Source organism: Ceratotherium simum, chromosome X, assembly GCF_057802395.1.
Source record: "Ceratotherium simum simum isolate JZ-2026a chromosome X, ASM5780239v1, whole genome shotgun sequence".
In the NCBI taxonomy this organism is placed as follows: domain Eukaryota; kingdom Metazoa; phylum Chordata; class Mammalia; order Perissodactyla; family Rhinocerotidae; genus Ceratotherium; species Ceratotherium simum.
Genome location: NC_141940.1, coordinates 3,602,608 through 3,674,696, shown reverse-complemented (window position 1 = coordinate 3,674,696; position 72,089 = coordinate 3,602,608). Strand labels below are relative to the sequence as shown.

At 42.9% G+C, this 72,089-nt stretch overlaps 1 protein-coding gene across 1 annotated transcript; it reads left to right on the top strand.

Moving 5' to 3' along the window:
• Positions 1-50,127: 50,127 nt before the first annotated feature.
• GABRE (gamma-aminobutyric acid type A receptor subunit epsilon) lies at positions 50,128-69,981 on the top strand. The gene is made up of 9 exons (XM_004443806.3): positions 50,128-50,221; positions 54,345-54,565; positions 55,005-55,072; positions 59,912-60,132; positions 60,869-60,951; positions 62,333-62,470; positions 66,552-66,704; positions 66,821-67,020; positions 67,301-69,981. Exons 1-9 carry the CDS (start codon positions 50,166-50,168, stop codon positions 67,631-67,633), a joined length of 1,473 nt encoding a protein of 490 aa, XP_004443863.1. The 5' UTR covers positions 50,128-50,165; the 3' UTR covers positions 67,634-69,981.
• The last annotated feature ends 2,108 nt before the right edge of the window (positions 69,982-72,089 follow it).

Sequence of the window (72,089 nt, the reverse complement as noted above, 5' to 3'; positions counted from 1 at the left end):
GAAATAGGAAGATGATAATAATATCACCTATATCCTTGGGCCATGAGAATGAGGAATAAATGAGTAAATGCAGGTAAAGTGCTCAGGACAGGGCCTGGCCCATGGTAAACACTCAATCACTGTCAGCAATTATTGTTACAGAGGACCAGAAATGTGAGGGAAACAGAGGGAGATGGAAAGAACACACACATGGGGGAGTGCCTATGAATGAAACTGATGACTAGAAATTGTGCAATTTAGAATTATTTGTTGGAGCGATTTCTCCTCGGCCCTTTTCTTCTCTGTGATGTGTGATATTTTGAAAAATATGACTTGCCTTTTCTTTGGCCTCAGACCACCTCAAATGGTGAAATCCCTTCGTGCCCTGCTACCAGGTTTTCTTGCTGGCCCCACCTCGCTCCTTGCTGGTCCACTAGCTCTTATATCATGCTAACTTGCTGCTACAGCCTTTTCCATCCTTGCTGCCCCTCTTCCTCTCTTCCCCTCTTCAAGTTCTCAGTCTTCCAGTCCCTCCCCTCCCTTACCCATCTTATTAGCTCTGGAGAGTTTGTACTGTCATGAGCCTTCCAGGAGAGGAGAGATGGGGACTTCTGCTATATTGGCTGGGTCTGCTAGCAGGGACCCACTGGAGTGGTTGAGGCCTGTCCAGAAGCTAGTTCTCAGCTATTTACCAATTCAGACATTGTGACAGCTCTAGAGACAATTCATTCCATTGTTCATTTACAATCGTTCATGCAATATGCACCTTGCTCTTCCAGGCCCTGTATTCACTGTGCATGTGAGTGTGAGTATGCATGCACACATGTACATGCACAAGTGTGCATGTAGGAGGTACAACATAAATTCATCCCACGCGAGGGTCAGATTCTGGGAGATGGGCTGATTTGGCAGATGCTAGATGCTTACTTCTCTATTTCCAGTGAGAAGCATGGCAGCCTCGAAGCCTCCTCTTCTAGTAAGGCCATATGGGGCCACACATCAACCATGGGAGAGCAGCTATCTCACCAACTCAAGTTTTCTCTTTGCAAGATTCCTTTCCAGTCTCCAACAGCATTCATCATAACCACTTTTCATCCTGCCAGATGAGACCAACTTCTCTAGAATTCTAGTCTTTCTTCTTTTTTCATACAGGAGGGATACTTTCTTTTTATCAGTTATCAAAGTTACTTGCCAAAGATTCAGTTAGCAGAGGACTCTTGGAAGGGTGTATGCTCACCAATCATCTCCTTAGCAACATGCCACAAAGATGAAATTTCCTCAAGTGAATAAGGGCTCTGGGGAATTTTAATGTCTAAATGAAATACTTTTGCCCCTATCCTTAGATTCAGATGTTCTCTAGTCAAATTCTCATAGTGAAGTTATCAAAACTGGTGGGGAGCAGGGGTGGGGACGGGTGATTAGAGATCATCTAGTTCTATCCCATCATTGGAAAAATGGCCAATAAAAGGTTCAAAGTAAGTAAATGACCCACTCAGGGTCATAGAGTAAGTGAGTGACAGTGCCAGACCAGGACTGGATCTCCCTCCCTCCCTATCCAGCCCAAGGCTCTTCGTGCCTCTCTCTGAACAAACCTGAAGATTATTTGGAGCTGCAGAGTTTACTTCTGGGTTCCTCCATTTACTACATGAGCTTTAATCTTCACCCAGGGTATATGATTGGATTATGAAGCTCAGACAAACCATCTTCAAGGAGCCTCGGATGGGATTTAGATGGAGACACAGATCCTACGTCTTGTGGCTTGGATACCACTCAGACAGGTTGGCTGCACATGTGTGGCTCTGAGGGTTACAAGAGAGAAACAAACCCATATCCTGAGGTAGGAATGTGACTGCAGACTGAAATAAAAAGGTAAATTAACCCTTCTTTTATCCTTCTGAGCCCATGGCATTTGCATGTGACCTGCTGAGTAACAAGCAGAGCCAGAGAATAGAATAGAAGTGTATCACTTGAGGTTCTTATTTGCAAGCAATCAAATCTCACTCAAGCTTGTATAAGCACAAAGAGAATTAGATAACCCACATACTCTTGGGGGAGTGCTGGTGAACCAAACTTGGGAACTTACCGAATAAGACCAAGGCCCCAGTTGAGCGGGAGAAGGCACCCATGTGACTCTCTACCATAGAGAGGCACAAACACTGCAGCTTGCCTCACTGATACAGGGCCATGGGATGCTGGTACTAGAATCATGGAGACCGCTGCTGGCTCAGGAAAGGGGTGGTGCTAGTTCTGTTGCCACTACCTCCAACCAAGCAGATTCTGTGCAGTCACTGCCTCTTCCTATCTCTACCCTTAGATTTAGAGTTGGGGCAGCCAAAATGAATGACACATACACATTAAAGTCCATCACTTTGACTTTTAATATCTACTTTTCATCACACACACACACACATACACACATCTATTTTTTTTCTTCCATCGAAAATAATGCTGTTTAACACTCCTACAATTGAAAAGACACTCAGCCCTATTTCAAAAGGCATAAATCCAAACACTCATCAGTTCTTGCATCCAGCTCGAAATCTAGGATCTCTAAGTGGTATCCATTTCTCCCTTACTCTCCATCAGGATCCTGTATTAATATTGTAACCTATGGACTAAATTTTAGAAATAACCATTCCCCAACACTCCTCATATGTATAAGTTAGTGTACAAGTAGGAGACAGGAACCACACCAATATTTTTAATAGACAGAATGTAATATAAAGAATTGTTAATTAGGCATAACTTTGTTAACTGAAAGGGTAAAAAGAAAACTTTAAGCTATCATGGAGGTAGTGACTTCAGGAAGTAGGGCTGGTGGAACAGAGAAGAGGTTGAAATTATTGAAATAGAAACAGGAGGAGCCCCTTGTTGCTGAAACTCAGACCTCTGAGGAGAGAGCTTCATCTGACTGGTTCTGCTGTCTCTGAGCTTAGAGGAAACACCTGGGGCTGGAACCTAGCCCTCTATGAAGGTACACTGGCAGCTGGTGCTGGCATCTCTGAGCTCAGAAAAGGGGCTTGTAGCGATAGAATCCAGACCTCTCAGGAAGAGGTACCAGGAGACTAATTATGGTTTCTCTAAGAGAGCAGGATGATGCTGGTTCTGCAAGTGTTTGAAACACTATAAACTGGATTCATCTGTTGCTATAGGCAGGAACTGCTGCCGCCAGGAACACGAGTGTTGTTGAGGAGATACTCACAGGTGCAGGCATAAAAGAAATTCATCAGAAGCAGGCAAGAAGGAATAAGTACCATCTCCCTCTTCCAGGCCTGCAATCTCCCTTGAACACTTCTTACTGGCAAAGCAGATTTGCAGATTATCAGCCCCAGCATCACAGAGCAGAGCATAGGAGGGTGGGTGTGGAGTTGAGAGACAATTACTTAATATCTGGCATGGTCTATCTACTTTGGCTACTCAACATCCATACATACCCTTCTACACTTCTATACCATACCTCTAACCTTCCATCCAACAACAAAACAACTCTATGTGTCTGCCTGACAAGATCCAACTATCCTTTGTATAAAAGATGTTCTTACCTTCTTTTCAAAGTGAAGATATGCAAAGTCCCCAAAATTATTGTATCTACTTCAGGAAATAATCACATGATCAATCTCTAAGGTACATTAATTTCTCCTCAATTTGAATAAGCTTTTATATAAAGATTAAATTTTAAAGTTAACCAACAACTAAACTTGCATTGAATAATATGGGGAAGGAGAAGAGAAAGGAAGAAAATTGAATGAATAGCTGCTATAGTCTATGTTTCTGTGTCTTGTCATGAGACCATACGTGACATTTTTACCTTCTTTCTTCTACTTCTTATTCCATATTTCCTTTTCCCACAGCTATGACTTCAAAAGGTTAGGGTTCTTTATCTGGTAAGGTAACCCAAACCTTCATCCCTGAAGGGTCTGAAGCCTTAATGGTCCTGCCTTTTTTTTTTTAGCTGCTATAATTTTCAATTAACTTTTATTTTTGGATATGAAAAGCACTTTTTTTAAGCACTGGAGAATCCCTTGGGTTCCAGACGTAGGTCTTGCTGTCCTCATTGTATAGCAGCAATATAATTCTCCTTTGGTAATCACAATCAATCACCACAGCCTGTATGATAATCCCTTTCTTTACCTCCTGTTTCAGTAGAATGAAAAGCCCAAAATGGTCAGGTAAATTGTCTTATCTTAGATTCAATGGAACTTTTGTTGCATTCCCTCATGAAAACATTGCTCCTCTGGAAACCAAGACTCCCAAACTGAAGTGCTCTGAGTTGTGGATGCTAGTAAGCAAAAAGTCCACAAATGGGTTATTGGGTGTAATTATGAGAGAGGACACCCCCGATTCCAGCCCTTGATTCACAGACCCATGCATTCTGGCTGTGGGAGAGACAGTACCATGTACTGATGCTGTGGACTGAATTACATCTCTTCAAAATTCGTATATTGAAGCCTTAACCCTCCATGTGATGGTATTGGATATAAGGCCTTTAAAGATGTGCCTAAGGTTAAATGAGGTCATAAGGATAGAGGCCTGATCTGATAAAACTGGTATCCTTATAAGAGAGGAAGAGACACTAGATATCTCTCTCTCTCCACCACGTGAGGTCATAGCGAGAAGGTGGCCATCTGCAAGCCAGGAAGAGGGCTCATACCAGAAACCAAACCCTGTTGGAAATTTGACCTTGTACTCTCCAGCCTCCAGAACTGTGAGAAAATAAATTTCTGTTGTTTAAGTTACCCAATCCATGGTATTTTGTTATGCCAGCCTGAGTAAACTGAGACGACTGGTCTCTGATTCAAAGAATATATCACATCCTGTAAAACAGAACCCCATCATTTCAGGTTGTTTTATCCCAACAGTATGCTCTTCCACTATCTATTATGCCAGATACTTCTGAGTAATGAGGTATGTGGCAAAACAGTAAATTACATGAGCATGGGACTATTTTACACTTTTTTGCAGTAAAATTATTTCTTTGATCAGAAGCAATGCCATGTTGAATACCATTATGGTGGATTAGGCAACCAATGAGCTCATAAATGGTGATATCGGCAGAGGTATTTCAGGTAGGGAAGGCAAACTGATATTTATAACATGCCTATTCCAGTGGGAATGAACCTGTTCCTCCTCCATGATGGAATAGAGCCATTATAACCAAGCTGCCACCAGGTGGCTAGCTAGTCTCCTCCAAGAAAATGTTGCCATATCAGGGACTTAGTGTTGTTCTCTGATATTGGCAGATGAGGTGCTCAACTGTAATGGTTGCCAGGATAAGTTGTTGAGCCCATGCATAACTTCCATCCCTGCCACCATGGCCACTCTGTTTGTAGGATCACTGAATAAGGATTTGGGTGGGTAGGGAAGAGGCTGGCAGAAATTGACAGAATGTACCCTTTTGTCCTATGTAATTACTGAGCCTCCTCTGCAGTGTATGCCCTTTAGCGAGCATTCACGTGCTACACAAATACCTTCACACTCTGTGACCATTCTGAGAGGTCTTTCATTGTCACCAGTCTTCCAATTCCACCCTTTCCAGGTCTCTGACCATAGAGCTAAACCATTGATAACTGTCTATGAGTCAGTATAGATTTATATATCTGGCCACCTTTCATTCCAGATCAAGTCAACAACAAAATATACAGCTTGAAGCTTTGCCCACTGGGAGAATTTCCCTTCACCACTGTCCCTCAGGGTGGGGCTTTAGTGCTGAAGATGTCCACTTCCAGAATATCATGCAGAAAATCTATAAAATAGACCTGATATTTCCTCCCCAGTCAATGGATATAAGAGACTGCCTATGAAATCATAGATGTGAATAGAGTGAGAAAAGTCAACGAAGCAGGTGTCAGTCTGAGCCACCTGTTCGTGCAAATAACTTGTGTCTTCCAGCCCTGCATTACCTGTTAGATATCATTTCCACCTGATAATAAATTTCTGCTGTGCATTCTCAACTTTAAGGCTTTCTGGGTCAGATAGTAACTAGTTCACGATAGAGAGTGAGCTGCCTGATCATCTGATACCCTATGATTAGGTATCCATTCTATACTAAGGCCCAGAAGTATCCAGGGGCTATTTTTCAAAATATAAGTTATCTTCAGAAAAGAGCATAGATTTTCTTCCAAATACTGGAGATACGTTATGTGATTCTTGTATTGTATACGGTATGATTCTTGTACAGGTTCCATATAGCATCCCTATTTACCACAGATATTTTGAATATCATTGAATCTGCTGGATGATAAGGCCAAAATGGAAAAGCAGCTTGCAGTGTTTCAGTGCAGCTTGCACTTGCTGCTGAGCCTTTTCTTTCTCTGGTCCTCACTCCATACTGGTAAACTCATGGATTATTAAGTAAGTGATACATTTAGTACACTTAAATGTAGTATATATTGCCTCAAAGAAAATAAAGATATCAAATTGTGCCTCTCCTTCACTGGTAGGTGGTAAAAAGTGCAGGGATTTGTCTTTCCTTTTGGATAGACAATCTCAAGATGCTCCAAACGATTGGGCCCCCAGAAACTTCACTGAAAGAGTGGACCTCTGAATTTTCATGTTTTTTTCTCCCATTCTCTTGTTCACTTACATCTTACCAAGGCAGTTAAAGTACATGCTATTCCCTGTACTTCCTGCTCATCGTATATAATCAGCATAATATATCAATATAGTAGACCAGTGTGTAGCATGGAATGTCTAGGCAATAAAATTTCTAGGCTCTAAATTTTGGAAGAGAGCAAAGGAATTGATGTTGCCTTGAGGAAAGACTGTGGAGGTGTACTATTGGCCCTTCCAAGTAAAGCAAACTTTTCTGGTGGTATTTACAAAATGGTATGGAGAAAAAGTGTTGCAAAGGTCAGTAGATGAATATCAAATGTCAAGAGCTGTGTTGATTTGTTCTAGTAGAGACACTATATCTGCAATAGAAGCTTAAATGGAAGTCATCAACTGATTAAGATAATAATCGACAGTTATTCTCCAAGATCTATCTATCTTCTGCAAAAGCCAAAGATTAGTTAAATGGAGATTTAACAAATATCACCATCCTTGAATTTTGGTGAGCCTGTTAAATTTAAATTATATTCTAATTATACAGCCTGGATATTTAAGTTTAGTGCTTTCTTTTCAGTGATATTGGCCCCATGGCTACAATAAATTATTATTTTGGGTCACCATAGCAGCTGTCTGGTTCTCTATGATTTGAGTTGAAAGTTTACAGAGTCAAGCTATAAACTCATACTGTACTCATTCATTCTGTAAAAGCTCCATTGTACTCAAAAGTATGCATCCAACCCTGCAGTCTTTGTAGTCATAATTATTCTCATAACAGTTAATATGGCAATACTTTGGACTCCCAAAGCATGTGTGTCAACAAGAATATCATGACAATCAACCAAAGATGTACATGGATTACTAACATCCTGGTTTCCACTGACTTGGAACTCAGCATTATGTTCTATCCCAAGAACACAACCAAACTAATCTTCAAATCCCATTTTTAGGGTGTATCCTGGAACCACTTCTGTTACCACTTTCTTTATAAATCAGGAGATAGAAATAGCACAAGTAATTAGAATAGAGAGGATTTAACATAAAGAATTATTTACTTGGTATAAAACTGTTAACTACATGACTTTAAGGGTAAAATGAGAGAGCTCAAAGCCATCATGGAGGTGACAACTACAGGAAGTAGCAGAGCTGGTGGAACAAAGAAAAGAGGTTGGAATTATTAAAACGTATTCAAGACATTGAAACTGAAAGAAGGGGCCTTGTGGAATTGAAGCACAGGCTTCTAATAAAAGAAACTTCTCAGTTAGTGTTGGTGTCCTGAACTCAGAGGAGCCTGACAACCAGCCTTCTGAAGAGTGGGCACTACTTATTTGATTTCTCTAAGGAAAGCTCAATGAAACAGTTCTGCAAGTATTGGAAAAACTACAAATGAATTCATTTGCTTCTATCAGGAGGAACTTCATCTGCCTAGGTGAAGAAGTATCGCAAGAGCAATGCCCAGAGAACTTCAAAAAGTCCATAGAAGCAAATAGGAAGAAGCCAGTCCCTTTTGTCTCCCCCAGACTTTTTCTCTGTTGGCAGAGCTTAACAAGCATTCAGGAGGCAGTGCAGAAATCTGGTTTGCAAAGTCCCAGGCCCAGCATCATAAAGCAGAGTATAGAAGAGCAAGAGAGAAAGACAAAATTAATATATTAAAAAGTATACATGACACAGCAAAAAAAAATGTGAGCAGATAATCTTCATTTCTGAAACAGGTCATGAGGCTATGGGTGATATTTATGACTTATTTTCTTCACTATCATTTCATGTTCTCATTTTAATATATTTTGATAGGAGTATTACACACATACATAAAAGCAGACAAATCATATGCATAAATATCCAGAAAGCATCATAATTGTATTACACCAAGGTCACCAAAAATCAGGTCAAAAAGTAGATCATAACCAGCATCCCAGAAATCCCCTTATGACTTTTCTAATAATTCCCCCACCCAACCAACCCAAAGATAAGAACTGTTCTGATTGTTAACATCATACTTTTACCTGTTTTTAACTTTATAATAATGGAATCACACAGCATGTATTCTTCTCTGACTTATTTTCTTCAAATTATGTTTGTGAGATTCATTTATGTTCTTGCTTTTAACAGTAGTTGATTCATTTTCATTAATATATTAGTCAGGGTTCTCCAGAGAAACAGAAGATTTTGTGTGTGTGTGCGTGTGTACACGAACGTATTCATAGGCAAATAAGGAGCAACACTCATGACAACTACAGTCTTCATTTCCATAACTGGTTACGTGGTCATAGCTGGTATTTATAACTACCTTCTTCAACTCCCCATTCTGTATTCTCTTTACCTTCAACAATCACCTCAACTGGTCATGGTTCTTTATCTGGTGGGGTGACCCAACACTTCATTCCTGAAGGGTCTGGGTCATTAGTAGTCCTGCCTGGATTGAGTTTAGTTTTTCATTGACCTTAATCACAGGGTGTGGTAATACTAAGAGACACCCTAAGGAATCTCCTGTATTCTAGACATACTCTTCCTGAACTCCATTGTGGGGTAGCAGTCCAATGTCCCCTTGGGAGTCAGGGTCAATCACCCCAGCCAGCACAGTAACTCTGTTCCCTGCCTGTGGATTTAGATGCATGGGAGCCCAAAGTGGCTGGGTGGCAGCCTTAACTTCCAGTTCAATGGAAACATTGTTGTGTCTCCCGGTGGAAGCATTCCTCCCTGTGGAGCTAAGACTGCTAGGCCAGAAGAGCAGAAAGTTACAGGAACAAGAAGCAAAAATTTCGCTAGTGGGTCACTAGGGGTAATAGTGAGTGGTGCCACTCCAATTTCCACCCCTTGATTCCTGGACCCATGAATCCTGGCTATTTGAGAAACAGCACCATATATTGAATGCTGATTCACAGCATATACAGCCTTCTGGAGAACCTTGCCCCAGCCCTGTAAAGTACTTTCATCTAGCTGGCACTGTAACTGAGTCCTCAAAAGGCCATTCCACAGTTATATCAAGCCAGGTGCTTCAGGATGGTGGGGAACATGGTAAGACCAGTGAATTCCATGAGCATGGACGCATTGCTGCATTTCTTTTGCTGTGAAGTGAGTTCCTTCATCAGAAGCAATGCTGTGTGGAATACCATCATGGTAGATAAGGCATTCTGTAAGTCCACAGATGATTGTTTTGGCAGAAGTATTGCATACAGGGAAGGCAAATCTGTATCTAAAGTAAAGGTCTACTCCAGTAAGAACAAAACTCTGCCCCTTCCAAGAAGTGGTTCAATGTAATCAACCTGATACCAGGTAGCTGACTGATCACCCTGGGAAATGGTGCCATATGGGAGCCTCAGTGTTGGTCTCTATTGCTGGCAGATTGGGTACTCAGCAGTGACTGTAGCCAGATTGGCATTGGTGAGTGAAAGTCCATGTTGCTGAGCCCATGCATCACCTCCATCCCTGCCACCACGGCCACTTTGTTCATGAGTCCATTGGGCAATGACCAAGGTGGCCAGGGAAAGAAGCTGACTGGTATCCACAGAACGGGTGATCCCATCAACTTGATTATTAAAATCCTCCTCTGATGAAGTCACTCTTTGGTGAGCATTCACAGGAGACACAGATACCATCATTTTTTTTTTTTTTGCCCATTCGGAGAAGTCTGTCCACATACCTCTTCCCCAGATGTTTTTGTTACCAATTTTCTATTCATGTTCCTTCCAAGTCCCTGACTATCCAGCCAAACCATTGGCCACAGCCCATGGATAAGTATACAATCACACATCTTGTTATTTCTCCTTCCAAGCAAAGGGAACAACCAGGTGCACTGCTCAAAGTGCTGCCCACTGGGAGAATTTCCCTTCACCACTGTCCTTCAGGGATGTCCCAGAGGGGGCCTGTAGTGCTACAGCTGTCTGCTTTTGGGTAGTGCCTGTATATGGTGCAGAACTATCTGTAAACCAGGCTCAAGTCTTCTCTTCCTCTTTCAACTGATCATAGGGAACTCCTCATGAGGCCATAGGTACAAGCTGTGAGAGAGAAGGCAGTGTAGTAGAAGTGAGGACCATGGGCATTTGGGTCACTTCTTCATGTAACTTACTTGTGTCTTCAGGGCCTGCCTGGGGTAGGTCACATATACTTCACTTTCATTTGATGATAGAGTGCTGCTATGCATTCCCAAATTCATGGCTTAGTGGGTCAGAAAAAAACCCAGTTCATGATGGGAAGTTCAGGTCATACGGTAACTTGATGGCCCATGGTTGATCATTCAGTCTCTGCCGAGGCCCAGTAGCAGGCCAAGAGCTGTTTTTCAAAAGGAGAGTAGTTATCTGTGGATGATGACAGGGCCTAGCTCCAAAATTCTGAAGGCCTGCACTGTGATTCACATATAGGGGCCTACCAAAGGCTTCAAACAACATCCCTGTCTGCCACTGATACTTCAAGCACCATTGAATCTGCTAGATCATACGGCCAAAGTGCCAAAGCAGCTTGAATAGCAGCTTGGACCTGTTGCAGAGCCTTCTCTTGTTCTGGACCCTACTTAAAACTAGCAGCTTTTTGGGTCACTCGGTAAATGGGCCAGAGTAACACACCCAAATGAGGAATATGTTGACTCCAAAATCCAAAATGGCCCACAAGATTCTGTAGTATTGGCAAAAGTACAAACAGACAGATCAATGGAACAAAATAGAGTTAAGAGAAGAAGTACCACAAGTACACAGTAAATTGATTATTGACAAAGATGTAAAGAAAATTCAATAAAGAAAAGATAGTGTTTTCAGCTAATGGTGCTGATAGAATTGGACATTTTTTTAAGAAATAGAACCTTGATCATTATCTCATACCATATACAAAATTAACTTGCATTGTATCATAGACTTAAACACAAAAACAAGAGCTATAAAACTGATACTGGAAACACAGGTGAAAATTTTTGAAACCTGGGTTAGACAAATAATTCTTAGGACACAAAAAGCAAGAATCTTAAGAGAAAATTTAATGAATTAGAGTTCATCAAAATTTAGAATTTCTGCTCTTTGAAGGACATTGTTAAGAGAATGAAGACAAGCAACAGATTTGGAAAAACTATTTGCACATTACATAGTTGATAAATGGCTTGTGTCCAGAATATATAAACTCCAAAACTCAATAATAAGAAAACAAGCAACTATAAGTGGGATTCATGTATCTTCTCATTTATTTTCAAATGCTAAACAAACATTGCATTCCTAGAATAAACCTCATTAGGTATTCTCCCTTTTGTATTTTTCTGAATTCAATTTGAAAATGCTTTGTTTGGAATTTTCTCGTCTACATCCATGAGGGAGATAGGCCTATAATTTCTCTTTCTTATAGTATCCTTGTTGGATTTTTGTATCAATGCTTTTCTAGTTTCATAAAATAAGTTATAAAATGTTACTTCTATTTCTATTCTTTGGAAGAATTTGTGTAAGATTGGTGTTTTATTCTTTTTTAAAATTTTGGTGAAAGACACATATTAAATTTATCATTTTAACCATTTTAAAGTGTACAATTCCACAAAGTTGTGTAACCATCATCAATCTAGTTCTAGAACATTTTCATTACCAAAAAAGGAAACCTCATATCCACTAATCAGTCTCTCCCCATTAACCTCTCTGCCTAGCCCCTGGCAAACAAAATCTATTTTCTGTCTCTAAGGATTTGTCTATTCTGGGCATTTCATATAAACAGAATCATACAACATGTGGCCTTTTGTGGCTATCTTCTTTCACTTACTATAATGTTTTCGAGGTTCATCCATGTTGTAACATGTATTAGTACTTCATTCCTTTTTATGGCTTAATAATGTTCCATTGTATGGATAGACCACTTTTGTTTGTCCATTCATCTGTTGATGAACAGCTGTTTCCACTTGTTGGCTAGTATGAATAATGCTGCTATGAACATTCATGTACAACTTTTTGTATGAATATCTGTTCTTAATTATTTTGGCTATATACACAGGAGTAGAATTGTTGGGTCATGTGATAATTCTATGTTTAGCTTCTTAAGGAACTGCCAAATTGTTTACCAAAATACCTGCACCATACTGCATTCCAACAAGCAATGTATGAGGGTTCCAATTTTTCCATATCCTCACCAACACTTGTTATTTCAAGTTTTTTCAGATTATAGCCATCTGAGTGGATATAAAATTGTATCTCATTGTGGTTTTGATTTACATTTCCCTAATGACTAATGTTGAGCATCTTTTTCATGTACTTGTTGGCAATTTATATATCTTCTTTGGAGAAAGGTATTTTCAAATCCTTTAGCCATTTTTAATAGAACTTTTTGTCTTTTTGTTGTTGAGTTTTAATAGTTTTTCATATATTCTGGCTATTAGACTCTTATCAGACATATGATTTGCAAGTATTTTCTACTATTTTATAATTGTATTTTCAGTTTCTTGATAGCATTTTCTGAAGCAAAAAATTTACATTTTATGATGTCCAATTTATCTATTTTTTTCTTTTGTTGCTTTTGGTTTTGGTGCCATATCTAAAAAAATATTGCCAAATCAAAAACTATGAATATATACCCCTATGTTTTCTTCTAAGAGTTTTATAGTTTTACTTGTTGTATTTAAGTCTTTGATCCATTTTGAGTTAATCTTTGTTCATGATGTGAGATAAGAGTCGCAGTTCATTCTTTTGCATGTGATTATCCAATTGTCCCAGCATCATTTGTTGAAGAGATTATGATTCTCCCCATTGAATTGGTTTTGGAACCCTTGTTGAAAATCAATTGAGCACATGTATATGGATTTATTTCTAGAGTCTCAATTCTATTCTATTGATCTATATATCTATTCTTATGCCCATACCAAACTGTTTTGATTACTGTAGCTTTGTAGTAAGTTTTCAATTCAGCAATAGTAAATTCTCCAACTTTGTTCTTCTTTTTCAATGTTGTTTGACTATTCAGGGTCCCTTGCAATTTCATAAGAATTTTAAGGTCAACTTTTCTATTTCTGCAAAAAAGGGCCATTAGAATGTTGATAGGGATTACACTGAAACTGTAGATCACCTTGGGGAGTATTGCAATCTTAGCAATATTAAATCCTCCAATTCATTAACCATGAGATTTCTTTCCATTTATTTAGGTCATCTTTAATTTCTTTCAACAGTGTTTTGTAGTTTTCAGTATACAAATTTTGTATCTCCATGTTTAAATTTACCCCAATTTTATTTTTATGCTATTATAAATGGAATTGTATTCTAAAATTACTTTTCAGATTGTTCATCGTTAATGTATAGAAATACAGATTATTTTTGCAAGCCAATCTTGTAACTTGCAACTTTGATGATTTAATTTGTTAGTCATAATAGCCTTTTTGTGGATTTTCTAGGATATTCTAAATATGGGATCATGTCATCTGTGAATAGAGATAGTTTTAACTCTTTCTTTACAATTTGGGTTCCTTTCGTTTCTTTTTCTTCCCTAATTTCTCTGACTAGTACTTCTACTACAATGCTGAATTGCAGGGGTGATTTGGGCATTATTGTTTTCTTTCTGACCTTAGGGAGAAAGCCTTCAATCTTTCACTATTGAGTATGATGTTACCTTTTAGTTTTTCATAAATGCCTTTTATCATGTTGAGGATATTCCCTTCTACTCCTAATTTCCTGCATGTTTTCATCATGACAAGTTATTGGATTTCTTCAAATGCTTTTTCAGCATCAATTGAAATGATCATGTACTTTTCCCTTTATCCTATGCATGTACTATACTGCATTAATTGAGATTTCTGTATTGAACCACATTTGATTATTGTGCATAACCCCTTTCATATGATCAGTTTGCTAGCATTTTTTGAGGAATTTTGCATCTATATTAGTAAGAGATGTTAGCCTGTAGCTTTCTTGTAGTGTCATTGTTTGGCTTTGGTATAAGGGTAATGCTGGCTTCACAGAATGAGTTAAGAAGTATTCCATCCTCTTCTATTTTTGGATGGAATTTGAGAAAGATTGTTTTTATTTCTTCTTTAAATGTTTGGAAAAATTGTTTATATCTCTGCCTTTTAATTGGAGAATTTAATCCATCTATTTTTAAAGTTATCACTGAGTAAGAAGGACTTAGTTATGCCATTTTGTTATTTGTTTTCTATGTGCCCTATATCTTTTGTTCATCAATTTCTTTATTACTATTCCTCCAATTCCTCCAAAACACTCCAATGTGTTGAACTGATTTTTTTCTAGTGTACCATTTTGATTCTCTCTTCATTTCCTTTTCTGGATATATTTAAAAATTATTTTCTTAGTTACAATTAATATTCTAAGTTTATAACAACCTAGTTTAGATTAATAGCAACTTAGCTTCAATAGCATAGAAAAACTCTGCTCCTATGCAGCTCCATGCTCCTCTTATACTGTTATTATCACAAATTATGTCTTTATACATTTATGCCCATTAAGATAGATTTATTAAAATTGTTTTATGCATTTGTCTTTTAAATTGTATAGGGGTAAAAAGAGGAGTCACAAATCAAATACACAAAAATCTGTGCTTTATATATATACCTATGTAGTTATCTTTTCTAGATTTCCTTTGAGTAACCATCTAGTTTCCTTTAATTTAAACCTGAAGGACTCTGTTTATCATTTCTTGTAGGGCAGGTCTACTAGGGACAAACTCTGTCAGCTTTTCCTTTTTTTAAATCTGAGACTGTGATAATTTCCTCTTCATTTCTGAAAGATAGTTTTGTCAGGTATGGAATTCGTAGTTGACAGGGTTTTTTTTGGCACTTTAAATATGTCATCTTGTTGCTTTCTGACCTTCATGGTTTATGATGAGATATTGGCTGTTAAACTTCTTAGGGATCTCTTGTATGTGACAATTCACTTCTCTTTTGTGGCTTTCAAAATTCTCTCTTTGTTGTTGGCTTTGGACAGTTTGATTATAATGTTTTTCAATTTGGATCTTTGACTTTATCTTGGAGTTCATTGAGACTCTTAGATGTGTAGATTCACGTATTTCATCAAATTTGGAAAATTTTGGCTATTATGTCTTCAGATATTCTTTTTTTTTTTTTTTTTTGTGAGGGAGATCAGCCCTGAGCTAACATCCATGCTAATCCTCCTCTTTTTGCTGAGGAAGACCAGCTCTGAGCTAACATCTATTGCCAATCCTCCTCCTTTTTCTTCCCCAAAGCCCCAGTAGATAGTTGTATGTCATAGTTGCACATCCTTCTAGTTGCTGTATGTGGGATGCGGCCTCAGCACGGCCGGAGAAGCAGTGCGTTGGTGCGCACCCGGGATCCGAACTCGGGCCGCCAGTAGCGGAGCATGCACACTTAACCGCTAAGCCATGGGGCCGGCCCCGTGTCTTCAGACATTCTTTCTGCTCCTTTCTCTCTTCTCTCTCCTTCTGGGACTTACATAATGCATGTGTTGTTACACTTGATGGTGTCCCACAGGTCCTTTAGGTTCTGTTTATTTTTCTTTCTTTTGTTCCTGCTCTTGAGAATAATTTCGCTTGACCTATCTTCAAGTTTACTGAGTCTTCTGCCTGCTCAAATCTGCTATTGAACCCATCTAGTGAATTTTTCATTTCAGTTATTATAGTTTTCATTCCAGAATTTCTATTTGATTACTTTTGTAATTTATAATTTCTATCTCTGTATTTATATTCTTTATTTGGTGAGACATTGTTCTCCTGGTTTCCTTTAGTTCTTTGCCCATGGTTTCCTTTAGCTCTTTGAGCATAATTAACACAGTTGACTTAAAGCCTCTGTCTAGTAAGTCCAATGTCTGGACTTCCTCAGAGACAGTTACTGTTAATTAATTTATTTTTTCCAATGATTTCCCTATACTTTCTTGTTTCTTTGCATGCCTCATAATTTTTGTATGAAACTGGACATTTTGAATATTATAAGGTGGTAACTCTGCAAATTATATTCTCTTGCCCTTCACAGGGTTCATTTTTGTTGCTTATTGTGGGCTAGAGTTGATTATCTTTGCAGATTGGCTTTCAGTTGAGGCACTTCCTTAATGCTTAGCTAGCTGCTACAGTTCTGCCTTAGCCTTCACTTCCCATTTACGTGGAGGCGAAAGATCAGTCAGAAGTGAAAGCTTAGGGTTGTCTCAGGTCAACCTAAGACCTAAGGTCTTTCAATAAGATATCCAAGGGATACACAGGCAACTTACTGTGTGAGGTGCACTGCAAATCTAGCATTTCTCCATCAATAATCTGTCCAACTAATCTGGTTCATTTTGGAAATCCTGAAACTACTTTTTCATTAGTATCTGGGAGTAAATTGCTGGAAAGGACAAATGCCTTAGGCAGTATATATGCTCCTACCTAGGATTCAGCCTGAGGTAGATGTGTAATCATCTGGCCTCAGGCACAGATTAACAGCTATTAGGCCATGATGGATGAAGGTTGTTGGCAAAATGCAAGCTGGCTCTCCCCCAATTTAGTGGCCTCATGGTGTCTTGCTTGGTTAGTGGCCTTTCTACAGAAAGCCTCCTAAGCTACTCTGCCCCTGGAGCCTGACTTGGCAACTGCTGTCTCACACAAGCAATGCTCTCAGACTGCAGGGCAGGCAAACGCAACAGACTTACTGCAATCAACAGAATAGCCAGCATACTGCTTTCAGTGGAGGCCAGAGGAGGAGTAGAAAATCTAAGCTGTAGGCGTCCTGAGCTCCAGAACTGGGGACCCCTCAGATGTCTCTTTGCTTTGTCTTCCTGAGTGGCTTCTTGGTGTTTCCTAAGCTTGGGCTGCCTTGGCACCAATACCTGTGAGCTAGGGGTTATTATCACAGTCATTTTACCAACAAGAGGTGGGCTCAGGGAGGCAAGAGCTCATTCTCTTCTCACTGTGCCACAGTACAGACCACTTCCTGTCCTAGCCTTCATTTGCAGAGGAGGACACTTTCAAAAACGTGGACTCTAGCATTCTCATGATTGAAGAGCCTTGAGATTTTAGGATACACACATCTTGGGCATGCAGGGTATCTGCCCAAGGGATTACATAAACGTTTTCCTCCACTAAAGAGCTCAGACTGACAGATACTTCCTTCCAACAATGCTGATCCCTGCCTTTAGGACTCCCTCCCAAATATCCACAGCACTGGCCCCAGATCGGCCTCCGAGCCTCTCTGAGAGACAGAGACTGGAGGAGTCTGATTGCTTCCCACGTAAAGGGCTAGACTTGATAGTTCCTTAATCTGGATGCTCTATTTCTAGTAATGCCACAAAGATGAAAAAAGTTTGGGTTTTCAAAGCTGCATAAGTCACAATGAGGTTTTCAAAGTGTTTCTCTCTCCTGGCATCCCCTGTATCCCCAGTTCTGACTTTCTCAAAATGCTTTCTCAGTGTACGGAACCAAGGGGGCTGGGGACAGGATTTTCTTCTCCCTGTAAGGTCGCTGCCATTTATCACCTGTTGCCTTGTTAATTGCACATTGTCACCTTTACATCATGGGTGCCTCACAGGGATTAAAAATCCATCTAAAAGCTATTGGTCTCATCAAATAATGACTCAGTAAATAAGTTGATTGGGCATCTTGCACTGTAATTAACCTATTGTTAATTGGCCCCCTGGCCTGGCCAAGTATGGAAGTCTTGATCTGTCCTTGGAAACCTGCCAATGCACAGTTCTATGGTGTTGCCAGGAGCCAGAGCCTCCTCGGAGGGAGAGGCCACAGGTTCTGTCTCAGTTCCAGCTACTGCTGGTGGAGGCAGAGCAGGAGGAACCCTGAGATACCAGCCAGCGAAGGCCCCACATTTTATAGATGGAAAACCAAGATCCTGACTTGTTCAGAGTGTGTGAACAAGTCAGGCTGCCATGTATTGTTAGATAGGCAGAAAATTCGACAGTTCCTTATTGCATCCTGGGGTAGAGGTGGGATTGCTGAGAGGAGTTAGAATCCATACCAAACTGCAAACCAGGTCCCCAGGACTGAGAGACTGACTGGGGAGACTGAGCCTATTCAAACAATGTTACAGTGCAATAGGAGTCTCTCTCTCTCTCTGAGTTCCAGTGTTTTCTGATCCTATAACCTTCAAGCCAGGATTTCCAGGCCCATGTATTCAAGCTTGAGGACTCATTCCAGACTCACCAAGTGGGGACATATACGAAGGGCCATTTTAAACTTCTAACCAGCTGGTGGTACATGATGGTACATTCCCACAGATGCCCATTTGCTCTGACCTATTATCTCTGAGTAGCCAATCCCCTACCAAGCAGAATTCTGTAAACCACGTGACAAAAATGAGAGATTCTCTAAAGAAGGAAAAATGTCTTCTCTGAGGAGTCCAATTCTTCGAGATCCTCCATGGTCCCTGCTCTGTACCCTATCCTTAGGGAAGGCTCTTCATACTCATTACCCATGTGAATCAACCCCGTACACAGATGCCTCACCACTCCTGTAAATAAACTAGCTGGTGAACCTGATCTCACCATGCCATAACTTCCATTTCCCCCTACCTGAGCTGCCTTCCCTCTATGGAATGGGGCTTGCTCCATCAAGGCCTCTTACCTATCCATAATGAATTCTGGAAACCCAATTGGGTAACATGTTTGGCACAGGAGGAGATGCCAAGGAGAACAAGGTCTAGTCCTTGCCCTCAAGGAGCTCACAGTCTAGGAACGGAGACAGGCAGACCACAAAAGATCATGACTCTGAAAAAGGTACTAGATTGAGGGGTAAGCAAAGGGGAATCACAGCAAAAGGAGCTATTAAATCACCCAAGGTAATCAGGAAAGCAAAAGGAGCTGACCTTGAAGCTGGGCCTTGAGTGCTGAGTGTGAGTTCAGGTGGGGAGATGAGAAGGGAAGTTCAAATAGATGGAAGACCAAAGACACAATGGTAGGAGAGTGAAAGGTATGCTCAGAGAAGAGCCAGAAGTTCTGTATATCAGCAGCACAGGTAGAAAAAGGGTGGGTGTATGTGGCGGGGAGGAGACTAATAGGAGGATGGGACTGAGTGTTTGTCTCTTCTGGTCCTGTTATTGCTGCACAACAAACCACCTCAAACTTCCTGGCTTTAAACAATAGCCATTTTATTATATCTCACAATTCCATGGGTTAGGAATCCAGGCAGGGCTGAACTGGGTGATTCTTCTGCCCATATGGCCTTGACAGAGATCACTTAGTGGCATTCAGAAGCTGGAGGATGGGCTGGTCTGGTGAGCCCACCACAGCTTTACTCACATGTCTGGTGCCTTGGCAAGGATGGCTGGAAGGCTAGGCTCAGCTGGCCCTGTCAACCAGAGCACCTACATGTAGCCTTACCAGCATGGTGGTCTCAGGGTGGTTGGAGTTTTTATGTGGTAGTTCAGGGCTCCAAGAGCTAGTGTTTCAGTGACCCAGGTGGAAGATGCATGGCCTTTTATGACCCAGCCTCAGAAGTGATATAGCGGCATTTTTCCAGTACTCTACTGGTTTTAGAAGTCAGAAGCCCATCCAGATTCAAGTGGGACAGGGATGTATAGATCTCACTCCTCAATGAAAGGAGTGCAAAGAATTTGCAGCTATGTTTTAAAACTTCCACAGATGTCTCACCAGAATAAACCAGGCATAGAAGTGCTCAAGGCTTTCTTGGATCTTGGCTCTCTCTACTTTGTGGATCAAAAGTCAAATGAACTGAGATAGAAGTTGATTCATTCCAAGGAGCCTGCTCTTGGAGACTAGAATAAAGAAGTCACAGAGCATAACCCAGCCTCCCTCGCCACATCTGTCCACGTCTCATTTCTTGGTGGCCAGAAAAGAAATGGAAGTGGTGACTCTTATGGCATCCTTCAAGCACCATTGGAAAGGATACAAGGGAGGTGGTCCATTATAAGGAGAACATCTTGCCCTGTGAATCTGACATTGACCCTCGAGGAATGTTGGACAAGTCTATTTTCCTCTCTAGGCTTTACTTCTTTATCTCTGTAGTGCTCCTGCTCAAAATGCTCATAATTTATTAGGCTTTTTGCATTCTCATGACTAATTGTTACAGTTTTTTGCCTCTTTGCTATCCCTCCCTCCAATCCTTGCCAGTATGGCTTTCAGGCTCCTTCTGAGAATACTGCTTCCCTATGGCTGTCTTAAATGCAAGCTGAAATTGTTTATTTTCTCACACTTCATGTATCTTAGAGTCTAGAAATGGCATTGGTGTCCTCTTTGCTCCAGATAATTACTCCTCCACCTTTTTGTACAACGAAATAATACAAAACAAAAAAACAAAAGATGACTTCAGCATCCATGTATGTGGCTAATTCATCCAACTCCCCAACTTCCAAGTTTCTTAACCTCCTTATTTCCAAAGATCCTCTCCTCATTTCATTGCGGCCACCGACTTCCACCACCAAACCATAGACCTTGTCATTTCCTGTTATCGTCCCACCTCAAGAACCAGTGTTTAAAGCATCCTATTCTCTGACCACAAATTTTTCTCCTTCTGAATTGCTTTCTCTACTCTCCACCATGACAATTCTTCAGTTCTTCACCTTTTTGGGGCTCACAAACTATTGACCCTTTTGTCTCTCCCAATCTCGTAGCCCTTTCCTTTATCATCCTGACTCCTTATTCCTATTTGGATGGAACGGCTCATCAGTTCAGTTACACCTTTGCCAATGCTTGCCTAAACTCTCTTGTCTCTCATTTTTTTTTGTAACCCCGACTCTGTATGAACTGAATAGTCTGTGCTTGAGTCTCAGTAGCTAAATAATGCTGGAGAAAGTTGCACTTAAGGAAGGTTGATTCCATTCTAAATGCATGATTATCAACTTCAAACAGTCTTACAACACTGTCTGGCAATTCTACCACATGCCTCTGGTCAACTTACCCTCTCATGTATCCACAATAACGATTTCAAATGTTATCTACTATCCTCAAACCTTTAACTTTCTCCCCTAACTCTCCCTCACTCTCAGCATAGGACCTCACTTCCTAGTTCACACACATACACAAAATAGAAACCAACAGAAGGAAATTTCCTTATGCTATGTATATCAAACCTACAAAATTACCTATGCTAGCACCCATCTTTATCTGTTTCATTCATTTATGTTAGAGAAGGTGACCACCCTTCTGTCTTAGTTGAACCCCTCCTCCTTGCTTTGGATCACACTTGGTCCCAATTTCTCATAGCCTTATCCTATCAATCATCCCTTCTCTATCGTGTATGTTCACCTGCTATCTCTTATCTGGAATTTGAGCAATGTCAGAGCTGGGCTTCTGATGACTTGGTTAGGCTGTGTGTGTAACTGTCTTTTACCAGAAGCAAATTCAGTGTACTTCTAAAGCATGGTGGTTTAGAACGGTGGTCTCTAATATAAGGTGCATGAGAGTGATCCATTTTGGTGTGAGAAAAAAGACAGTACAACTTGCTCCTAAAACTTTGAATTTAAAAAGCAAGATAGAAATTTATCTTCCCATTAGGAGTATGCATGTTGATCTATTGTCCCCATCTCATTTTGTCCATTCATGTGACAGTCAGTCTTGAGTCCTATGCTATGGGAGAGGTACCCTTAGGTAAGAGGGAAGATGCACAGTGTTCTAGTGTTTACTGTAGAGCCCTCATGACTGCATAGCAGCATTTTGAGAAGTTCATGGGTGCTAAGTTAAATGGATTTACAGATATCAACCTATTTTTTTGTGATAGCTTTATTAAGGTATAATTCACTTACCATAAAATTTATCCCTTTAAAATATACAATTTGGTTGGTTTTAGTATACTCACAGAGTTGTGCTACCCACCACTATCTAATTCCAGAACATTTTCATGACCCCAAACAAAGACTCCATGCCCATTAGCAGTCACTCCTCATTTCCCCTCAACTGTAGGCAACCACTAAACTACTTTCTGTTTGTATGCATTTGCCTATTTGGGGTATTTCATATAAACAGAATCATACAATATATGTCCTTTTGTGTCTGGCTTCTTTCACTTAGCATAATGTCTTCAAAGTTCATCCACATTGTAGCATGTATCAGACTTCATTCCTTTTTATGGCTAAGTAATGTTAGATTGTATGGATAGACCACATTTTGTTTATCCATTCTTCTGTTGATGGACATTTGGGTTGTTTCTACTGTTCAGCCATTATGAGTAACACTGTTATGAACATTCGTGTACAGGTTTTTGTGTAGGTATATGTTTTTCATTTCTCCTGGGTAAATACCTGGTAGTGGAATTGCTGGGTCCTATGCAAACTATGTTTAGCTTTTTGATTAACTGTCAAACTGTTTTCCAAAGTGGCTGCACCATTTTACAAGCCCATAAACAATGTACGAGGATACCAATTTCCTCACATTTTCTCCAACACACAGAATGAGAGAAAATATTTGCAAATTATATATCTGATATGGGATTTGTATCAAGAACATAAAAAGAACTCTTATAACTCAAAAAAGACAACCTAAATAAAAAATGAGCAAAGGATCTGAGTAGACATTTCTCAAAAGATGGTATATAAGTGGCCAAAAAGCACATGAAAAGATAGTCAACATCATTAGGTATTAGAGAAATGCAAATCAAAACCACAATGAGATATTAAATCACATGCACTAAGATGACTAAAATCAAAAAAACATCACCCAATTTTAACTCAACTCACCCTCGCAAAGTAGATAAGTGCTTTAAAAAGTTTCCTGCAAAGAAACAGCAGATTGAAGATAACACTAACAATACAAGCATAAATGAATGACAAGAAAATGGCACCACTGACACCTCAACTAATCTGGGAACAAACCCTTTGAAAGCTACATGACAAGCTAATCATATGTGACAAAAAATTGGCAAAAAGTTGAAATTATCAAGACAATATGAAATGTGATATTTCACCACTATTGTTAATGATAACCTTTGCATTAAGTGTATATTATGTCTTAAGAAATTAGCAAATTGTAAGGTAAAGCCATCAGGATTTATATTTACAAGTATCATTTAGCTTGTATTTACATTATCCTTCTTAAAATTCTATATTTAAATATGTTTTATAATGTAGATGTATAATATATTTATTATATAGAGATTGTCCAGTGGTACATGTATATAAGCTATAAATAAATATTAGTATATTAGGGATAGATGATCAAAAACTTTTAACTGATGGGATGGGCAATCACAACAGTGAGAAGATTACTGTTTTAGAGCACAGACCTGGACTTATGTTTTAACTGAATTGCTTACTAGATGGTTCACTTTCAAGGTTATTTAGCCACTCTGTGCTTCGTTTCTTATCTGAAAAATGAGAATATTGATAACCTCTACTTCATGGAGTGGTTGTGGGGATTAAATGATATGATGCACATTAAACAGTACAATGCCTGTATGTAGTACATGCTCAATAAATATGATGATGAAGAAGAAGGAGGAGGAGGAGAAGGAGAAGGAGGAGGAGGAAGAAAAGAAAAAGAAGAAATAAGCTTGGGAGTGGATAGCAGAGAGAGATTATAGCCTAGCACAATAACAAACTAGAATTAAATATGAGATCTGACTGTCCTGTGGCCCCAGGGAATGAAGAGTGTACAGTATCACAGTCACCGTCACCTTATGGCCCCATCTGCTACTCTAAATTCTTCCTCCTCCCTCCAAGATTCCCCATCAGTTGTAGTTTCCAAACTCCACTCTTCCTGGCTCACTAGAGGAAAGAGGAAAATACCTGTTACTTTATTATGCCGAGGAAATTAATTTTTGTTCATTTCACCTCTTCCACCTCCACTTTGCCCACTGGCTCTGCCTCTCAGGGCCATGTGGCCCTAATAAGATGATTTTATAAACAAAGGACTTTTTCTAATAAAATTCATCTTTCCTCCAGGGCCAACACACTAAAACTGCAGCCGGCTCTTAAAATAACAATTGTTTTCCTCCCACCGTAAATGAACAAATGAATAATTGAATGAATGAGCTATCTTCTCTTCTCACTGAAAGACCTCAGGGCTTCCTTTCCAACCAAATAAGCAGCCTTACTCTGTTACCTCCCACTTCCCCTAGGAGCTGCCCTTCATTCTGCCATTCCAGGCTGATTTGACTTCCTTAAACTCTCTTCAAGTCACTCAGGACAGTGAGAGGTAGGGGAGGGGGAGTCAATGGAGATTATCAAGTTTATAGAGGAGGAAGTAGCCAGATATAGCAACATGAAGTGTATTTCAGGGAATAGGAAATCTGGGTGGTAGACTCAATTTTCATGGGCAAGAAGCAAACTTTTCTGGGTTTCCGTTTTTTTGTCTGTAAAACAAAGGGATAGACCCAGATAAGAGAGATCTTGTAAACCATGCAGGGGAGTACTTTATATTCCCTTGGTGTTGTGGGACAGGAAAAGAACTGAACACTACTGAATTCGATTATCTAAGAATAAACCAGACACAGGAAGGTTCAGCCACTTAAAATTGGCCACCCACAGTGGTTATCCTTGGATAGGGAGATTACAGTAGTTGTTATTTTCACTATTTATATTTGTATATTTTTCAAAACTTATATAACTGTCATGTGCTGATTTTCTAATCAGTAGGATGCAACTTTATGTATACAATCTGATCTCACTTTTGCCTAAACATTTATATCTATATATAAGAAAATGCCTGAAAGAAAAAGAGCCTAAAATGCAAGAATGTTTTTCTCTGAGTGGTGGTATTGTGATGATTCTATTTTCTCCATATTTTATTTTATTTTATTTTTTTTGTGAGGAGGACCAGCCCTGAGCTAACATCTAATGCTAATCCTCCTCTTTTTTGCTGAGGAAGACTGGCCCTTGGCTAACATCCATGCCCATCTTCCTCTACTTTATATGGGACGCCACCACAGCACGGCTTAACAAGCGGTGCGGCAGTGCGCACCCAGGATCTGAACTGGCGAACCCCCGGCCACCGCAGTGGAGCGCACGCACCCAACCACATGCACCACTGGGCCAGCCCCCATATTTTTTGATATGTTATAACTTTTATATAATAAGGACAATTTTATGTAATAAGGGCTGATGCTAATGCAAATGCAAACTTATAGGGAGCATTGGGTGTCACCATGGGCCTCAACTCACTCCGGCTCACATGCAGCCTGCAACCCTCTCCTGGCTTCACTCTCAGCCCTTGACCATACTTCCTACTTCACTCAGAAAAAACAGAAGCAATTAGAAGAGAACTTCCATATGCTACCCTCACCACACCTACTCCCTACAACTAACTGTATCAACACCTGTTACTCTAAATTAACTGTCCATGATTCTACCTAAAGTCTATCTTTCTATTTGCATACTATATCAGTTTCTGTCTCACATGCATTATCAATTCTTCACTCTATACTTGTTCTTTTCCATAAATATACAAACATGCTGTTATTTTCCCCAGATCAACAAAACATTCTCTTGACCTACTTCCCCCGCCAGGTATTTCTCTGCTTGCCTATACAGCAAAACTCTCTGTCTACAGCATCATCTGTACTCTCTATCTACACCATCTAAAATTTCTTATCTCTGATTTTCTCTTGAATCTACTCCAATCAGCCTCTGCTATCTCCCCACCACACACACACTCACACGCACACGCACACATACACCACATAGGGACTGCTCAAGACAGGGTCACCACTGACCTCTATGTGGCTGAATCTATTGATTAACTCTCAGTATTTATCTTACAAGTCTCAGCAGCAGCATTTGTCACTGTTAATCACACCATCCTCCTTGACATACTTTTCTAACTCAGTTTCTGAGTTACAACACAAACTTGGTTTTCCTACTGGTGGCTCCTTCTCAGTATCCTTTTCTTATTTCTCCTCCTCAGCATGAACTTTTTATTGTTGGAGTAAACCAGGAAACAGTCTTTGAACCACTTCCCTCTATCTACACTCACTTGCAGTCTCTAAATACCTTCTATATACAACTAACTCCCATATTTATATTTCCAGTTCACTCTTTTCTTACAAACTACATACCCATATATCCAATTGCCTATTCAACATCTACACTTGGAGGTTTAATAGACATCTCCAGCTCAACAAGTCTAAAACTAAACTTCTGATTAATTCCCACAATTTGCTCCATCCACAGACTTCCTTATTTCAGTTGATGGGAATTTCATACTCTGAGTTGCTCAAGCCAAAAACCTTGGAATTATACTTGATTCCTCTTTTCCTGTCACATTTTATATATAATCTATCAAGAAATGTTGTTGAAAACAACTTTAAAATATATCCAGAATCCAATGATTTCTTTTTTTTTTCTCTTTTTTTTTGTGAAATTTTTGTTGTACATTATTGTTTGCACAATCCAATGATTTCTTAACATCTACATTGCTACCACCCTGGTCCAAGCCACTATCATCTCTTTTCTGTACTTATACACTATCCTCCTGACTGGTCTCCCTGATGCCACCCTACCCTTCTATAGTCCACTCTTATCACAGTAGTCAGAGCGGTCCTTTAAAAAACTAAGTCATAGCTTTCAGCTGTGATAGAGTAACTGGTAGTAGACAAGCTTTCCAGCTGTTAACAACCATGAAACTGTACAAAATATATGAGGCAACAGTTTTCAGGCATTAGAGAACAGAAAGCACACGACTCAGATAACGAAGACAAAGTAAATTCAAAGGTAAGCCTCAGAGTCACCTAATTCTTGGCATGGAGAAAGTTTCCCCATCACAGTGCACTGAGCTAGAGTCAAGGCAAAGCATGGCATTCCCATGGAGTGAGAAGGCAGAATACAGAGGTACAGGTATCTGAAGAGGCTGGAATCTGTGGAGCAGGGTACTACAGAGGAGGGATCTACATGAAGTATAGTACCCACAGAGCCCATGTGAGGATCCCCTATGAGTGTGAGGTGGTTTTTATTTGCATTTGCCTGATGATTAGTGATGTTGAGCACCTTTTCATGTACCTGTTGGTCAGTGTGTGTCTTATTTAGAGAAACGTCTATTCAGGTCTTTTGCCCATTTTTTTTGTTGTTGTTGAGGAAGATTCGCCCTGAGCTAACATCTGTGCCATCTTCCTCTATTTTGTATGTGGGTCGCTGCCACAGCATGGCTGACAAGTGGTCTAGGTCCACGCCCAGGAACTGAACCCAAGCCAACAAAGCGGAGCACACCGAACTTAACCATTGGGCCCTAGGGCCGGCCCCCCTTTGCCCATTTTTAAATTGGGCTAGTTGGTTTTTTGGCTGTTGAGTTTTATGAGTTCCTTATATATTTTGGATATTAACCTCTAATCAGATATATGGTTTCCAAACATTTTTTTCCCATTCTGTAGGTGGTCTTTTAATTTTGTAGGTTGTTTCCTTTGCAGTGCAGAAACATTTTATTTTGATATAATCACACTTGTTTATTTTTGCTTTTGGTGTCATATCCAAAAATTCAGACCAATGTCAAGGAAATTTTTTCCTATGTTTTCCTCTAGGAGTTTTATAGTTTTAGGTCTCATGTTTAAGTCTTTAATCCATTTTGAATTGATTTTTGTGTATGGTCTAAGCCAAAGGTCCAATTTCATTCTTTCGATTGTGGATCTCCAGTTTTCCCAACATAATTTATTGAAAAGACTATCTTTTCCCCACTGTGTATTCTTGGCACCCTTGTTGAAGATCAGTTGATCATATATGCTTGGATTTATTTCCAGGCACTCCATTTTGTTCCATTGGTGTATATGTCTGTTTTTATGCCAGTACCATTCTGTTTTGATTACTACAGCTTTGTAGTACAATTTTAGATCAGGAAGTATGATGTCTCCAGCTTTGTTCTTCTGGCTCAAGATTGCTTTGCCTACTTGGGGTCTTTTTGGCTCCAAATGAAATTTAGGATTGTTTTTTCTATTTATGTGAAAAAAGTCATTGGAATTTTGATAGGGATTTCGTTGAAGCTGTAGATTGTTTTGGGTAGTATATGCATTTTAACAATATTAATTCTTCCAATCTATGATGAGAAGTGTTGGTAAGGATATAGAGAAAAGGGAGCCCTGGTGCACTGTTGGTAGGAATGTAAATTGGTACAGCCACTATGAAAAACAGAATGGAATTTCCTGAAAATTTAAAAATAAAACTACAATATGATGCAGCAATCCCACTTCTGGGTATACATTCAAAGGAACTGAAATCAAGATCTGAAAGAGATACTTGCACTCCCATGTTCATTGCAGCACTATTCACTATGGCCAAGGTATGGAAACAACCTAAATGTCCATTGATGGATGAATGGATAAAGAAAATGTGGTATTTACAAGAAACAGAATATTATCAAGCCTTAAAAAAGAAGGATTTTTTGCCATTTGTGGCAACATGGATGGACCTAGAGGGCATTATGTTAAATAAAATAAGCCAGACACAGAAAGACAAATACTGTATGATCTCACTTATATGTGGAATCTAAAATAGTCAAACTCATAGAAGCACAGAATAGAATGATGGTTGCCAGGGGCTGAGGAGAGGGAGAAATGGGGAGATGACAGTTAAAGGGTACAGAGTTTCAGTAATGCAAAGTGAATAACTTCTGGAGATCCACTACATTACACCATACTGCCTATAGCTGACAATACTTTATTGTATACTTAAAACTTGCGAAGAGGGCCGGCCCGTGGCTTAGCGGTTAAGTGCGCTAGCTCCGCTACTGGTGGCCTGGGTTCGGATCCCAGGCGCGTACCGACGCAACGCTTCTCCGGCCATGCTGAGGCTGCATCCCACATAGAGCAACTAGAAGGATGTGCAACTATGACATACAACTATCTACTGGGGCTTTGGGGAAAAAAAAAGAAGGGGATTGGCAATAGATGTTAGCTCAGAGCTGGTCTTCCTCAGCAAAAAGAGGAGGATTATCATGGAAGTTAGCTCAGGGCTGATCTTCCTCACACAAAAAAAAACTTGCTAAGAAAGTAGATTTTATGTTAAGAGTTCTTAAGATACACACAAAGAAAATAATAGAGTGGGCAGGAGGAAACTTTTGGAGGTGATAGATATGTTTATAGTGTTGATTGTGGTGATGGTTTCATGTGTGTATACTGATCTCCAAACTCATCAAGTTGTATAAATTCAATATGTATGGCTTTGTATACATCAATCACACCTCAATAAAGTAGTTTAAAAAATCAAATCAAAGAAAGTTTCAGCAAAGGGGTAGTGTAGTATTGACATACCAATTAGACATAAAAATCATTGAAACATAAGAGAGAGTCTAGAAATAGACCCTTGCACACATATTTAATTGACATTAGACTAAGGCATCAAGTCAATTCAATGAGGAAAGAAAGTCTTTTTAATAAATGGTGCTACAACAATTGGATATCTTTATTGGAAAAAATGAACTCAAACCCTCACTGCACACCATATACAAAAATTAATTTGAAATTGAACATAGACCTAAATGTAAAAGCTAAAACTGTAAAACTTCTAAATGAAAGCTTTGGAGAAAATTCTCATATACTTGGAATGGGCAAAGATTTCTTAGCCAGGACTCAAAAAACACTAACCATAAAAGAAGAAAAATGATAAACTGGGCGTTATCAAAATTAAAAGCCTCCACAAAGAACAAAGAGGTCTTATACTACCAGCTTTCAAGAGCTACTATAAACCTACAGTAATCAAGACAGTGTAAAAATGTTGTAAGGATTGACACATAGATCAATGCAACAGAATTCAGAGCCCAGAAATAGATGAATGCTTACAAAGTCATTTGATTTTCCACAAAGGTTTCAAAGCAACCCAAGTGGGCAATAAAAGACTTTTGAACAAATGGTACTGGAACAACTGGATATCTATATTGAAAAAAACAAACCTCAACCCATACCACACATCATAAACAAAAATTAATTCAAGATGGATCACAGACCTAAATGTAAAAGCTACAAACCTAAAGTTCTGAAAGAAAAATGAAGGAGAATGTCTTTGATAATTGGGGTTAGGCAAAGGTTCCTTAGGCCACAGAAAGCAATAACCATACACAAAAAAATTAATAAAATAATCAAAATTAAAACTTCTTCTCATAATAAGACACCATTAATAAAAGTAATGTCAAAGCACAGACTGGAAGAAAGTGTTCCCAAAACATATATCTAACAAAAACTCCTACAGCTCAACAAGAAAAACACAAAAACCCCATTTTAAAAGTGGGCAAAATATTTGAACATATACTTCACAAGAGAAAATGTATAAAGGTCAAAAAAAAAAAAAACATGAAAACGTATTTAACATCAGTAGTTACCAGGAAAATGCAAAATTAAGCCAAAAGAAAATACCACTAGACACACATCAAATGGCTAAAATTTAAAAAGACTAGGGGAGAAACTGGTACTAGTGTACATTGTTGGTTGGAATGTAAAGTGCTACAACCACTTTGGGGAAAGTTCTATAAGTTTTTATAACTAAATATATTCCTACCACATGACCCAGACATTCTACTCCTAAGTATTTATCCAAGAGAAATGAAAACATATGTTCACAAAAAGACTTGTACAATAATGTTCATAGCAGCTTTATAATAGTCAAAAACTGAAATAAGAAACAAATGACTCTCAATAGGAGAATCGATAAACAAAATACAATATATCTATACAAGGAAAGACTACTTAACAATAAAAAGGAAGGCACTATAGATGCATGCAAACACATTAATGAGTCTCATAAATAGAGCAAAGCAGAGCGACGTCAACCCAAGCAAAAGAAGACTTACACAACAGAGTACATAATATATGACTCCATTTATATGAAGTTCTAGAATAGTTAAAGTAATCATCCTGGAAAGATGTTAGAAAAGTAGTTGCTTCCAGAGGATGATATAAACAAGGATTGACTGGGAAGAAGCATGAGGTAATGGTAATGATAATGTTCTACATCTTTCTAAGGATTTGGCTCACTCAGGTGTAGGCATTTGTCGACCTCAGGGGATATCTTAATTTGTGCACTTCATTGTATGTAAATTTTAAATTGAAAGAAAAAACTGTAAACAAATATTGAATTCTAGTTAATGAAACACCTAATGAAATATTTATGAGGAAAATAACTGTTGTCTCTAATTTACTCTAAAATGCACACAAAAAATAAGGTAGATTAATGGATCAATAGAGGGATAGACAGATGTGACAAAGCAAATACAATAAAACAGTGGTAGAATCTAGGTGGTAGTATAAAAGTGTTTATTTTGCTGTATGTTTTTTACCTAAGGTAATTGAAAATATACATTCACGCAAAAATTTGTACCCAGATTTGCATAGCATATTTATTCATGTTTGTCCAAAACTGAAAATGATATTAATATCTATCCACAAGTGAATGGATAAACAAACTGTGGTATGTCTATAGAGTGGAATGCTACTCTGTATCAAAAATGAATGAACTATGGCTACACACAACATGGTTGAATTTCATAGACATAATATTTAGCAAATGAAGGCATTTTAGATGGCTTAAAAGTCTCTAATGATCTGCTCCCGCTTCCCTGCTCCAACCTCTTTGACCTCAACTCTTAATATTGGCATTGCTCACTCTGCTTTTGCCACACTTGGGCTCCTTGCTTTTCCTGGAACACACCAAGCATGTTCTCACTCTATGGACTTTGCACTTATAATTCCCTCTGTCTGGAATGCTGATTTTCCAGACATCCACAACATGGCTCACCCCTCATCTCTTCTTTATCTTCTAAATGAGGCCTTCACTGAACATCTATTTAAAATTGCACAGACATACATGCACACACACAGACACACACATATACTCCTGGCACTCACCATACACCTTACGCTTCATTTTTACCTTTTTATCTTAGCATCAAATACTAAGATAAACCTTCAAATGTAGTACACACTTTATGTATCACATGTGTCAATCATTGTTGATACCTCCTTGTTAGAATGTAAGGTTTGTAATAGCAGGGATTTTTGTCTGTTTTGCTCACTGCTGTGTTTCCAGAGCTTGCTACCATATTTGGGACATATCAGACTCTCAATATAAATTTGTTGAATAAAGAAATAATCTTCAGGCTGAGATGAGGATCTTCTTGGAGATGGAAATGTGAGATAAGTCAATTAGCAAACTGCCTCCGCAGACCTGATGGGTCTGACATTAGTTGGGTTTCTGTGCGACTACCCAGTGGCTCCGAACAAGCTCCAAAGGCTTTTCCCATGAGCAAATTGGACATTCTGCATGGGAATGGACAAGAAAGTCACTAATACCCCAAAGCTGGGAGAGGGGTCTTGGCAGGGCTGGATCCTACTTTGAAGCCCATCTTTAGGGCCAATATCTTAAAATATGGTTAGATTGTAAATTTGAGAAGATGATTGGCAGGCAGAATCCCTGGCTCTGTAGGATGGAAAAAAGGCCCTTCCTTTTAGTAAGGAGAGGTGTGGGTGATGGCACCCTGTTCAGGGTGGGCAGCCTAGTTGGAAACGAAGACATCTGATGGAGAAGGATGGCAGAGCTCTGGATTGGGCCTCAGGTAACGATAGGGGGACTGGCAGCCTAGTGACAAAGGAGTACTTTCCTGAGATTTGGCCTTTGCTCCACAGTTTTCACTGCCAAAATCATCTCTGAGTCTAACTTTTCCAAGTCACTTTTCACATACTTGAGGAATTAGAATAAATGGCAAAGCCTCCAAAGATGTGTTGCAATTAAATAAAATCAGAAGCTCGATGCCTCTTGGTTGAACAGGTTACAGGTTGGGGGAGCAGGGCACTCCCTGAGCTAGAATCTGAAGATTAGGGTTTGAATCACAGCTTGGCAACTCTGGCTATGAATACTTGAGTAAGTCACTTTCCTTCACTGAGTCCCAATTCCTCATCTGTAAGATGGAATACTCATACCAGCATGCCAGGTCTACCCCAGGGTTGACATGAGCATCAAATGAATGTGTGGTCAGGAGACATTTTAGAAACTGAGAAAGTCTGTACAGTATCAGAGGCTATTGTTCGCAGATTCAGGTAGCACACTGACCAAGCACTAGCTGGCCAACTGGAGTAAGTGGATACATTTGAAGATGGAAAAAAGAATCTTCCAGCTTACCTGATCCTGGCTCCAGTGAGTCTCTCAGTAATGGGGATCAATTACCAACAAGTAGTCCTCCCTTGAGCCACCAGCAACAGAATCAACTTCCCCAGACCTACTGTATCAAAATGTCCAGGGTAGGGCTCAGGGATCTTCATTTTAACAAGTCCCCCAGGTGGTTCTGATAGCCATGGAAGTTCAAGACTTGCTTTATCTGTCTTCCTATAAAATTTCCCTGACCTTTGGGATTATTTCCCTCCAATACTTAGTTCTACTGATGGTCTTACTCACTAAAGAGAACACATGTTCATGGAGGAATTGGGTGGGCCCCACCTTCTCAAACCCATCTTGAACTGTCATATGGATCATCTTGCCTGTAGCTGAAAATATGCAAGCTGAACTATTAATTGCAAAGAAATAGTCTGATTGATTGCTAAACAATTTGTTTCCCAGGTCTCAGCCGCAGGTGAAACTATTCAGAACGGCTCACCAGACATTGCTGAGTCATCTGCATGATCTTTGTCATATACCCCCTTAGAGAGTTACAGTTGGTGAGAGGTTCCAGCCTTCAGACTTTGCTAGGTTCCCAATGGGGGCCGTCAGAGACAGACAAAGAAATGTTCTCTGTCTTTCAAATGCAGTGCCAGCTCACACCTCCCACATGTACAGGTTCAATGCCAATGGGGCTGGAGGAGCAGGAGGGGACAGGAGTAGTGAGAGGCATGAGCCATAGTGCTTTGAAAGGTGTGTTTGTAGAATAAGGATGGCCAGCAATTTTGACTCAGAGGATTAGTGGAATGGAGCAAAGTCCATTGTCATGTGTGCCCCTCAGCACAGGCCCCACTGATTACAGGCAGTTCCATGGTTTTTGCTCCACAACTCTTCTAAGCTTCCCAAGCAGCAAGAATTTGGTGGAGGGAAAATTTTTGTGCAAATTCCATAGACAAAACAAATAATTTCCAGAAAGCTATATTTTCTGTTTGGATCCAGGCTAGGGCAGTAATTAGACACGTAGGTACTCAACATTAGTTCTTGTCCCAACTCCACCCCTGACTTGCTTGGTTAGCCTAAGCAAGTCCCTTGCCATCTCTGGGCATTAGTGTCCCTGTTGTTACATCAATGGATTTGGATTCTGAGCCCTGTATATCTGCAGTGGCATTCTAGAATTCCCTCAGTGAGCTACTAACTCAAGTGCAAGTTTGTTCCAGCCTTCAGAGGCAGCTTTCTAAAAATATTGAACAACCCTCATAACTTGACCTTCTTTACCCCTAAGAAAACTCACTGGGTATTTGTTTAGTTTCTTTTCTAGCTTTCTAAACCTCCTTGAAATAAAGCATTGAAAATATAAAGAAGCTTGGAGAATTTGGAGATAGCCTTCATCCCTGGGCCTTCCTACCACCAAAGAAAGATTTTCATATGAGTGAAAGAGTATGCTCTCCCTACTTCAAAATCTGAGCCACCCTGAGCATAGACTGTGGAGGATACAAAGTCTTTTAGAAACCTAGTGGGATTCAAGAGAGCTGGAGCCTGGAAAATGCCTTTCAGGCTTTCAATGAGTCCTACAATCTCAGAGTCAGGCCTGAATCCCTTCTGCCTAGTGTTGTTCTCTCTCCCTAGGGTCCTTCTGTAGAAGTGACTTCTCTTGAAGGCCAACTGCCAATTACTGGCATGACAGGAAGTGCCATATTTAGGCACTTTTTCCTGAGTGAGGCCTGGTAGCAAGGTGAAGACCACAAATCTTGAGGAATTGGTGGCTTCTTGCTTGAACTTGGCTAAGTGTGAGCTTCCAAATTCCAGATTGCTGGCTGATAGGGAGCGAAAAAAGCAGACCCTTACGTCTTGTATTAGTTATGGTAAACTTAAACTACTAAAAAGAGAGCTAATAATAGAGCTGTTAAAAGATAAAGTGAGGCATACTAAAAATTTTAAGAGTTTGAGCAAAAATCGATCCAAATCAGGCAGTGCCAAACCAGAAGTGGTTAGGAGTAGTCCGCTGACAGAAGCTCGGGGAGAGACACCAGCACTTCATCAGTCTTTATTACACCTGACCTTTCCAACAGCACTGTGAGGCAGGCAAGGTGTGAATTTTGGGTTCCAATGGAAAGAGAAATAAAGCAAGTCTCAAAAAAGAAGTTATCTGTCCCACAATTGGCAAACTGATGTCATAACCCTGACCTTCCAACTCTAAGATCTTGTAGTTTTTTTTACTATCCTACATTCCATCTTTCCTCCTTTATAATAATCATCTGCTATATGGTTCTTAGCTCTTCACCTCCATTTCTGCCTTACCTACTGCCCCCTCCTCATACTTCCCGGGACATGGCCAAAGCCCCACAAGAATAGAAGCTTCTTTACCTTGGCAGTTCAATGCTGTGTGTTCCCAATGGGGATTCCCAAGCATAGCCAGACCAAGATGTTTTCTGTGCTTTGCACTATTGCTTAAAATGGGTTCTCGATCACTTTGCATTATGTCACTCACACTCCCTGGCATACCATCCATCCTGCTCTGCTAAAGCCTTTGTTCATCAACCCCTTCAACTCTGGGTCCAATACACACTTCTAAACAACATTCACTATGCTTCCTCAATATTCACATCCACAGGCCACTTATGTGGCCACTGTTGTGCTTCAATATTTCTTTCTTCACACGGGGGCCAGAGCGCTATTTTCAAAGTTAAGTCTGATCATGCCACTTGTATTAGTCTGCTGGGGCTACCATAATGAAGTACCACAGACTGGGTAGTTTAAACAACAGACACATTTTCTCATAATTTTGGAGGCTATAAGTCCCAGGTCAAGGTGTCTGCAGGGATGATTTCTTCTGAGGCCTCTCTCCTTGGTTTGTAGATGACTGTCTTCTCCCTGTATGTCTTCATATGGTCTTCCTTCTGTACATGTCTGTGTCCTAATCTCCTCTTCTTATAAGGACATCAGTCCTATTTGATTAGGACCCCACCCTAATGGACTCATTTAACCTTAATTACTTGTTTCAAGGTACTATTTCCAAATACAGTCTCCTTCTGAGCTACTAGGGGTTTGAACTTCAACATATGACTTGGGAGGGACGCAATTCAGCCCATAACACCACTCCTCTGCTCAAAATCTCTTTAATGATGCCCATTTTCAGAGTGAAAACTTCAATGGTTCTGAAGACACTTCAGGATCCATCCCCCACAACTCCCTCTACCATTCTCCCCTTTGCCTGCTCTCCTTTAGCCACACTGGCCCCATTGCCATTTTCCAACACATCAGGCATGCACCCACCCACCTCAGGGCCTCAGTACTCCTCCTCCCTCTGCCTGGAATGCTTTCTCCTCAGACATCCAAATGGCGTACTCTCTCCATTTGATCCCCTTATCAATCACAGCATCTTACATAAAATAATGAACTGCACTCTCAGCACTATATCATCCCCTCTCCCCTGCTTTATTTCTCTTCTTAACATTTTCCATATTCTACTATATCATGTAATGTACTGATTTTTTAAAGTGTCTCCTTCCATGAAATGCAAGCTTCATGAGGCTGGGAACCTTTTCTGCTTTGCTTACCTCTGTATCCCCAGCCTCTAAAAGAATCTCTGACATATGCTAAAAGAATGAATATTTGCTAAAAGAATGAATAAGCTGTACTTAACTGAGGGGTGGGGGCGGGGGGAAAGGAAAGCCTCAAAGCAACTGAAGTTGCCATCATGAAGCCCAAGCAACACACTTTTTTCAGTGAGGGGCCCTCAGGATTTCAGTCAGAGCCCCAAAACTTTAGTTTACATAAAGTTCTGTGAAATGTATGTATCTAAATTCCAATCTCAAAGCAAATGAGAAATAGCAAGAAAAAGTGATTTCGTGCAAGAAGCAGCCTCACTGACAATCATGAGAAGTGGCAGTTGATAGATTGACAGCTAAGGAAAAGAACAAATCCTGTAAAAAGAGATACAGTGACTCAAAGAGCACATCCATCTGGGGCCACTTTCCTTAAGAGTAGAGTGACTACATCTAAGTAGCAACCAAGAAAACAACTGTCATGGCCAAGGACAGGACATGAAGTTCACAATAAGAACCAGGAGTCATTAGGAAGTCATTAAGAAAAGATTACATAAGTCTGGTGTGCTTTATTTTGCTAAGATGCAGTACCTAGAAGATGTGTTTATTTTTCCTTCTAGTATGTGGTTTAAATAACTCTTTTCAAAAGCCTTGGGGCCGGCTCTGTGGCTTAGCGGTTGAGTGCGCGCGCTCTGATGCTGGCGGCCCGGGTTCGGATCCCGGGCGCGCCCCGAGGCACCACTTCTCCGTCCAACGCGAGGCCGAGTCCCACGTACAGCAACTAGAAGGATGTGAACCTATGACATACAGCTATCTACTGCGGCTTTGGGGGGAAAAAAATGAATAAATAAAATCTTTAAAAAAAAAAAAAAAAAGCCTTGATGCTTAAAGCAGTGAACTTCCTTTAGACACCTTCATGCAGATCCCTCATCCCCCAGGCTGGAAAATGTGATATAAGAAGTATGGTTGTCCTCAGTATAGTTCTGCTGCTCGCTTTATCTTGATCTGAGGATGGCAATAAATTGCCTCCAGTTTCCCTGAAGACAGGAACCAGAGCTTCTATTGTCTTCCTCGGCACCCTCCCTCCTCCATCTCACCCCCAAGTAGATGTTTGCCTTTTGGATTTTCCTCACTGCCTCCCCACAAGGGCCATCTGGAGAATTGCCCTACAGTTTACAAAGCCCTCATTTCTGTCTAATATGCCATGTGAACCTTCACTGGGATTTGTTTGCCAATCAAGCAATTTGCAGCCATTCCTCCATGACCTACTGGGCAAGAAAGCAGGCCTGAGAGGGGATGAAGAAATGTGTCTGAATTCATTCCTCCCCTGTAACGCTCCCTGGGTATTGGCACCCAGAACCTGAAGCCTAGCCAGCCTAAGCCTGGACAGAGACCAAGACCCAAACAGGGAGGCCCAGGGTGGGTCCAGTGAGTCAACAATCTAGGAGTGCAGCCAGGGTTCAGAACCTCAAGGCACAGTTAACAGAGCCAAGATCCAAAATGCAAACTGAATGACTTCAGTAGAAGCATAGGGAGGAGAGGGCTAGAGGAAGTATGGGCAGAAAGCTTGGAAAGGCAAAGTTGCAGCATCCCCAGGGCCAAGAGCTCAGGCAAGGTCCAAAGGCAAGTGGAACCATAATGTCCCATTGATCAGAATTCTGCAGGCCCAGCTGCAGGCAGCTCACATCTACTTCCATGAAAGCTCCAGGGTTCCATCTTCTGCCCAACACTCTTCTTCCTCTCCATAAGCTTTCTGCGGGACCTCAGCAATTCCCATGTCTTCTCTCACCATCTGTGCAGCTGACTTTGCTATCTGAAGAACAGTGGGAAGCACGTGGCATTAGGCATTGGGGAACCTACATCCAAGCCCTGCTCTGTTACTTCCTGAGTGTGTGATCTTAGGAAAGTCATCTAATTTCTCTGGGACACAGTTGCCTCAGCTGGTAAGTGGGAAAAACAATGTCTACCTCATAGAATTGGGATAAGGATTAAATAAAATCATGAAGATGAAGATGCTTTGTCAAATATAAAGTGCTATAAAGTATCATAATATTCAGTCAGTATTAAGTCAGTCAGTCTGTAACTTAGACTTCTGTCCTAAGCTCCAGCCCAATATATTCAACTGCCTCCTGAAAATTTCCACTTGGACATCCCACAGACACCTCAGAGTCAACATATCCCAAACTACAAAAACCTTCATCTTTCATCGCAAGACATCCCGTCTCTCTCGCGGAGCCTATCTCAGTGAAGGGCACTAGCGGCACTAAGAGGCCACACCTGAAACAAAGATCCCCATAGGCTGAACTCTCCCTCACCATCCACATGCAATCTGTCACCAACTACCAGGCTGACACTAATACCTGAAGGACTCTCAGCCCTTTCTCTCCATCCCTCTGCCCTGATCCAGGTCAGATTCTCAGTATTTCCGTCCTAGAGTATTGCAACAGCATTTTAAGAGACCTAGCTACCTCTGGTCTCACACCCCACCTCCCCAAATCCATGCTTGCCATCATGGCCACACTAGTCTTTCAAAAACATAAATCTGACGATTCCAAACTCCTCTACTTACATTGTGCAATGGCCTCTAAAAGAGAAAACCCAGTCTTAGCACCTTGGCTCTAGAGATACATGCCAACTTCACTTCCCATCATATATCTCTAAGTATTCAGTGTTCTCGTTACTCTTAACCAGAAGCATCCTAAACAGACCATGTCCTCTCCAACCTCCTTGACCCTTTTCCATTCTGATATGCCTCGTACCTTATCACGGAATTTGATCCTTCCTGGAGTTTTGGGACTTTACTGCCAATCGGACACCAAGAGCTCACCTGAGACAGCGTTTTTTTAACTTCCAGTAATTTTTTTCCCAACACAGCCTCACACAGAAGGCAGTCGCTGACTTTGGAATGATCCACAATCCTAACAGAGCATGGGCAGTGGACAGAACTCTGGATTGATTGTCAGATGACTTTAGGTCCAGTTGTTATTCTAATTCAAGTTCTGCCACTAAACAAAAGAGCCAACTACATTGTGTTGTCTGCAAGATGGTCCTCAGCGACATTGCTGAGCTGCTGAATTAAGCAACTCAGCAGCCCACATACCTCTGGACTTCCTGTTATAAATGTTTTTGTTGTCTGAGTTAATCTAGTAAGAGTTTTCATTACTTGCAGCTAAAAGCACTGTAAATGATCCAACACAATAGCTGACTTGAGCAATAACACAGGCCTGTGAAGTATCCAAGGGAGCTATCATCTTTCTCACATCAATCAAAAAAACAAACAAACGAAAATAGAAACTGAGGCTCAGAGAAGCAAAGTAATTTCCCCAAGAACACACTGAAAATGTTATAGGTAATTGCATTGATTATGACAATACTAAAAACTATTTGCAGCCTGGATTATCAGACGAATAAGCCCTGTTCCCTTCTTATTGTGCTGTTAAGCTGCTGTGGGCTGAGTAACCAGATTTCCACCAGATATTTAGAACTGTATATAGACTAAGTGCAAACAGACTCTGAGTGAAGTCCCAAGGGCTCGCTTGTGAAGAAATGGCAGAAGGCTTAGTGTTGACTTTGGGACATCCAGATGAATGTGATGTCTCTGTATTCTTGGTTAATCTTTGGTCCATATAGAATCAGAAGTATTAGGATAATGTGTCACCTACTTATTTTTGTGTGTGTGTGAAAATGATTATTGAACGTCACAGAGTGGATACCTTTAGAGGGGGAGCTCAAACCATGCCTGCCTATGTGGGCAGGGCAAAAGAGTGGTAGGGACAGGCTCTCTAATTTCATGTTTAAATGTTTTGTCCTGGCCAACTTAGAGTTGAAAAGCAAAAGGAGTCCAATTGGCCCCTCTACCTTCGCTCAGGGAATTCTTTACTCATCAAGTCAAAGGACTTCTTTGCTGTAGAGCTAGTCTAAAAGTGACACAGGCTGCCCTGTGAGGACTACTACTACTGTGAGTAGTAGTAGTCCGCATTCCTGGTTAGATCTAAGGGTGAATACCCCACTTGTGAGAGAGACGACAAAACAGATTTCTATTTCAGGAGGAAGTTAGGCCCAGCTTCATCAAATGCTTTACAGTCCATTCCAAATGCTGATTCCTCTTACAGCCCATCATACTAGGCTTTTAGAGATGAAAACATATTCTCTGGGTTTTTTTCCTATCAAAGTTGTCCGTAGAAATAAGAAGTCTCAAATTTATCTAGCCCACCATGGAGCCCCTTCTACTTCATACAAGAGCACTAGACCTAATAATTTTGGAACTGAGGCCCAAACAATGATATTATTGATGATGTATCAGAAAAGAGAAATCATCTGCTCTTTACAAAGACCTTTTTACATTGAAACTACATACTTTCTTGGTGAATTCATCTCCCAATCTGTTGGAACAAATCTCTTTTGTAGAACAGGCTGCTTCACATTGTATGTTCAATGTTAGAACTTCCATCCAAGGAGCCTCTCAGAGCACTTGACCAAGCTCAACACTCCCAATTGTTACAAATGTTTGGCAGCTGGGCACAGCAGGCATTAGGAACTCGCCAATCAGTTTTCCACCACCTTAGGAGGAGAAATAGCTTCTATTAAATAGGCTACATCTGCCTCCGTCAACTACAAGACAGAGAAGTGTGTCTGCTGAGGGAGGGCAAGAAAAACACCAACTCTTCCATCTAGCTACCTAGCTCCATCCTCAGTGGGAAACAACTCTGTTCCCAGTCATTGTTGAAGCATCTGTTCCCTTGGGACCTTTGACAGTTGGGAAAATCTTTTTTAGAGCTGGGGTAAAGAAATGCGGCTCCTCGGGGTTATTCATGTTCCGAAGCCCTGTCCCCTGAACTTCAGGGTTGGGAAAATAGGCAAGCCAGTAAACCATCCAGACTGTTTGGTGCAAAGTCCTGCAGCTCTGAACAATGAGTCATCTGCTTTTACCACCACTTTAAATAAACGATAATGGCTTGGCAGCCTCTCGTATATTAATAACCTTGTCATTTTACCTTCCTCCTGCTCCCTTTATTCCATATTGGAATTAGAGATGGCAAAAGTGTTTTCAGAGCTGATTGTTCTGAGCTTCCAAGCTGCCCAGAAAGCCCAGGAGAAGCCCAGGACATTCCCTACACCATGGCCAGATGACAGTCCGCAGTCCTTCTCTTGGCTACATTACCAATTTTAACTGCTTCGTGGCATTTTGTACTGGAAATTATCAGATTTATTTCCTCGTCTACATATTGCCTGTTGCTTTGCATAAAAATTTAAGCTTCGTGAAGGCAGGGACTTAGTCTGGCTTATCACTGTATCCCCAGCACCCAGAACAGCATCTGTAAGAAAGGAGAGGGGAGGCTGGAAGTGTTACTCCCTCTTGACACAAAGAGAGAGGATACACGAAAGGGACAGGGTTGATAATGGAGGAAGGGTCTCAGGAAGGTGAGAAGAGGACTCTCTCTAACCAGGGGCTTTTAGATACACCATCCCATTCTCACCAATCCCTTCTCCAAACACGAGGGTCACAGTTCTACCTCTGGTTAATTTCAGACTTAATGATTAAGCTTAAGGGGTTATTAGGAATAAAAACTTGGAGATTATAAGTGAAATGATTCCTCCTCTATTTAGTGTCTCCACTTTGCCCATATAATAGGAAACATCTGTTGCCTGCACTATGAGAGAAATATTTCTGCTCCTTCTCTTACTCCTCCCTGAGGAGTAGCAGTGGCTTACCTGATTGGTAAGACAGTGCAAGGGGAATGCAGCGATCCTAGTTCCCTGGTTTTTCTGTGCCAGGCTCCTGAGGTACACCAGAGGATTGTCTGCCTTTTGCAACTGCATGTCCTCAGGAAGGGTAGCTAAGTTTAATTTGAGGCAGGGGTGAAGGATGGGGTGGCACTTCTGGAAGCCACTTTGGAGCCTCCGTTCCCTTTTTTAGAGAATGTGGGGAAGTATCTTTCCTTCTTTATCTGGCTGACCCCTGTATCTTATTTTTAAATTACTCTAGATTTGGAGGGGAGGGGATAGGGGTGCGGGTAATCATCTCCTTCAAACCCCAAGGAGACCCACCACACCCCACACCCCAGTCCTTCACTGTAAGCTTCTGTGCTCATTGCTTTCTAGAACATCCATTCCTGCACTGCCCTGTGCTTCTGCAACTTCTGTTGAACCCCTGACGAATCTGGCACCCCCTCTACATCTTCAAAACCTCCAACTAGCCCACCATCACCTTGCTTTATGAGACAGATGCCTTCACCTTCCCACATCTTGGTGAGCAATACCTCCACCTCTTTGTCCAAATCCAACTCTAGCTCCTCTCCACCCGGAGAACATAGCTTACCCTGCAGGCCTCTCATTCACACACTCAGTCATTAACCTCATCAATACATTGTGCTCGACACCAGCTCTGGGGGCCAATTGAAGTGATTTATTTTCCCTCACTCAGTCCCTCAGAGTCTGAGATAGGGTTGTCACCTTATCCAATGCTGCTTCTAAACCGTAACATCTCATCCTCTCTTGCTCACTCAATGACATCACAGCAATCCTTGCCCTCACTCCCCTGTAGCATAAAGTTTTCACTCTCTACTCAGACATTCCCGTCAGCATACACACATGCTGTCACTTCTCCCATATAACCTTCTCTTGAGCTTCCTTCCTTCAACAACTGCCCCATTTGGGGGCTATCCTGTGCAACATAACTACCCCAAGGAGTTATCTATGCTCCTTATCTCCAATTCCTAGTCTTTGCTGAACCCATTTCAATCAGTCTTTGTCTCTCCTCTCCACCCTTCCCAAAACACACACACCATAGAAACTTGTTAAGGTTAGTAACGACTTATATGTTGCTAACCGCAATGGTCAACTCTTAGTCTTATCCCACTTGACCTGCCAACAGCTGCCAACAGGTGAATTCCTCCCTCCTTCTTGACTTCCATGATGCCTCACTCTCTCAATTGTCCTCCCACCTCACTGGTCATGTTTCTCAGTCTGTTTTGCTGGATCCTACTCTTCTCCCCAGTCTCTTAATGTCAGAGTACCTTGGAGCTCAGTCCTTGGTTCACTTCTCTTCTCTAGCTACACTCACTTCCATGTTCATCTGATCCAGTCCCATGGCTTTAAATGCCATCTCTATGTTGATAATTCCCAATTTTATATCTCAAGCCTACACTTTTCTCCCAACCAAACTTTAGACTCATAAATGCATCTATACTTGGAGATCTAATAAACACATCAAACTCAACATCTACCACAAAACAAAACAAAACTCCAACAAAACAAAACAAACAAACAAACCCTATTCTATCTATAGCCTTCCCTATTTCAGGTGACGGCAATTCCATCTTTCTGGAGTTGTCCTTGACTTCTCTCTTTCTTTCACACCTCATATATAATCTGTCAGGAAATCCTGTTGGCTCTACCTTCAAGGTATATTCAGAGTCTGAACACTTCTCACTATCTGTCTAGTGCTATCACCCCGCTTCAAGCCACAGTCATCTCTTCTCTGGATTACTACAATTGCCTCCTGTTTTTATCTTTGCCATCACCAGTTTATTCTAAAAACACAGTGGTCCTTAAAAAAAAAAGTAAGCCACACTATGTCACTCCCGTGCTCATAACCCTCCCAATGACTTCCATTTTCAAGCAGAGTAAAAGTTAATATTCTTTCAACGACTACATGACTGTATGATTTGTCAACCCCATTCCTTATTTCTCTGACCTCATCTCCTACTATTTCCTCCTTGTTTGCTCTACTCCAGCCACACTGGCTTTCCTATTGTTCCTGGAACATGCCAAGCATGCTCTGACCTTAGACAATTTTCACCGTTTGTTCCTTTGGACATTTGCTTAGCCCAGTGCCACCTTCTCAGTCATACTCTCCCTGACCATCCTATGTAAAATTGTAATCCACTCTCCCCAGCACTCCCAATCCTACTTACATTACTCTGCTTGTTATTTTTCTCCAAATCATTTATTACCCTCTAAAGTGCTATATATTTGCCTATTATATGTATTTTTTATGTTCGACCTCCTCCCTCGAGGAAGGCCCTTTTCTCCCTTCTCTAGCACCTGGAACAGTGCCTAGCACGTGGTAACAAATGTTGGTTGAATAAATGAATGAGATTGTCTCTTCCCTCTCCTCTCTTTCCCTCCTTCCCTCCTCTGAGGAAGATGTGTTCATTCTCTACTAGTAAACCAATTTTGCACACTGGGCTCTGAGCACAGCCAGCTACCTCCTTAAAGTCTTCCTTCTCTCTCTCTTCTATAGTTTCATCCTTATTCCCCTCAACTTGCTTCTTCCTCTCAGCTTATAAACATGCTTATGACTCATCCATATTTAAAACACAAAAATCAAAATGTTTCAAATATTTGCTTCCTTCTAGCTTTTGCACTCTGTCCTCCTTCATGGTAAGCTTCCTGAGGAGTTGTCTATGTTTTCTGACCTCACATCCTCACCTCACACATTCACTTCTCACAGAAGACACTTTCCAGACCTCATCACTCTCAACCGCTGCCCAGCAGCATTTGCCGCCATTGGTAGCTCCTTCCTTGAATTTCTTTTTCTTCCTCTCCAGGGCCTTGGGCCAGGCCTTAGGGGCCCAGAGAAGAATCAGACATGGTCCCTGCACTAAGCCCGCCTCCCCACATTTGGTCTGGGAGACAGTGACAGCCCTCTCTGCTTTCCAGTCAGACTTCTCAAATAAGCTGTCTACATTTATACTCTCCCTTCTCTTACTGCCCCTCTCCTGCACTCCTCAACCCTCTGTGAACTGGCCCCCACCCCACTGCTCCACTGCAACAGCTCATGGCAAACCCACCAATGACCTCCCTGTTGATAAACTCAATGGGCACCATTCAATCCTTTTCTTACTAGAACGTTGTTGAACCCACCATCCTAATAAAATTGTCCCTCTCTTCTGTTGGCTGCTGTGACAACCCTCTCAGGATTCAGGATTATGCCCTCTTCTTTTTCCCTAGGTGAATGGTACCCATGTGCTGGTGACTTTCAATCTCCATCCCCAGACATGCCTCTATTCTCCTTGTAGACTGGACCTGAGTACCACCAGCCTGGGTTGTTCGTTCAGTGGTCCAATTCCCCAAAGTCTAGAGTCCTGTTTTGTCCACTCCATTTCCACTCTCTTGGGACAGGAGCCTTGCTCTGCAGTGTATTTCTGGGGATGGGCTCTTGCTCCCTGGTCAGACACTTCCTAGGTGCTGTCCAAGACCTCAGGGATACTAAGAATAGTAATGGTGAGAATGGCACATAAGTTTTATTGCAAACTGACCATGTGCCAGACATTGTGCTAAATGCTTTATATGGTCTATGCCATTGAATCATCACAAATGCCATGTGAGGTAGAAACCATTATAACTCCCATTTTACACATGGGGAACATGGGGCTCAGGGAACTTTAAGTAACTTACCCATGGTCATTTAGCTAGTATCTAGTGAAGGATCTGAAATTCAAACCCAGTCCTGCATGTAGTGGAACACGGAGGCCTCATCAGTGCCCTGTGTTGCCTCTGCTTTCACTGGCTATCTGCTCTGAAGCCTCGCTGTCCCGTGCTTGCCCCTTCATCCACTTCAGCTCCTGGCTTAGCCTTATCGATCGTTCTTTCTCCAGTGTCCCAGGTATCTTGGTCTTGCTGCAAGCCCAGATACTTAACAAGTTGAGAGTCTTGGACAACTTGTCGGGCTGGTATTTTTCCCTTGGCCTAACAGGAAAAGCATTCTGTGCGTGTGTTACAGTTTGGGCCAACCTAGGGCAGGAACACACAGACTGTATGACCAGCAGCTATGGTTTCACCCCTAAACCACATGTATAGCAGGACACGTGGTGGTTTGATGTTGGTTATTAAATGTGATTATTCATAACTGACACATGGCTTGTTGACAGCTTTTCTGATCAATGGGTAGCTTAGTTTAGTTATAAAAATACAACTGCTATACTAACTTTTTTGTTTATATACATCTTGAATATCAAGTTGAAGAGAGACATATTTGAAGTACAAACAGCCCAGGACAGAGAAGTCTGTACACACGCACACACACACATATCTAGACAATAAATGTGAATGTTCTTGGAACATTAGAAAGTGAAATGCAGAATGCAAGGGACTGTTGCCATCACTGTGACTAAAAGCTCATCCCCCTTCTCCTGCATTCCTTATTTCTGTTCTGCCACCTTGGTCACCTGGGGAAGACCCTGTGTCTTCTCCAGCAATCCTCTCTCCTTTGCCTCCTTCCCCACTCCATCTAACGTGCCATCAATTGTGTCAATTAAATCTCCCCAATTTTGCCCCCTCCCTTCTAACCATCCCCATGACTCTGCTCTCATTCAGATCCATACAACTCCTTTTTGGGGAGAAAAGAGGACCCAGTCTTTCTTTCCTTCAAACACTCTTGCCTCCTCCCACCAGAGGGATGTTTGTGAAGAACAGTTCTGACATGCAATGCCCCCATTCAAAACTCTTCTGTAACTTCCCCTTTGCCTCCAAAATAAAGTGCGGTTTCTTGGCTTGGTGTTGAAGGCCCAGCACTAGCCTGTCCTGGCTCCTACTCCAGCTTTATCTCCCACAATACCTCTTCGCACAAATGCTCCCAGCAAACCCCTCCTTGATCTCTATCAAGCACCACGCATTTCTGATTTCAATACCTTGGCTAGCTCTCTGCTTGGAACGTCCATCTCAGCACCTCTGCCTGTAAGGCTCATTTATTGCTGCAAGGCTCAAGTTCATGTGAAGTGCAGGCTCTTCCTGCCCGCACGCAGCTTCCAGGACTGCCCAGCCAGAGGGAGGCCAGTCTTCCTAGGAACTCCAGGGCAATCGCGACTTTCTATCTTGTGCTAGTAATTTCCAGGAGAAGTCCCCTCTCCTCTCTTGAACCACACATGTGACAGCCAAGACCGCATCTGAGGCCTTGCTGCATATTCCTCCATCACCCAATCTAGGCCAGGCGCAGAACAGCACATGAGAAATACTTGGAGAACTGTAACACAATAAGGCTCAGGAGTTTCAACAGCTCCTCCAGCCATCTGTGGATGAAGTTTATAAGGAAGATGGCAAGTATGATTAATCTCAACCTGTAGAGAAAGGTGCTCTGCGCCCTCGTGGGGGCCTCCAATGACGAAGCTGTAACCACTTGCCTTCTTTGGCTGCCTGGGATTCAGTCACTCATTCAGCAAATATAACTAATACCTACTGGTCATTGGGCACTGCACTCAACCCAGGGGAATACAGGTAAGTCAGACAAACCTCCATCTCCTGGAGCTCCAATGTCAGTGGAGGAAGAGGCATGCATATAAGACACTTCAAGTCCAAGCCTGACTGCCATAAGTGCAGAATCGTCTCTCTCCACAGCAGTCTGGTGCTGGACAGAAAGACAGGCAGATGGTCGGGCAGCTTTTTCTTTCTAGCAGGCTCAGGAATGCTCTGCGTTTGCCTGTTCCCTGCTCTGCAGCATGTCTTCCTATGGCAAGAGTGGCTACATAATTTGCAGGGCCCAGGGAAAAATGAAAATGCAGGGCCACTTGTTCAAAAATTATTAAGAATTTCAAGGAGGCGACAGCAAAGCATTAACCAAATGTGGGGCCCTTCAGCATTGAAGGGTCCACAGGGCCCTGTGGAATTGCACAGGTCACACACCCATGAAGCTGGCCCTGCCACAGGGCTAGAATGCATACACACAGTAGGCCTGAATGTGTTCTAAGGTCTTTTCTTCTCTCTTTCATGGACTCTGAAGGGAGCCCAGGTCCCCGTGAACTGGATGGCACTAGAACACACACAGCTGCACACAGGCCAGTAACAAATATTTGCTGAGTGCCTACTGTGTGCCCAGAACTTATCTGAGTTTCGGGGATATGGTAGAAAACCAGACGGACATGTTTTTGGTTTGGTTTGGTTTGGTTTTTGTCACTGAGCTTACTCCAGTGGGGGAAACCCACCATAAACAAGCTTGCAAAGAAACACCCAAGGAAGGCATCCGTTGTGAAGATGACAAAGCAGAGAGATGGGACAGGGGTGGGGTGGTGGAGAGGGTGTGTTAGATTTGCGTGATACAGCGAAGCCTCTCCAAAGAGGCATCACACCAGCTGGGTTACATACAACCCCTTCTAGAGCATCAGGTCTAGTGCTGCTAGTGTGTGACATCAGTTTGTTAGGCAAACCTCTGTAATCCCTTCCCCTCTGAAGTGAATCATGAAGGTCTAGGCAAGAAAGATGAAATCCAAGGATGCTTGCCACTTTTGAGATATCATCCCTGCATGGGGCACTAACTCCCACCCCCACCCCCACGCCTTCTCACTTCTTCTGACATGACCAGGAGCCAAGTCTCCAGAAAGATTTGGCCAGCCAGCATTTGAGAAGGGATTTCCAAGGTCCCTCCACGCCAGGTCTCACACTCAGGCTCCAGGGCTGAACTGGGAGCCACATTGCATCAGTGCCTCCGTGGGGTTCAGAGAAAGTCCTCCAGTGAATGCGTCAGCCTGGTCCTCTGTTGGCAGGTCCTCCCTGGCTACCAAATACTGCCTGTGTAACTGAGATCATAGCTTGCTGGGGAGACCCCCAAGTCTCTTCTTCCCCTGTGCCAAGAAAGGTACTAAGTTATCCAGCTTCCTTTGGATGCCAAGAGATGTGCTCTGAAGGACTGGAAGGTGTGGAGTGAGGATGGGGGAAATCTCAGAGACCAGATGATTTGGGGAAGCGATGGGGGGCAACAGGTGGTGGTGGGGGCCAAGGGCTGGAGGCCACAGTTCGACCCCACGAAGCGCCAGCGGGTTAGAGGGGGTCGCGGAGGAGGCAGAAGCCCACTCCAGCCCTCCATCTTGCCCCTTCCTGGCCCAGTTTGCGGCCGCCCTCCCAGCCGCAGCAGCTGGCCGCCCATTTCCCCCGCCCGAGGCCCGCGATCCCGCGATCCGCTAGCTCGCCTCCTGTTCCCTCCCCCTCGTCCCCCGCCCCTGGCTAGCTGGCAGCGCCGCAGTCCTGGCGGTGGGGGGCGGGGGGCCTTGGCGACAAGGCTCCCTCCTTCTCCCCCACGCCCGCCCGAGCCTACCCCGCCTTCTCTGCCGCAGCAGCATACAAGTCGTCGGAGATTTCCATCGGGGCTCAGGGGGCGGAGTCAAGGTGGGGAGCCCGGGGCAGGGCGGGGCAAGTGGGAGGAGTGAAAGTTGGAGCCCAACAAAACGCTCCACGCCTCGCTCGGTGCGACCAGACCGTGCGCAGCGACCTCCGCACGGGTGGTCGCGCCGGTCCTTGCTACAATGTTGACCAAAGTTCTCCTGATCCTCCTGAGCATGTTCATAATCCTCCCGTCGAGGTGAGTCTCCATCCTGGGACCCAGGAGCCCTCCGCGCCCAGCTCCCTCTTCCCGGGAACCAATCCGGCTCCACGGACCCCCGCACCCCCGCGTCCCTCGAGCCCCTCGCCTCCCTTGCCCCCCTGGCCCTCGACGCGCGGCTAGCCTCCATCCCGCTCCCTGTAGGACGGGTGCCCCGGGCCCCTGAAGGGGCACCCAAGAAAGAAGGCGGGACGCCTGTCCCCTGGCTGCTCTCGTCCCTGGACTCACACTCTAAACCACTGCGGCGGCCTGGGAAAGAGCACGTCCCTCCCTCTCTGAATCTTCCATAGGAAGAGGCAAGGGTAACGGGCCAGGGCAGGCTCGCGCTTCTGGGGACTGGGGAGGACTTTGAGAAGGTGGCGCCCAGGAAGGCGCGCGGGCTGGGGAAGCGAAATTGCGCCTAAAATGTTTGAGTGTTGACTAGTCTGTCTTCTCTTAGAAATTTTTTTTTCTGAGCGCCTACTGAGCACCAGGCACTGTGCCAGACAACTCTCACTTTACTTGCTTCCCTTCCCGCCGCTCTTCTTGGTGCCAATCCCAGGCACAAGCCCTGGTTTAGTCTAAGGGTTCCCGCCCTGGCTATCCACCCCGCCCTGCTCCGCTGCCAGCCTCCTCCTTCCTTCCTTATTCCCCAGACACCCTGCTGGGTGTTGGGCAGACTGGAGCCAGAGGCCAGGAATGTTATTTTCTGAGGTCTGTGGTTTAGGTCCTAGATTTCAGTCCCGCCTCCCTTTCCCAAAGGCTAGCAGCAGGTTTCCCCCTTGAGCAGCCAGCTTCCCTCACACCTTCTTCTGGCCCTAGGACTTTGCTAGGAAGGTTTCCCCCTGCATTTTCTGGCTTTTTAGGGTGGAAGATGACTGCTTCATATTTTTTAGACTGTTTCCTGCTGGGTGTGAACTATCACAAGTTCCTAAGCTTCCTGATCTGTGGAGCATTCTTGAAGTCTCCGTGGCCCTGGGCTTGTGTCTTACTTATCTGTTTTGGGGAGAGGGGAGATGGCTTCTCTCCCCACCCGAGAATGCTTTTGCTCCTCAAGGGAGAGGCTGTGTGGCTCTCTGCTGGCTCACTGGTGCCCAAGCTGGGGGGGCTGGCCTCAGCAGGGGTTTAGGAAATATTTCTGAACGCGTGCTAGGAATTTCCAGTCATCTGCATCCCTTCAGGTGTGAATTGGACTGGTTGGGAGAGCTGACATGGTGACTGGCTGCGACAAAAGTGGGGTCTGGGGTGGGGTCAGAAAGAGGGAGGGGGAGCAGAGAGGAAAACAGCAGGGAAGAGGGGCTGTTGAAATGGCAACTACCCTTCCAGTTAGGGGGAAGGGCTGCAGTAACTGCTGTTCAGACCCTGTCAGCATGGCAATCCGTGATGTCAGGAAAGATCTGAGGAGATGGCAGTGGGGTGTACTGGCAAGGGCCACATTGAACCAGGAAAGCTTGTTCTGATCCAGGCTCAGCCTCAAATCAGTTGTGCAACTTTGGGCACAGCCCTTCTCCCATCTGGGCCTCAGTTTCTCCATCTGTGAGGTGAAAAAGAGGGCTTATTTGGAAAAAACATTCCAGTGACCCTTCTCATGTTGCCTTCCCTCCCCCTAGCCAATTGAATGAGCATCCTCAGTAGGAGGAGGGGGATGCAGAGATTCAGCTCCATCTTGGGCCATCACGTCTAGAGGGATATGGGTGTCTGAAAAGCCCCCATGGAGAGATCCCATTAGTCCAGGGCATGAGTGTTTTTCAAGTTTTTATTATTTCTATCCCTGAAAGTGGGTTTAATGGCTGGCTGAGGAAAGATATGCATTGTCAGCAGCTCCTTAACCCCAAGGGATCCCAGGATGAGGGTTTTTTTGTGTTTGTTTTTTACTGGCAAAAGCTAATTGTAGGATTACAGAGACCTCGAGACCCTCTGATATCATTTTCGTTGCAGACATAGTCTGGGAACAGGGGAGCTTCAGTGATCCCCAGGCTTTAGCTTGTTTATTTGTTTGCCTCTTGTACCTTGAGGTTCTTGTTGTTGGCTTCAGACATCTTGGAGGGACTGCTGCAGACTCTTGGGTGGTCTTGGCTGACAATGCCAATCCTGATTGTGTCATGCTCCTAGCAAAGTCACTCATTTTGCAAGGTCTCAGGCCCCTGTTCTCCCTCCTTCCTTCCCAAAGTGGCTGGCATTATCTTTTCAGAGGATGAGGGGAAAAGCCTCAGGGAAAGAGGACATCTCTGAATGTGGTATTTGGAAATGGAAACTGCTTTTCCCAAACCCAATTCTTCTCTTGCCTACAAAGGGAATTAGCCACTTGAGACATGAGAAATGGCATAGACTTGGCACATCTGTATGCCAGTTAAGCAAGTCTAGAGCTTGAAATACTGCAGGAAAATGCATTTTGCTGCTCGAGTTGGCAGTCCCTTGGTCTGCAGTACAGAGGCTATGTCCATGTCTCTCGCCCTGTTAACTCCTTCTTTTAGGAAGCAAGTTGCCTGGTGGCTTTTTTAAAAAAAATAGAATCATTTTGGAAGTATAACATACAAATATAAAAAGCATAGAAATCATGAGTGAACAGCTCAGCGGATTTTCAGAAAGTAAACATGCCCATGTAACCAGCACCTAGACCAGGAAATAGAACATTGCCAGTCCCCTCCCCCACCAAGCCTCCCCACATGCCCCATCCCAGTACACTCTCCTCCCCAAACAAAGCCACTCTTCTGCCTTCCAACATCACCAATTAATTTTGCTCGTGGCTTTTTAAAAAGCTTTTAGTTATAAATTTTTTCAAAGATATGTAAAAGTAGAGGGAACAGTAGAATGAATCCCCATGTACCGATCACCAGCCTCATTAATTGTGGAACTCATAGTCACTCTTATTTTCTCTGTACCCCACCCACTCTCCATTTCCAGTTTAAATTATTTTAAAGCGAATCTCAGACATCATATCACTTTATATGTTACTATTTTAATATGTATTTCAATAGTCATAAGGACTCCAAAAACATAATAAAATACCACTATTACACCAAAAAGTTTAGAATAATTTCTTTGTGCTGAAGAAATTATCCAGTCAGTGTTTAAATCTCCCCTATGATATCATAAATTTTTTTTTGTTTTGTTGTGTTTTGTTTTATTTTTTGCAGTTTGCCTTTTAAAGTCAGGATCCAAATAAGGTCCGTATATTAACAGATTTTTATTAGTGTTTTTATTTTTCAAAACACTTTTTATTGAATTAGAAAATATATGCAGAAAAATGCTCAAATCATAAGTGTAAAGCTGAGGAGTTGTCAGAAAATGACCACACTGGTATCAAGACATCAGGGACTGGAGCATGAGCAGAACCTCAGAAGCCCCCTGGTGCTCCCTTCCTCATTGCCTCCCAGCAAAGGTGCATGACCCTGACTTCTAACACCATCGGTGAGTTCCATACATTGGCAGATGGCTTTTTAAATTTTTGTTTTATTTAATTTAATTCTTATTTTTTGGCTGTGGTGCATGGCTGTAGCACTCAGGTTGGACTCCTCTTGGCCATCTATTTCCTGGACGACAGTGTCTAGGTGAAGGACTCCTGCCTTTTCTTAGTGCTTACAGCTTCTCCCCAGCCCTGGCACCCAACTCCAATACCATGAGTATCACAAAAGCAAAGGAATGCAGAATATTCCCACAGCATTTTAGCTCTCTCTGGGAGAGGCTGCTCTGGCTTTCCAGAGCATTCCTCAGGAGTCCTAGCCCTCTTCCTGCTCATTTGCTCCCAGTTGGTGCTGGCCAGGCAGACTCGAGACCAAGGTGAGTAACAGCAGCTGATTAGTCAGAGCTCATACACCAATGCCCTCTTCATTTTACATTGAAAAATTCTTTTAAAATCTTGAGCTTGGTTTTGTTATTGATTTTTTTAATAAAGAATTAACATAAAAGAGGGATAGCATGGAAAGTTCCCAAAGAGCAGCAAGATTTAGAAGAAATTAACAAGTATAATCTGTTGCTGGCTCATAATTTACTGTTACCAGTCACTCTTTAACTATGCCTTGGGTTGCAGACTTATTTTGGTTTGCTTCTGTCCTAAGAGGTACCAGCTGGGGCTCCTACAGAGTGGAGGACAGAGCTTCATTTTTTTGTTTGTATGTTCTAGGATTGAAGGACCTCATGTTGAGTTGGAGAAGGGACCCTCTGCCCATGATGATGATGTCTATGGCCCCAAGCCCCAGGCGTCTGAAAAGAAGCTCCCCTCTGAAGAAACAAAGCCCACTGCTATTGGTATCCATGGTAGACTTGACAAACTGCCAGCAGCCACTCGCATCCTGAACAGTATCCTGAATAACTATGACCACAAACTGCGCCCTGGCATTGGCGGTGAGTAGCAGAAAGTAGTTCTTTGCCCTCTGGAGGCAGAGGGTTGAGGGCATAAGTGTGGATAATGGGCCTAGGGGGTAGGTGAGAGTGACATCACATGGGCAGGAACATCTGCTGCTGACCTGTCAGGTAAGACATATCAACTCTAGTCTCAGCAATGCCATTAACCTCGGTCTAGACTTTTCCCTTCTCTCACTCTTAGGTTTTCCAACTATAAAATGAAATGACTGGACTAGATTGACCTTCGAAGTATGTCCAGCTGTCAACAGTTTATGAATTAACTCTGGCCATGAAAGAACAAAGAAAGAAATAGAATAGGATGTTGAAACTGTGTAGTCCAACCATTATCCAGCTCCCCTTTTCTCCCCTTTGACCATACCCTCCCCTGCCCCACGCCCCTGTTTGACACTTACCTCTGCCACTTCTGCTTCCTTTACAGAAAAACCCACTGTGGTCACTGTTGAGCTCTCTGTCAACACCCTCGGTCCCATCTCTATCCTGGACATGGTGAGTACTGAGCTTTGATTACAGTATCTCGTAGCCCAGGGAGCTGACCCATGGGGCCTTTCACGTACTTGTTTTTTCTGCTCTGTATGTCTGTAACAAGAGTTTTGTGGGGGGAGAGATTTTAACCAACACTGACTTGAGAAGGAGGCTGGAAAAGGTAAGTCCTTTGCTGCCTGAAGAGAACCTTCAGAATCCTGACTATATTTTCCAGTCTTTCACTCAAAATAAAAATAATAAAGCAACTTTAAACACCACAATGGAATGGCTCTTTTCTTCTGATAATGACTTTTATGGACTTAAGTCTATAGTTACCAACTCTTGCTCTAAGACTGTTTCTCTACTTTTGCCCTGGTTCCTTCTCTCCTTTTCCACTGCTATCATCCTAGTGTTGGTACTGTCCCCAGTTGGCCTTCGTTGTCTCCCACCTGAAGTATGAAAAAGTCAAGGTCTCTGCTTACCCCAATCTACCTACTAATTTGGCCTTCTGAGTGATGTGCCTCCTGCAGTCCTGACCCTGCATAAAGCATGAAGTTCAACCCCACATTCTAGCAGTCAGGGCCCTCCATGGCTGTAGCCAACCCACGGTTCTGGTTTTATTTCTTTTCATGTCTTTAGAGACCACATGCTCTAGTCACACTAGAGTATAGGTATTCCCAGACCATCTTGTACTTCTGAGCCTTTGTTCAAGCTGTTTGCTATTTGGGATGCCATTGCTCCAGTTTTCTACTTGTCATAAGCCTTACCCTTCAGGGTCTAACTCAAATGACATCTCTTTCATAGGCACCTTCCTTGACCTCCACGGCTATTAATTGCTCCCTTCTTACACCACACTCCTTTCTTTGGCACTCAGATCTTTCTAGCTTATATCACAGTTGTTTACCCGATTTTCCATATCTCGTTGTATCATAATTATGTGCTCTATGTCTGCCTTGCTCTCTCAACTATGGGCTCCTTGATGCCAAGGACTCAGTATATGTTAGCTGAGCAAATTAATTATGAAAGATATTCTGCAAAAGTCACTTTCATCTGCAGAGCCTGATAATGAGGAAGGCTGTGGTAACCAACTTCACTGCAGCCATAAACTTGGCCCAAGCCAGGTCAGACACAGTTTTAGCATACCTGTTGGTACCCAACAAGTGCCAGGTGATTGGGTGAGCTCACAGTGTAGGCTCTGAGAGAGGACTTACAAATAGATACTCAAAGGTAAGTAAACATTCATGGAAGATCAAGGTGTTTACATAGGCTGATTGGAAGAGTGAGGTTTTCTCCTGTGATGCTTTGTTTGGCTACCCCGTTCTTGAGGCACAATGTACTTTATGTATTTCTATGTAGCAAATTACCCCAAAACACAGTGTTTTAAAACAACAAATAGTCATTAGCTCATAGCTTGTGTGAGTTAGGAATCCATATGACTTAGCTGGGTCCTCTGTTTCAGAGCTTTTCACAAGGCTGCAGTTAAGGTGTAAGTTGGGGCAAGGGTCTCATCTGAAGGCTCAACTGAGGGAGGATCCACTTCCAAGCTCTCACATGGTTGCTGGCAGGATTCAGTTCTTCTCTGGCTGTTGTCTGGAGGCCTCCCACGGTCCTTGCCATGTGGGCCTCTCCACAGGGTAGCTCACAGTTTGGCAGCTGGCTTTCCTCAGAATGAGCAAGAGCCTGAGAAAAGGTGCTCAAGATGGAAACCACAAACTTTTGTAATCTAATTTTGAGAGCGACATCTCATTGCTTCTGTGGTACTCTATTCATTAGAAGTGTGTCATTAGGTCCAGCCACTAGTCAGGTGGAGGGGATTACACACAAACACCGGGAGGTGAAGATCATTGGGGGGCCATCATAGAGTCTGCTACTACACATGGCCATGATGTTCTCCTGTCGGAGCTAGTAGAGGCTTGTAACTCCTAGAATAGAATGCTGGGAAATAACAAGGAAGAAGAGAAGCATGAAGGCAGAAAGATCTTATTGAGTTTCTGTCAACATTTAAAAGATTTTTTCCTCTTCCCTTCATGTCAGATTTGCTTTTTGCTGTTATTAATGTGCTTATCACTAAATGAGTATGAATTTAGCAATCAGTTTGACTAAAATTGTTGCTAAACTAAGAAACATTAGGTTCTGAGCAAGAACCAGAGGTTGAGGTCTTGTGGTCCCACCATCATGGCCACTGTTTACTCTTAATAGGTAATGGACCTTTCAGGTCATTGGTGTGGGGATGGAGAAAGTGGCCTCAAGAATAGTGGAAAATTTGTGGCTACAATCCCTGTTATTTGTGTAAGATATAATTTTGGGAAACTAATTTTTATCATCTGTAAAAGCCCTTGTGGCAGCAGGGCAGTAGCCCCACTCACAGTAGCTGAATGCGCTATCTCTCCTTGCTCTGTGCCTATTAATGTTGGCAGCATTGGCCTCACCTGAGGTGTCAGGAAGTGCTGATACATGACAAACCCAAGGGATAGTCTAATAACTCAGCAGTCACAGAGCCTGGCATGCCATACAGAACTGGTCCAAAGAGGAGCCAACAACTTGATTTTCTTTGGCCAGTGAGGTGGTGCTTCAGCCTGGGCCAAGTGCCTTTAGAAGATTCCAAACACTCATGTGGTATTAAATTTCCCCAGTAAGTCTGGCCTTCTACATAGTTCCAAATAATTCTTTAAAGCTGTGGGAGGTCCCAGTTCTTGTGTACCCTACTTTTCCCTGGTGGACACTATAGAGTCCTGTGCTTAGTGAAGAGGGAGCGCATGTCTATCTCACACAGCCACAGCACTTGCCAATGACGAGACTATACTTGTCTCCTTGGATCGTTGTGACAGCCTTTGTGGCAGGCGAGGCTGCCCCTGGGATCCTCATTTTATGTTTGAGACAACTGAGCCCCTTATCAAGGTTGTGAATCCCCACTGTTCTGTTCAACAGCAGATGTGGTTGTTTGAGGGGAGTTCTATCGCCCTTCAGTCAATCAGATGTTGTGTAGAGCTCAGGATTTGTCCTCAGGGAGAGAAACCTGAGCCCACAGCATGTGGATTTAAATCAAATGTTTCTACTAGTCTCCTGGCTAAACTTTTGCTATGCAAGCTAAGGCTAGCCTGACCTTAGAAGGCAGTGACCAGTCTGGGAATGGCTGCCCATCGCAGCATCAACAGTTGCTGAGGCTGCTTCTCGCTGTGGTAATTATTGCAAGCGATTCTAATTAAGCCAATTCCTTGACACCAAATTTCTAGAATTTCAGCTGAGCTAAAAGAGATGTACATCCCAAGCTCCCTTGTCTAACTGGGGAAAAATTGAACCATTAGTCATCAGTTGATGTGTAATGAACTTACAATTGGTATCTTGTTAAATAGAAATTAAATGCTCATTTGAAACACTATAACACAGAGCAGGAGCACAGTGTGGATTGTGGAAGAGAAGGCTTCCCCTGGCTACCAAGCAGTTCACGTGGCCTGGGAACGAAGGAAGCTCTGCAGGCCAAATTGGAACTGGCAGCCGCTTGGGACTGTAGAAACACTCTGAAGTCCACTTGTGAAGCCTGGCAGGACCAGGCAGGGCAGGGCTGGGGGCTCCCATGTGAATGGTAGCCAGGCTCTGCCAGCTTTTTTCTGTCTGCCTTTCTGGACTACTCTAGGGAACATTCCCAGTCTGGGAGGCCAGCTCCTGGCAATTTGGCAGCAGCTTTCACCTCTTTTTGGCCTGGGCACCATAGGCAAGTAGGAATTGTCTTGACCTTTCCCCTGAGAGCTCTACTGGCCTCCAGGGTTGTGGGTTTCTGGTTGGTGTTCATTGTTTGATGCAAGATAACTTGGGAAAGACCTAGGGATCCTGCAGAGGAAAATTGGACATTGGTACTGAAAGAGATTGTTAGTGCAAGTGAAATAAGCACTGGAGAGCTCATCCCAGGGCAAGGCCATGGTAATGGTGCTCTGAGCATCACAGCCAGTGTGCTGCCATTAACTATTTGTGTGACTTTGGACAGGCCACTTTCTCTTTGAGCCTCAGTGTCCCTACACTAAAGTAAAGGAGGCTGGGCTAGCCCTCAAGGTGCTACCTTGGCCTAGTTCTGGTACTTGCTGTTCAAGCTGCTTGCAGTTCTATTGCAGTCCATTTTTTCTTCCTTCAATACCATGGTGCAAACTACTAGCTTCTCATACTTCTTTCTTTTAAACAGCCTTCTTGATGTTTAACAAACTATTGATGGGATAGACAATATCTGGATACCAAATCATCATCAATATATGTATGCATATGTACACACACATTCAGAGGTTAGGTGCCCTTGTTTAAAAGGAAAAACAAAACAAAAAATGATTCAAAAAACATGACAGTAAATAGACATTTCTCTCATGACTCAAAGCACTTCATTTTTAAATATGATTCTGGAGAATGAAAGATTGAGGTTAATTGACATGTGTGCTCCCCAAATAAAAGCTGAAAGGGGAAACTTAGCAATATGCAATCAAAGGTGTGTGTGTTTATAAATGTTTAAAATGATTTTGAGTTGAGATATTCAATTTTCTATGGAAATGTGTGGGCCGAGAGGGTGTTGACCTGTCTGGAGTAACACCACAGCCCTACAAAGGAGTGGTGACATGATGAGTCCAGCCCATGCAATTGAGACACCATTGCCTAACTGTTTCTAGATGAAATTTGTCTTCACAAACTGTTATCCATTTGGGAATGTTCCTTTCTTTTGGGAATACCTGGAAATAGAAAACTCTTACAGCCAAACTCATGCTGCTTTCCTCTGTGCAAACCTAAGTGGGTTTTTTTCTGCTTGCTAGGCCCATCACAGTATGGCATGGGAATGTTCTTTGTCTGCACAGCCCCAAGTGTGTGATTTTCTGTCCTTCTCACCAGGAATACACCATTGACATCACCTTCTACCAGACCTGGTATGACGAACGCCTCCGTTACAATGGCAGCTTTGAGAGCTTTGTTCTGAATGGCAACATGGTGAGCCAGTTATGGATCCCGGACACCTTTTTTAGGAATTCTAAGAGGACCCAAGAGTATGCGATCACCATGCCCAACCAGATGGTCCGCATCCACAAGGATGGCAAGGTGTTGTACACAATTAGGTATGTCAGACCTCTGGAGTCTTACCTCTTGGGACTCTTCCTCCCCTTCTGAGAAATTTCACCAAAGAACCATGGGTAGAGGTTTCATCCTGAATGTTACTTCTAAGGGCCCTTCTGGCTTTCCTAGACCATGAGCTCAACCCCTTCATGTACAGACACAGACACTAAAGGCTTGAAATAGAAAGATATTGCTTAAGGCCACAGACCAAGTTTGTGGCAGAGCTGGGACTGGTACCCAGCTACTTGGCTCCCAGTCTGGAGCTCCCCTCACTAGAATGCACCAGTATGACTGCATTGCCTATATAATTCCATCCCAAGTGGGCACTGGATGTAAAGAGACGTCCACGGTGGTGGAATTGTCCAGGCGGAGCAGCAACACAGCGGTTGGAAAGATACCTAAGACCAGGCTGGATACTTGAATGCCTGGCAGGGGAAGATTGTGTATGGGTAGTGTAGGGGCAGGGAGGTGGTAGAGAGTGGGAGAACGTTGGCAGGTCCTGGAAGTTGGTCTGGGCAAGAAGCAAAAGTCCATCTAAGTTAGTCCATACATTTCTCTGATGCTGCATACCAGAGTAACCAGATACTTTCAAGCTGTTCTTTCTCTTTTTGTCTCTCTTTTGAGCTCTTTGTCTCAAATCCCACTGTTGCCACTCATTGGTGGTGGTCCCGAGGCCCAAGTGGGGTGGATACCTAAGTGCTCAGGGCCAGCCTAATGAGGCTCCTTTCTCCCTTCCAGGATGACCATTGATGCTGGATGTTCACTCCACATGCTCAAATTTCCAATGGATTCTCACTCTTGCCCTCTGTCTTTCTCTAGCTGTGAGTACCTTCTTAGGTTTCTGGGGCCCCAGAGTCATGCTGGGCCCCTTCTTTTTCTCATCCTTACCCTTTATATTTTTCTGCCTCTGCTTTTCTCCTAAGATGGTGCCAAGGTTGCTCAGGGCCTCCCACTCCATCCTCATCTCCTTTCCTGCTGACAATACTGTGTTGCCTAACCTGGGCCTCATGTTGGAGTCCTCCTTCTCCCTTCCACCCCATCTCAAGTCAATCACCTGCCTCTGAAATGTATCTCAAGTGTGTCTGCTCCTCTCCATCTCCACTGTCACTATCTTGGTTTAGGTCTTTGTCGTCTTCCACTTGGACTTTTGCAACGTCTTCACTTTGAAACTGAACATGTCCAAAACTAAATACATTGTCTCCTCCCAACCTCTACTCCCAAAATAAACGTGTTGCTTTTGTGTTCCCATCTGTCTCATTGAAAGGCACCGTCACCCACTTGGTTGTTCAAGCCAAGAACTTTGATGCTTTTTTCTCCTTCACCTCCTATATCTAATCAATCAACATATCCTGTTGGTGTTCTCTCCCAAATCTCTATTGATTCTGTCCATTTCTCTGCATTCTCACTGCCACAGCTTTGACTCTTGACTTCATCCATTTTATTGTGCCTAGATTACTGCACTGGCCTCCCATAACTGGTCTGCCTGTCAACAGGCCATCCTCATATAATGACCAGAGTGACCTAGCTGAAGCATCATCTAGACCAGGTCACTTCCTAGTTTCAAATCCTTCCTAAACTCACATGGATCAATACCAAATTCCTTAGAATGACCCTCAAGGCACTTCATGAACTGGTCCCTGCTACTCACTCCTGCACATCATCTATCCTCTGTGAGCTAGATATCCTCTACCATCCTGAACTTTTGGGATTTCTATAATACATCAGGCATTTTCACCTTTCTGTGTATAGAAACCCTCCTCACCCCTTCAGCCTTATCCATGCAGAGAATATTTACTCGACTTTTAAGACTTATTAGGGATATCACCTACACTCTTTCTGGGTGTGTCCCCGAGTTATCTTTCCCTCTTCTGTTTCCCCACTGTCCCATGGGCAGAGGTTTCTCAGAGCAATTCCAACAATTACAGATGTATGTGCACTGTCTTACTGAATAAAATGTGAATGCTTGAGGGCAGGGCTCCTGCCTTACTTGTCTCTGTATTTCCAGCACAGGGCCTGGTACTGAGAAATGTTCAGTAAATGCACTAATAGAATGGACTTCAACAATGAGGTAAGAGAGACAAGGTCACACAGCTAGTGAGGCCAGAGTCAGAACACCAAGGCATTGCTCAGACTCCATACTGGTGGAGACCTCAGCTGGGCTTCCCAGTCTCACATGACCCTCCTCTCCACGTTGCTTTACAGTTTCCTACCCTGAGAATGAGATGATCTACAAGTGGGAAAATTTCGAGCTTGAAATCAATAAGAATAATTCCTGGAAGCTCTTCCAGTTCGATTTTACAGGAGTGAGCAACGAGACTGAAACTATCTCAACTCCAGCTGGTAAGTGCACTTTTGGAGCCAGAGCTTGGCAGAGGCCCAGGAAGGTGGTAGGAATGCCTGGAGGTGGCCATCCATATATATAAATGCTATGTAATAATCCCATGGAAATATTGTAGAACATAGCTCCTGTCTTGTAAATGCTACGCGCTTACAACTGTTTGCAGAGGAAACTGAGACTTTGTAACTACATCTCAGTCTCATCTGCAAAGAAGTAAGTGCTTTGCCAAACCCCCAGGAGGGTAGGTAAGTAGATCAAGTTTTATTGCTGTCAGAATTTACAATTAGCTTTGCCATGTAGACCCTTCAGTTTCAAGCTTTTTGTTACAACTGACCTACTTGGATGACTTTGGGGAATAGAGCTCATGTGACTTCTCCATACCCAGAACCAATCCACGCTGGTTGAGTGGGAAGGAAAGTCCATCCCAACAAGAGGTAGAGGTGGAGGCTAGAATTCTAATGTTAGCTAGGTGAGGGCTGGGATAGCATGGAGGAAGTTTTAGCAGCTACAATGGCTACTGCATCAACATTTATTTTAAAGGAGCAGCTCTGACAAGCACAGATTCTTGTCAGAGGCTTCATGGTGGATTCAACATGGATATGGTATTCAGTGGTTTTCTGACCTTGTCCCTAACAAAGACTAAAGGGCAGGGTCCTGGGTCTCTTAAAGTTAAGCTCCCAATGAGGTGTGAGCATCTTTGCTTGTGTTCCTAGGTAATCTGAATGAGGGGCCAAGGGACCTCCCCAGGGTTGCTCCCGGAGCAGCCCTGGAAACCCTCTTCACACATACTGACCAAGTCAGGACAGTGGAGGCACTGCTCTCATCATTTCCAGAATGCAGATGGAGCCAGTCACCCAACCAGCCATTTGCCGTGGGAGGTGTCTTGCTTTGCTTCCCTGAGGCTAGGCAGAAAATAAGCTTTTGTCTCACTTGTTGAGTGGGTCACTGGGTAAGGGATAGCTCATGCTCATCTGGCTAGAGCTTTGCTTGCATAGTACTAGGCAGGGGCAGAGGGCTGCTTTACAAATGCTTTCTTTTTCTTCGGGGGCTCTGGGTAAGCAGTTTTACTACCTTTGACTCAGGATCCTTGCTTTTCTGCCAGCTAACCATGGAGCTGCTTCTTGCCTTTCTGCACCTGTTTTCCTAGACAGGTGGGGACCCATCATCAAAAGCGGCAGAGGAGACAAGGGCCAGGGGCTTTCAGGTCACTAGTGGTTCCATTTAATACATGGTTGTGCATTGTTTCAAAATGGTGCCCTAGTGACTACAAAGTCCCAGAGCCAGCATCAACACCAAAGCAATGACAATAGGTAAGCACCAGCCCTCCTTGGGAGAGAGGAGGGTTCTTAGGGAGAAAGGAAAAGGGCTTTTTTCTCTTCTGCTAGAGGCTAGTTGACCTTGAATCATGGTTTCTCCAGTATCATAGTTATCTTTGGGACTGGTCCCAAACTCTTCCAGTCGGCCCCTGGGCAGTTCTCTCCATCTAGAGCAGACTTACATACTCAGCTCCTAAGGGTTCAGAATGCAGTGATAGCTTACTACTCTGGCCACCTTGGGTCTTGATCTAGAGAGTCTCTGCTTCAGGAGGCTCTCAGAGAGTCCAACTTTGCCTCCAGTGAGTGAACCATCCTTCACTGGTGGCTGTTGAGCCTCTGATGGAATCTTACCCACTATCAGGACTTCACTTTCTTTTAAAGGAGTTTCTTTCTTCTCTAGACAACTCTGTCCATCAGAAAACTCTCCCTATTCATCTGAAGTTGGACTCTCTGGAACTTCCACCCATTGGACTTAGTTCTTTTTTCCCTAGAACCACTGAGCTTACAGTAAGTCTAGTCGCTCTTCCACAAGGTCAAGATGAAAGGACCAGTATCATAGTTCCAACCCTGGGTCATAGGATTTTATAGGCTATACAGCCCTACTTCCTTTTTCTTCCCTTGTTCTTCAAAGCTTTGCGTCTACTCATCTTTCTAGTCTCAGTCCTCTGGACACAGTCTTTTTAATTGTGTTCTGATAGTGCAGTGACCAACTGTGGTCTGGCCAAAGCAGATAAGAGCAGAAACCATCTTTAGCTTTTTTTTTCTTTTTTTTTTTTTTGCTTTAGCTCCTCAGCCCCAGATATCTTTTTATCTTTTTTCCCTTACTCATGCTCCTGCATTCCTCAGGAATAAGAAAGTGTATGCTAGTATCTTTCTTTGGGCCTTCAAAGACAATTTTCCATCTCTTGACAAGGGGAGAAGGTTCTTCTTTGGCTGGAATAAGTCAAATAAAAATAGAAAAAGCTGATAGGATAATAAATCTTCTTGCAACAAGAAATATAAACTCAGAAATGTTTTGCAGGGAGTGGTTGTAGCTAAATAGGGGTATTTTAAATTGCAGTCAAGGGCAAGAGAACTAGAAACTTGATAAATACATTCTGGCCAGTAGGCAAGTGTGAGTGGTCCCTGCAGAAGCCCTGGAGTAGGAGTTATATCCCCAAAGCTACTACTCTGGACACAGGTATTCCACTTCCTTGCCTTTTTCCACAAGATTCTGAGAAGTCCTGCCCCTTGAGTGTCAGTTCTGCCAAGGTGAGTAGGAAAGGCTGCTCTTCTCATTCAGCTCCAACATACCCAGACCTGCTGGGCAGTGATCTACTTTCCAAATTAGGAGGAGACTTGAACAGTTTAGTGTTCTGGTCTGCTTTACAAAGCTGTTGCAAGGCAGCAGCAAGAGTTGCTGAGCATCTGATAGGTTCCAAGCTGCGCTGGGCTTAGATGGGCTGGAGCCAAGCCATAGGGCCCACATAAGCCCTGCCCTGAAGGGATGTAAAAGCCCACCTAATTCAAGGCCAAGGACTTCTACAACATCACTGAGGTGTAAGTTTGGAGCTTAGCTTTGCTAGGAGCCAGCATTTGAGCTATTACAAATCCAGTGTGATGTTGAGAGTGAAAAGGGATGTTCTGGGCTCAGAAAAGCCCCACAAATCCCTGGAGTCATGATGAACATGCAGAGTGTTTGGAATGAGTGTGTCAGAGTATAAGGCAGCATTAAGGGTACAACAGAAGGTGCCAAGTAGAGATATAGATTGTCATCAAATCCTGTAGGAGCCATCACTATCTAGGCTGAGAGCCAATATTAAGGACTTGATGTTCAGAATGTGAAGACCTCAGTCTGCCTTGTGGATGTATAATCTTCAGACCTGACATCTAGAAGGCTGACTGAAATTTTCACTTTCAGCTAATTCTTCTATTTTCCCAGAACACTCCATTTGGGTTAGGGCAATAGACTAAGAACGGGGAGTCCAGGGTTTGAATATTGGTGTAAATATGCAAGCTATCTCAGGGCATCTGAGAGCAGATGGGATTAGCTGAGGGTAAGTTGTGTGTGTGCCTGTGTGTATAAGATGTCAGTTGGAGCCAGGTTCTAGTGGGCCTTTAGTGTCAGATTACAGAGTGGAGATTTGATTCTATAGCTCTTGCGGAACAGGGAACCACCAGAGGTTTGGGGGTAGATGAGTGATTTCTTTTGGCTATTGACAGAATAGTGCTAACTAGGGCATTTCACCAGCACATGAATGTATAGGAAGAAGGCTGAATGGGTTCTGTGCTTCCCCTACCACAGCACAAGCTGCCTGTGGCTCGTTTCCTGAGAGTATACATTGCAGGGGCCAGCAGTGCAGGTGTAAGGCTGTGATTCTTCAGAGTAGATGTGGCACTTCAATGGATGTGAAGGCCTCAATCAGCCATCTAGACATTAGCTGTGTGGTCCTGATATCTAGAGGGCTAACTGATTCTTTTTCACTTTCATCTGACTCTTCCGCCACCCTAGAAAGACAGATGTGGGATGTGGGACAGTGAACTGAGAAAGAAGTGATTAAGGTTCTGGCCCTGATTTAGTTCTTAACTGACCATGGGTCTTGCAATGAGTCTTCTCTCTGGGCTTCTTCTGATCCTTTGTGTGTGGCATTGGAATAATGTGCCTCTATCCTAGTACTCTGGTGGGGATCCCATGAGCTAAACAATGAGACCCTTAATATGCCTGCCCTGCCTCAGGGAGACCCTCACCTCAGTGCTGTAATGAAGTGGAATTTTTTATGTCTTCTAGGTGATTTCATGGTCATGACGCTTTTCTTCAATGTGAGCAGGCGGTTTGGTTTTGTTGCCTTTCAAAACTATGTTCCTTCTTCTGTGACCACAATGATCTCCTGGGTTTCCTTTTGGATCAAGAAAGAGTCTGCTCCTGCCAGGACCTCTTTAGGTAAGTGGATAAGGTGGATACACCCATGGGCACAGAATTGCCTTATCAGAAGTCCTTTCAGCAGTGTAAATTATGGATCAGTAGCTGAGCCCATCTCCACTCCTGTGCTTTCCCAGGGATCACCTCCGTACTCACCATGACCACACTGGGCACCTTTTCCCGGAGGAATTTCCCACGTGTCTCCTATATCACAAGCTTGGATTTCTATATTGCCATCTGCTTTGTCTTCTGCTTCAGTGCTCTGATGGAGTTTGCTGTGCTCAACTTCCTGACCTACAACCGGACGAAACCCCGTGGTTCTCCGAAACTTCGCCATGTATGACCTGGGTATGGGAGTGGTGACAAGGCTTTGGAGTATGAAGGCATGCATGGGAGGGCACTAGGACATATGGCACATGCTGGCCAGCTCACTGAGTGGTGGAGGGTAACCTGGGTTTTTAGGGGGATTTGAATAAACTTTCTGATGTGATGGTGGGAATTCTAGGGGGCAAGAAACAGTGTGCCAAGGACAGAATCTCCAGAAACTCCTGAGGCAGCACCTAGGCTTGGTTCATCTTTCTTTGACTTTATTCCCCTTCTTCCCTTGTCCATTTCAGCCTCGTACCCATGCCCTGACCCCTCCCCGTGCCCGCCAGCATCAGGAGGCTTTTGTGTGCGAGATCGACGACTCTGAGGAGAGTGATGAAGAGGAGGGCCCATCTTGCCCAGCCCAGCAGTCCCTCGGCCCAGCTAGCACCCAGCGCCTTGGCAGCTGCTGCAAGTGGTGCAGGAAGTACTTCTGCATGGTCCGCAGTTGTGAGGGCAGTATCTGGCAGCATGGCCGCCTCTTCATCCACATCTACCGCCTGGATAACTACTCGCGAGTTGTTTTCCCAGTGTCCTTCTTCTTCTTCAATGTGGTCTACTGGCTTGTTTGCCTTAACCTGTAGGTACCAGCTGGTACCCTGTGGGGCAGCCTCCCTAGTTCCCCAGGAGGTCCCACTTCCCTTGCCAAGGGAGTTGGGGGAAAGCAGCAGCAGCAAGAGCAACTAGAGAGTGTCATTCCTTCCCCCTTCCCCATTCCCCAAATATAAGCCTGAAGAGAATTGGTCTTTGCTGGCCCTCTCCCCTACCTGGCCTATTCATTGAATCTCCTTGGCAGCCCATTTCAAGTAAAATGACCCACCTCTCTAGTCTTCAAGGGGAGTTTATGATGGTTAGGCTTAAAAATCATAGGCTCTCAGTGACCAGCTCCCTAAGACTGTGCCCATGTATGAGCAGATTAGCTATCTCCCAACAGTGTTGACAACCACTGCCTTTTTCCAGAAACCCAATACTGCCTTTGTGGTGGTCCAGGCCCAGCTCTGGCCTCAGCCTCAAAGTGCACGGACCAGTTGCTTGCCTGTTCCTGACACCTCCTTAATATGCTAGGCAGCAGTGTGACAGGGGGCAGGGTCCCCCGTCCTTAGTTCAGATTATTATATTCTTGGTTCTATCTCCCTGCCCTCCCTTCCTCTGCAGATAGACAGACACTGGTATTATCCTTTAGGAGGAGGGGAGTCAGCAATTGAGCCTCTTTAGGACAGTATCCCTCCCTCTGCTGCTGTGCACCTCCTTCTCCCCCCACCGCCTCCATCCCTCATCTGCACTACCAATTCAATGCCTTGCATCCAGTGGGTATCTATTTTCGTGTGTGATAATAGTAATAACCCTTTGCTTTGTATGCCACCTTCTTTCTCTTCCTTGACCCCTGTGACTCTTTCTGTAACTTCCCCAGTGACTTTCCCAGCCCTGACCCAGGTGCTAGGCCATGGTGACTTCCTGGGGCCAAGAAACTAAGAGAACTCTGCTTTGCAGCAGGCATTACCTGCATTGATTGGTGTCCACCTAAGGCACAGCATAGGGGTTCTGCCACTTTGTGGGCTCCTGGACCCATGAGCTAGTCCACTCTTATCCCTGGGGCACTCTCACAATCACAATCAATCAATTGAACTCCCTTAAACTTGTACAGCACTTTACCTTTTGCAAAGCACTTTTGACAAATTATTTATATTTATATTTTGGTCCTCATCATAGCCCTGTGATATATTCAGGGCAGGATTCTTATCCCCATTTTGCAGATGAGAACCCTGAGGCACAGATTTCTATGGGACTGTGGATCTCACTGGAAACCACCCATGAGCCCACTGTCACCTTCTATAGCCTCTGCTGGCACCCCAGTGGCAGTACGCAGAGTGGCAGCCTCTCTTCAGCATTGGCTTGCTCAATTCCTGGGCCTCAGGTGTTCAGACTGCCCCCAAGATCAAAACTCTCCTGGCTCTGGTAACCCAGTGACGTGAATTTGGACATGCCCCAATGCTTGTATATGCTGAATGAAATCTGTGTCTGTATTTTATTTGGGGTTGGGTAGGGTGTGGGATCCATCTGCTTTTTGTCACCATCACCTGAAAAGGGGAAATATATCAATAAATATATCAGCAAAGCATGGAAAGTATGGCTGGTTTCTCAGGCATTCAAGTTTGTTCTCAGCTCAGGTTTGAAATCTTAAATCAATGACCTGAACCTTTGTCTCTTCCTCTCTCCCATCCATGACTCCCAGACCACCAAGCATGCACCATGTGGAGAACTGACGGGAAGAGAGTGGCCAAGTGGGTGGCCTCCTTTTACTGATTCTCTTACTTCCTCCTATGCCTCTGCTCCCTTCCATGTCCCTTTCATTCTGCCCATCATTCTAGCCTCACCTAGTCAGAGCTAGAAGGTTCCTAGAGACCATCAGACTCAGAACACTTCCCTCCAACTGTGTAAAGATGGAGATGCTGAGGCAAAGAGAGGAGTGTTTGTTGTGCGTCTACTCTCACAACCAGTCAGTAGTGGAGTGGGACCAGACCCCAGAAATCCCAATACCCTCTCTTGGCTAGGAGCAAGCCTGAAGATCTTATTGATCCACACTTCAAATGGGAAGTCTCTAAAGGTATATTGGGAAGTGTTGGCCTTGGCATCCTGTGACACATCTAACTCTAAGGGAACACGGAAACAACAAAAACCAAGGAGGAGACAAAAATGGCATCGGAACAACCACCATTTTTGCCATAAGTTTCTTGAAATGATGCTCAAGCACTTTCCCTATAAGAAATCCACATGCCTCTACTGTGTATTTTCTAATGTCCTAACCCACAGCAAATTACAAGTAACAATTTAGAGCAAGGAAAATAGTTCCTCACTTTTACTTTACATTAGAAAGATGCAAGAAAAAAAAAAAAAGGTAGCCTTGCTCCTGAGCAATGGAGACATGCAAATTTGTGAGTACCCATATTTAAATGCATTTTGAAACAAAAATAGTGTAAACCAGATTCCTTAATCCCACTACAACAAAGCTAAGAGCAAATAAAATTCCTATCATTTGTAAATTTTAAAAAACTCACACAGTTCTTTAAAAATGAAGAAATTGAAACCATAATTGGGCACATAATATCTAAAAAATAAAATTAGTGAAGAAAAAACTACATGTTAAAATGCATGGGATGCAGTCAACACTGCACTTAGAAAAAAATCATAATTTAAGCATTTCAATTACTAACTACAATGGAAGGAAACTGAGTTAAGCATCGAAACTTAGAAATTGGAAAAAAGGATAAAAGCACACTACACTTTAGTAAAGTTTTGGGGAAAGAGGAATTTTTAAAATAAATAGTGTAAGAAGAACTAGTTAATCACTTAAAAAACAATGAGTAAAACTATGTCTCTATCTCTCTCTTTACATTGAAATTACAGATGAATGAAAGATTTAAAAACTTTTTAAGGAAATAAGACAATATGACATAAGACAATATGGGTGAATATGTTTATATTCTTGGGATGGGAAAGGCCTTTCTAAGTATGACATAAAACACCAGAAACTATAAAGGAAAATATTGAAAAATTTATCCATACCAAGAAATAATAACTAAAGCAAAAGGCAAAAAAAAAAAAAAAGTATAACAAAACACACCATCACTGGGTAGTTTTACTGGGAAGCAGTCTCTGAGACTGAGATTAGAGTGCAGGAGGTTAACTGGGGAGTGCTGGTAGAGTCAAGCCTGTGGGTGGAGTGAAGGGAGCAGGGCTGAGTAGAGAAGAGATTGGCCTGCAATGCAGTCACGAAAATGGCCTCAGCTGAACACATGGGGAGTTCTGGAGTTGGGATGGGCCTTCGAATTGTCACACATCAGTGCAAAGGGGCTGCACCTTTACACTCTTGCACTGATCAGTCATTAGATGTGAGCATGAACTTGAAGGGGACATGAACTTGATATGTATGGAGAAGGACTCAGCTGAAGGCTGAGTTGTTGGAAGCCTCCAACAATCTCAGCAGCTGAATAAATGAGGGCTTCTGTGCCAAAGGGGCAGGGATGTGGGAAGGTCTTGGCAACACACTACAGCATCCACTACAGTTCATCCCTCACCTTGCTCAGGCTTGTTTGCTTCATATAAATAAATTCTAGAGCAATTCTCCCATGATTATATTGAGCTTCTTTTCCTGAGGAAAACTTACAAGATTGGTAAAACACACTACAGCATCTGCTACTGAAGCAGTCTTAGGGCCTTAACTGTTATTTATTGTCTCCAAGCTGCACTACCCATTCTAGATTTCCTCAGCTAGTATCTCTGCTGATCAAGGTAGCTTACCTGGTGGAGTGACTAAAAGGGGTTTGAGACTCTGGACACCATGCCCGTCTCAAGCCATGGCTAGAGATCTTGTTTGTCATTTCCAAGAGATACCTAAGTGGGTCACCTAGACACCAAACCTATTCTTGACTGCCCTCGTTGTATAGCAGTGGCCCTATCTCTTCCCGATGATTAGGGTCAATTTCTCCTGTCAGGATGGTGACTTGTTTTCTTTTGGCTGATGTCAAAAGTGAACAGGCAGCAGCCATGAATTAAAATTTAATGGAACTCTTGTGTTGTCCCCTGGTGAAGGCACTTACAATCTGGGAGTTAAGAACTCTAAACCTGCAGAACCCAGAATTATGAGGATGGGAAGCACAAATTCCCCAAGTGGGTCACTGGGAGGGATGATAAGCAAGACAACTCCCACTCCTACTCCTTAGTTCCCAAACCTGTATATTCTCCTGTATAATGGTCATTGATTTAGGATGTATAATGCCTGCTGGTGGGTGACGCCCCATGTTCTTGGGGTATCATCTCCAATCTGGCACTTCAGTTGTGCCTTCAACACACCGTTTCATCACTCTATCTGGCCAGCACCTTCTCAGTGGTGCAATATGTAATAGAATCCTGAGCCATGTGTCCAGCGTTGGACTCCTTTGGCTGGAAAGTGGATCTCTGTGTCCAATCTTATACACAAATTCACGTCTCAGTAGATCAAACACTCTACGCTCTTGAATAGTGGTACTGGCTGAGGCTCTC

Coding starts and splice junctions, on each gene's coding strand:
- GABRE (XM_004443806.3), top strand. CDS start 50,166: ATGTTGACCAAAGTTCTCCTGATCCTCCTGAGCATGTTCATAATCCTC. Junction 55,073..59,911: donor CCATCTCTATCCTGGACATG/GTGAGTACTGAG, acceptor CCTTCTCACCAG/GAATACACCATTGACATCAC. Junction 67,021..67,300: donor GTTCTCCGAAACTTCGCCAT/GTATGACCTGGG, acceptor TGTCCATTTCAG/CCTCGTACCCATGCCCTGAC.